The sequence below is a fragment of the Dipodomys spectabilis genome, unplaced genomic scaffold (genome assembly GCF_019054845.1).
Source record: "Dipodomys spectabilis isolate Male_0828 unplaced genomic scaffold, ASM1905484v1 ptg000089l, whole genome shotgun sequence".
Lineage (NCBI taxonomy): Eukaryota > Metazoa > Chordata > Mammalia > Rodentia > Heteromyidae > Dipodomys > Dipodomys spectabilis.
Window position 1 is genome coordinate 6,625,488 of NW_024870766.1, and position 67,181 is coordinate 6,692,668.

The 67,181-nt window shown below is 37.2% G+C and overlaps 2 protein-coding genes, 1 long non-coding RNA gene and 1 pseudogene across 5 annotated transcripts; 3 read left to right on the forward strand and 1 right to left on the reverse strand.

Moving 5' to 3' along the window:
- Window positions 1–8,263: 8,263 nt before the first annotated feature.
- Window positions 8,264–8,359, forward strand: LOC122111973 (annotated as a pseudogene).
- Window positions 8,360–24,953: 16,594 nt separating this feature from the next.
- Steap4 (STEAP4 metalloreductase) lies at window positions 24,954–52,690 on the forward strand. Of its 3 annotated transcripts, none has more exons than XM_042684569.1 (5): window positions 24,954–25,078; window positions 46,489–46,946; window positions 47,730–48,257; window positions 49,974–50,138; window positions 51,398–52,690. In XM_042684569.1, the coding sequence occupies exons 2-5, from the start codon at window positions 46,491–46,493 to the stop codon at window positions 51,659–51,661; spliced, it is 1,413 nt and encodes a 470-aa protein (XP_042540503.1). In that variant the 5' UTR covers window positions 24,954–25,078; window positions 46,489–46,490; the 3' UTR covers window positions 51,662–52,690. The 3 variants fall into 3 exon arrangements, with proteins under 3 accessions (XP_042540503.1, XP_042540505.1, XP_042540504.1); XM_042684570.1 differs by lacking the exon at window positions 24,954–25,078 and adding an exon at window positions 34,195–34,224; XM_042684571.1 differs by lacking the exon at window positions 47,730–48,257.
- On the forward strand, window positions 37,937–41,007 carry LOC122111826 (la-related protein 4-like). The gene has a single exon (XM_042684568.1). It carries the CDS (start codon window positions 38,065–38,067, stop codon window positions 40,234–40,236), a length of 2,172 nt encoding a protein of 723 aa, XP_042540502.1. The 5' UTR covers window positions 37,937–38,064; the 3' UTR covers window positions 40,237–41,007.
- On the reverse strand, window positions 47,372–53,502 carry LOC122111828. The gene is made up of 3 exons (XR_006148051.1): window positions 53,417–53,502; window positions 51,195–51,197; window positions 47,372–47,382 (listed from the first exon to the last, which is right to left on the reverse strand). It is a non-coding gene; the product is annotated as an uncharacterized LOC122111828 (long non-coding RNA).
- Between the last annotated feature and the right edge of the window lie 13,679 nt (window positions 53,503–67,181).

Below are 67,181 nucleotides of genomic sequence, written 5' to 3' on the forward strand. Positions count from 1 at the left end.
GGAATCAATGTTTTTGCCTGGGAAAATAAACCTCTCTCTGTGACCTAAAGTTCTTCTGCCTAACATGGACATGGGAGGCAGAAGGCACTAGGAGGAAGAGGTTATTAACCTCTAGAGAGCTGTAAAGAGCCTCTTTCAAACCCCAGAATAAACATCATGACCTTAGTCATTTTATCCAATTTGTGGCCAAAATAGCACATGGCACACAGCATCTAATTTAATCCATGACACTGAAACACCTTCCAAAAGCTCTAGAGACTGAAATTTTGTATGACAGCACATGCAAGGCCAGATTAAGTATATTCTAAGATAAATAATGATGATTTTCATAGTAAGGTATCATTTTTATTTTTCTACTCAGGCCAACTGTGTATCATAGAATTCCACTTTTGGTCATGGTTCACATTTCTTACATTCTTTTAAGAACATAACTCTACTCATTGGTATTCATACTTGAAGGATTAAATTAAAGACCAGAGAACTTTATATCACAAAGCAAATTATAGAGTTCTAAAGATAGATGTTACTCAATAATGTGAAAGTACTTAATTTATTTAAAAATTATTAAACAATAATGTTTAATCATGATTAAACTGTTATTTTCATTTCATCACAATTTTGAAAGTAGATTTGTTTAAAGTTTTAAATTTGAGTTCTTCTTAATTTAAATCTTCCCACCTTGCTTCTAAAAACCAAAAATAAATCCATAAATAAATGAGCATGTATTACATTTAATAGTATATCAAGTAGGATTTAATTATTTAGATCTTTCAATCTGTTATTTGTTATCATTTTCTAGTCTTTGTGATTTGAGGGAATAACCAGAGAAATCAGAACTATCCTTCTTAATCTCTCATTTAACCAAAAGTCTCCATGCATCCCTACCACTTTTCCACTGGTAAATTTCTTCAGAATAAACGGGTATCTATAAACTGTTATTTTTACTCCTGAAATTTTGTGGCAGAAACCTACAGACTCAATTACAATTGTTTTTTAAAATAATCTCTGTAGAGAATCAAACAAAAGTACTATTCCAAAAATATTAAAATAGGATTGCTTAATAATTTCTTGTTTGATTGCATCTCAAAAACTAAAGAAAATAAATACATTTTATCTAGATACTTCTATTAAGTTAGGCATAGTTTTTAAGCAGAGCCTTGAAGGAAATGAGAATAGCAGTTCATTTAACATAAGCTTCTCATTGACCTTGCAAGGCACCCACCTAGCATCCTTAATAAAGAATGTGTAAACAAGTATGCTCTCTTACCTTTGAATTTTGATGACCTCAGAAGGCATTGGAGCTTCTCCTCTGTGGTTAAAGTGTCATTGGGCTCTGTTTCTAGTCATCTGTGAATAGCTTGGTTGTAGCTTCCAATTACCATACTATATATGCTTCCCTCTCATGCTCATCTTATTACCCAAGCAAACATTCTACTAAGAGACAAGCTACTTCATGTAAGATTTATTTTAAAAATCTAACTTTAAGCTTGTTTCCCAGAGCTTGAATAATGCATTTAGTATCTCTCATTCTTAATTCTAGTCTTGAAATGGAATAGCATGTCAGCCACAGTCATACTTCCCTCACTGCCCTTAATGTCCCAAATAACTGATAAGATGTTAAACCCAATCTAACAAAAATCGAAGGCTAAATATATGGATACTTGTTTATCCAAAAGATGAATCTGGTAAAGCTAAAGGTGTACAGTTAAAGTCTATTTTGTGGCACTGACCTAATCTAGCATCAAAATTAATTTCTAGCCAAAAACAGCAAATAAATATCTCCAGTATGGATTCTGCAGTGTACAATCCTTATGTACTTAAAGATTTGAACAAGGGGGGGCGGGGTCAGCTTTCTAGAATTTCAAGGACAAAGCAATGCAAATAGCCCTGGCTAGATCATATTCATACAAAAACTAAATCACAAAAACAAGCTGCTTTTAAAACATCCTACCAAAGAGATTCTGTAATTAGCATAAAGATCAAAAGATGAAGATTTATAAGGGCATACCTTAAAAGTAAACTATTTTATAAAGAAAGAAATCTCAACCTTGGAGCCCTAAATCTCTTTGTAAACAGGAAGTATATTTCATCCAAAATGTTAGTGGAATTTTATTTTCATTAAACAGAGAATTTAAATAGCTATGAAGGATTAAAAATAATCAAATGTATTTTACATATTGGCCAGTTTGCACTCGTTTCATCTTTAGATATTCCCCCAAAATCTTTTAAGCTTGCAGCCAGGAAAACTTTCCAAGTGAGTCAGCTATGCTGAGTTCTTCTTCTTATTATTACAATCTACTCTAGGTAAGTAAGCGGCTTCTGAGAATTGTTGCTCTTTCAATTCCTACTCCTCACTTTGATTTTCACTAACTCCTTCTACTCCTCTACTCAAGAAGAAAAGGACTAAAAAGTTCTTTAAGGGGGGAAATGTGAGGAATTTATACAAGGGAAAAAATAAACAAAAGCATAATTTACATGAGTCAAAAATACCTCTCTTCATTCCTTTCTTTTTTGCAAGTTAACTAAATTCAGTACCCATGTATTGAAATTCATTCTGATAATAATAATAGCTCCCATTTAGAATATATTAAGAGTGAGGCATTGTTGTAAGCATGTTACAAATATCTCACTTGATATTCATAACTCTACAAGATGAGTAATGTTAATGTTTCATTTTGAAGACAAAAAAATGTTCAGTAACTTGATTCTGGCCACAGAACTAGTAAATTCCACATCCAGCAAACAGTGCAATAAAACTACTTATAAATCTCGTATTTATTATCTTACATTGCTTTTCTGTGTTAGAGGACTCACTAAGCACCCATATACTTGTGGGTTCTGTTTTAATATTCTGCACTGATGGGGCAAAGTGATACTAGGGACTTCTTTCTTTTAAAGCACTTATGATAAACATATTCTACATGATTTGCCAGGCTTGCATTGTCTGAAAGAGACAGAAATATTAATAAATCCTGTTCAAGGGTTAGGTAAATGCATAATCCAGTAATGAGGGTAGGCTTTATACAATTCAGTGAAAGCAGTGATTGATTACACTGAGATATCCAATGGTGCTATTGAGAATGAGGGAGAGATGCTGGTGTAGAGATAACTAACTACTTGGAAATCTTTCAGGAAATTGTTGCCAGGAAGGTTAAAAAGTGATCAAAGTTCTGGGGGGACAAGAATTCTTTAAAATAGGAAAGGCAGAGGAAATCAGATGTCCATATTTTGATGCTTTATCTTTATTTAGGAGCTCTGAATGGCCACATTCCACTTCAAGAACAAATATTAAAGAAAGAATCTTCAAACAGGAGGAGAAGCATACATCACAGAGTAGTCATACAGTCTCCAATCCCTTTTCAGTCCCTGCTCTAATCTTTTGAGAGCTACTTATATTCTTAGTCCTGTATCCTATTTTCCTGTTATTTAACTCAATTTGGTTTTCATCAGTTAAAACCAAGTGGATCTTAAATATATTTCAGAATCTATGTGACATGTTATTATTAGCCCATTATCTAGGATATAGTGACAACAGGAGAAAGGAAGAAAGGAAGGAAGGAAGGAAGGAAGGAAGGAAGGAAGGAAGGAAGGAAGGAAGGAAGGAAGGAAGGAGTAAGAGGGATGGAGAGAATGGAATGAAGGAGAAATGGAGAAATAAATTATTGTCAATTATCTATATCTGTCACTACTTAAAACTCCCACTCCGCTCCACCATAGGAAAGATGATAGTTTCATATCCTACGTTGCAAAAGTGTATTGATGTACTTCCTATAGGGAAGTAGGGAGGTCAGGTCTGGCATGTGCTATATTGCCCAAATGGTGGATGGTAAGGTCTGACATCTTGTCTTCATGGTGGGAGAAGGTGAAACCCCTGCCTCCCAAGTGATGGGTATGCCAGATCACTGGAGGCAGGGGCGGGCACTTGGCTGATAGGTTACTGAACCTATCAGTCCAGTGCCTGGGCCTGGGAGTGTCCTGTGACCCTGCCCCCTGGCCTGACCCTATTTAGGCAGAGAACAGCAATGGTGCCATTACCCATTTCATGTGTCTCCGTGTTTACTTCCTGTGTCCTGTCTCCTGGCTCTCCTCTGATCATCATGGCATCCCAATTCAGCTCTCCACTGGAGCTGAATTGGTTTGTTAGTATTGTTTTTGTCTTGTCTTTCATATGTGGCCTGTTTCCTAACAATGTTAAGTGAATTTGTAGGTGGCTGGTCTTTGTAACAATTGGCTGCCTGCAGATTGCTAGCACTCTAATAAAGACTCCAAGACTCAATCTCTCAAAATGTGGGTTCTCTGAATTCTTGCCTTACAACAATAGGAACTATTAATTTGGTGATTTCAATTTCCAGATGAATTTATCAGTGCTTTTGGAAAATGAACCGGGTGGTAGGTAGTGGGTAGGATGGGGAGTAGAGAGAGGAACATGGAAGGAATACAAAGGAGGGATAAGTTGGGAAAGAAGGAAAATCGTTACTGTAGATGATGAGAAATGAGCCTGACAATACCTAGAAACCAACCAGCTGCATGGGACAGTGAGGGAAAGGAGTCAAAGGTGACTATCTCATGGTGACTACAAGGGGGAACTAAAACCTGACATCAGAAGGAAGACTGCATTTATAGGGATCATGAATTCATGTGGTATCAGCTGGCTTCTGTGGAAAGGTCCCACCTGCTCAGGAGGAAAAAACAAGAGCAGAACTACATATCTGGGTGTTTTTCCATGGGGCTGATGGGTGACATGAGCCCTCTTAGGCAAGACTTTACAAAGATAGAAGGACAAGAGCAAAGTCATGAGGAAGAGTACCCACATTTAAGAACATATGGAGGAAAGAAAATATAACCAAAAAACCATAAGCAAAGCAGGTGGAACCAGAACAATGCAATGGCGGGGATGCTCAGGAGTTTTAAGGAGGTGGCCAACAATGTTAAACACCTTAGAAAGGTCAGGAAAAAAAATTAAAATTCTGAGAGTAGCCACAAAAATCCTCAATTAAGGAGCAGTTGAGCATTTTCAGCAGGTTTATATAAAAGAATATCAGATTACGAAGGTGTTTGGAGTTTAGCAGTAAGAACCAAGTAAGAAGAAATCTTTGAAGAAGCTATAGGGAAAAGAGAGAAAAGAGACGTAATTGTGACCTTTTTCCTCCTTTTTAAATTTTTTGGTTTCTTTGTTCTTCTTCCCTTTCTTTTTCTTGTATTTCCTACCTTTGGATATAGAGGGCCTATGCATAGCAATTGGATATGAAGACGAAAGCACAGTGCACACACAGATTAAAAACACATATAAGGGCTGGGAAGGTGGCTCAGTGGTAGAGCGCTTGCCTTGCAAGCCTGAGGCCCTGGGTTCGATTCCTCAGCACCATATAAGCAAAAAGAAAAAAGCCGGAAGTGGCGCTGTGGCTCAAGTGGTAGAGCACTAGCCTTGAGCTGAAGAGCTGAGGGACAGCGCCCAGGCCCAGAGTTCAGGCCCCACAACCGGACCCAAAAAAAAAAATAAAAAAAAATAAAATAAAAACACATATAAGAGTAAAACTGGTAGAAACAAGATTCTCAAGGAACAGAAAGCATGACTGGGCCTAATTCATCTGATTTAGAGGTAAAGGCAATTAAGAAGGCCCAATGGCATCTACGCTGTCTGTAGAGCTACAAGAAGGACAGCCTCCAAGGTAAGGATGCTGGCATACAAACACACAATATACAGTACAGACATATGACACAAGCAGCACCTAAAGATACTGTCTCATGTGTAGCACAAACACATCGGTGTAAATATACACCCAGCAATTTCTGTTCCTGATGGTTTTTCAAATTAGCTCATAAAAGGAAGAACGTTCTACAGCCATCAGCCCCAAACAGACCCAAAAGTGACAACAACTTCTACTTGTATCAGACATCAAGGGGGGGCATCATTAACTGATAGACCAGTGAATCTGGCCATACCTAGCTACTAAGAAAGCGAATTCATCAGTGGAATAATTTGCCATTATGACAGGCAAAATAAACCGAGAACATTTTATTTCTGACAAGGAAATTCCATGATATTCTTCCCACATGAACTTCTGCTATTGTTGTTTTCCTAGAAAATGGTTTTGTGCCTTCCATCATGAATATTTGCTTCTATCTTACTCAAATAAGGTTTGTCAAAATGTGAACAAGACAGAGTAAAGATTCTAACACATGTAAAACTAAAACTGACAGTTGAAGATGATTGAAGATTATAATAGAGTACCCCTTTTTTCAGAAAATGTCATAAAATTTGCCCAGTATTATACATATGAGCTTATATATGTGGGTGTGGATTGTGTAAAATTTGCTCAGTATTGCATACAAACACACACATACCTACACACACACAACAAGACCTTGGTTCCTTAAGGAAAATTGTAATGTTACTTATGGTCAGTTACCTGTGTCCTTGAAAGGAAACGTGTTTAGTAATTCAATTTGCTGAAGGACCAAATGATCCAATAGCCACAAAGTTTAGCTATATTTCTTACAAAGAGCTAACATAGTAATTAAAACTTTCTGTGTCATATACTTCTTTGGCAACCTGACAAATTCATCCGAAATATATATACACATATATATGTATATACTATATACGTGCTTTTGTTGGTGTGTATGCATCACAACTCCAGAGTTCAGAACCTACAATAACAGTTGAAAGAAATTGTCAGTTTCAGTGTGAGCTTAATAGAGTCCCTCTCCCCATCTGAAAGTTACAAGCACCAGCTTACAAGCTTGAACTCCAATTTCTCATTTTCATATAAACTGCAAATATTGTTAGTGTTCACTGACTGCAATTGCTAACTAAATTAACACCATCTCTTACCCTCTAAGAACTTCTAAGACTTCACTTAGTTTTCAAAGAGCACGGAAATAGAACTGTGGCTACAGCTACAAAGGGAAGATTAAAGTCCATGAATGTGGAGAATCTCTGATGTACTCTGAGAAACAACATCTAAGAAATTGACTTCACTGTGAAAGCCACTCTCGGAAGAGCCCTGGAAAGATGAATATGCTGGTGCCTCTCTCCATTATCCCACACAGCATGCATTTCTCTCTGTGCTCTGAAAACCCATAATGTACAAATGATCGTCTTAAATACCCAAGACTATGCTGTCATGTATGTTTTCTCACTGTAACATGTTCATTGAGCCTTGTCTGGAAGATCCAGATTCTACTAAAAATAAAAAAATTAAGATTCCCCCAAATCCTGTCAATCAAGGTTAATTCAAAAATTAATGAAGGATGATCATAATGAGATTATTAATAAAGCCATATATAAAGCACTCATAAAATAGTTAAAACAGCAAATTCATAAAACTAAGATGTCTATTTAGTTGGCTGGTTGGTGGTTGTTGATATAGGGTTGTTTTTACTATAAAGGATATAAAGATAGCCTTTATCCTAGCCAAAGTGGCTATCTCATGATGCACAGTAGCAGAGGATCTTTGTGGCATCACTCAAACCAGAATTTATTTTTTTCCTACCTATATGTGAAAATATTCATTTCCTAGAGATATTATAGTAAATTGCCCAAAATCACAAAACTTTACTCACAGTACTAAATGCCACCAGTAAAAAAAATCAAGATGCCAGGAGCCAGGATTGGTGTTGCAAGACTGCCATTACAGAACTCAAGAGACAGAGAGGACATGAGTTCAATTCCAAACTCAGCTACATAATGAGATCCTGTCTCCATAAAACAAACAAACAAAAAAATAGACCATGAATGTAGTTTAATGATAGAGTTCTTGTTTAGGGTAGGCCAAAGATGATGGGTTTGAATTGTGGCACCAAAGAAATATATGTCTAAGACAAGCAGAAAATGTCAAAAGCTATGTACATTGACCATATAAAATGATGCTAAATGAAATGAACCCCAAGATAGGAATACAAGGGTTTTTTTTTCTTTCTTGCTGTTGTTTTTAATGTATTTCTAATGTACTATGTGATTTTTTTGTTGTTTCTTTTGTATGTTCTTCCCCTATGGTATAATCCCTGTTTTCACTGTATTTGATTCTGATGTCCTGTATCTTGTATATACATATTTCTAATTTGGGGAGGGAAGAGAAACAACAAAATGCTGAAATAAGGTTGACCTATTGTAACAATGAGATACACAAGATGCTATGTTGAAAATTAGCTTTACAGTTTGCGGGTTGGGGGAGGGAAAAGTTGGGGAGGTTGAGAGGGAAGGGATGGTAGGAGAAAAACATGGGAGGGGATAACAATGATTGATAAGAAATGTATCAATGTGCTAGCTTCAGCAGAACATATACTAAAATTGGAACTATACAGAGAAGATTAGCATGGCCCCTGCACATGGATGATATGCAAATTCCATATTTTTGAGAATGTTAATGGACACAGGAGAGATACAGGATCTTCCCATCCCTGTCCCCCCCCCCCAAAAAAAAATCAAAGAGCTCTTTTTTGTACCTTTTTTTAAATTTTTATTTTTAAAAAAAATTGTTTTCTATTCATCTTTTTTTCTCTTATAATTTTTATTCTAGGTGTATATGTATGTGTGTGCTCTTTTTTAAAAAATCTCTTTGACCTTTTGGTGCTTTTTTGTTTGTATGCTTGTTTTATTCTTTTCATTTTTTTCCTCTTTCTTTTTTGCGTGACTTAATTGCTATTCTGTTCATCCCCAGATATATACCCATCATCAATTATTAGATCATATCCCCCATTGTGTACATACTTAATCCAGAAATTTATTACTCAATTCACACCTCTTAGACTTAACTTCTTTAATAGCACTATTATCTCTTTATACATATATAATTTTCAAGTAACTAATTTTAAGAATTTTTATTTTTTAGTTTTTCATGTCTCTTTTCTATCCCTCTCCTCCTCTCATCCTATCCTTTTCTTCTCTCAATATCATTTCTTTAAACTTACATCATTTTTAAGTGTTTTACTTTTAAATTTTAAATTTTTGTTTTTCCTTTTTTTTCTTTTTTTTCTTTAATCTCTCTATCAGTTTGTCCAATCCATTTCCCTCTCTGAGATTAGGACTTGGTTAAATTCACTCTCCTTTTACCTCTCCACATCCCTCTAATCCTATTTTTTCCCACATTACTCCCTAACCCTAATAATTTCTGGTTTGCCAAATTCTTCTTTGCTGTTCTTAGACCATTAATCCATAGTTGGTTGATGCTGAATGCATTGTATCTGTTGAACTAGATTGTATCTGCAGCCATTTTGACTGTGAAACTACAGGACGCTGGTTGATACTTGCCTTAAAATAATGTTCTAGGCACAAAATTGGTGTTACTTTCATACCAAATGGGCAGAACAAGCAGGAAAAACACAAGAAAAATGGCAAGTCTGGGTATCTCAACTCCCACTCATGATAATCAGGTGACAGAACAGTTAATGAATAACCAGAGGAGAGTTCCCCAAAAGCTCTACAAACACTACTGGTAAAAATGGTAAATGAAAAGACAGAAAACCTGCAAAGGACTCAGAATGAGCATGCTGGGGAGTGGGAGGAGGCAAACCAAAGATTAATGCAGGAATCTCGTGAGCGTGAGGAAGCTACTCAAAGATAAATACAGGAATTGCATGAGCAGGTTGAGAACAGTCAAAGAGAAATAAAGGAATTGTGTGAGCAGGCTGAGAACAGTCAAAGTAAACTACAGGAATTGTGTGAACGTGAGGAAGCTAATCAAAGAGTAATACAGGAATTACGAGAGCAGGATGACAATAGACAAAGATCCATAGAAGCATTCATGGAATCCATAAACAGACATCTGAAAGAATTCAGGGAGACCACAAAGGGAATGCTGAATGGAGCCCAGGAGAAGGAATGGGAGTCCAAGGAAACCATAACCAATCAACTAAATAATTTGAGAATAAACACTGAACACCAAATTAAGGAAGTAAAGAAGTTCATACAAGATCTAAAACAAAGCTCAAACAAAGAATTTGAAGCCATCAAAGCTGACCAATTAGAAGGAAAAGAAATAAAAAACAAAGTAGAAAGTCTTGACAGTAAGTTAGACCAGGCAGAAGATTGAATCTCGGGATTGAAGACAGCCTAGATCTTATAGAGAAAAAGGGACAACTATCCAAGACAAATCCAAGAAATATGATAGATCTATTCAACATTTGGAAGACACCTTCAGAAGGCCTAATCTAAGGAGAATGGTTGTAGAGGAGCACCTAGAGACAGAAGTTAATGGTTTAGGAAATTTGTTTAACAGGATCCTAGCAGAGAACTTCCCAAACATGCAAAAAGATAGGCCTATTCAGATACAAGGAGCTGTTAGAACTCCAAATAGACCAGACCAGAATGGGATATCCCACCTTCACATTATAATCGGCACAGGATCAACTCAGACCAAGGAAAAGATCCTTAAAGCTGTAAAGGAAAAAAGATCAATCACCTATAAAGGGAAACCAATTAGAATCACCTCATATTTCTCAGCAGAGACAATTAAAGCAAGAAGAATCTGGAATGATGTATGCCATGCTGTAAAGACAAACAACTATCAACCAAGAATACTGTACCCAGCTAAACTCTCCTTCATAATGGAAGGTCAAATAAAAGCCTTCCATAACAAAGAAAAACTAAAACAATATATCTCCACCAAACCAGCCCTACAACAGATTCTTAAAGATGTCTTACACATACAAAACCAACAAGACCACAATAAAGGCCAAAGAACTGCATTCAAACTGAGAATCAGAGAACCATAGAAAGAACCCAGTCGTCATAGCCCCCAAAAAGGTAGATAACATGGCAGGAACTACCAAACACCTCTCAGTACTAACTCTCAACATTAACAGACATAGACTGTCCGTTAAGTGACATAGACTGTCTAGTTGGATTAAAAAGCAAGATCCTTCTATCTGCTGCTTTCAGGAGTCACACCTTCCCCATGAAAACAAACACATTTTGAAAGTGAAAGATTGGAACAAAATCTACCAAGCAAATGGCCGCCATAAACAGGCAGGAGTTGCAATCCTATTATCAGATAAAATAGACTAAAAATTAAAATTAGTGAGAAGAGATACAGAAGGTCACTCACTACATACTAATTAAGGGATCTCTGCTTTGGGAGGATATTACAATTCTAAATATCTATTCACCAAACAACGGAGCACCCAAATTTCTCCAAGAAGCAAAACTGTCCCTCAGATCTCACATAGATCCAAAGACATTTATTGTTAGGGACTTTAACACACCACTATCCCCACTAGATAGATCAACTCAGCAAAAACTCAACAGAGAAACTGCAGATTTAACAACTGCATAGATCAAATAGATTTAACAGTCATCTACCAAATATTTCACCCAGCAGCATCAGAACACACGTTTTTCTCAGCAGCACACAGAACATTTTCCAAAATAGGTCACAAAGCAAACTTGTACAAAATCAGAACCATTGAAGTTATACCTTGCATTGTCTCAGACCACAAGGGAATAAAATTAGAACACAGCACCAAAAGCTACCAAAGAAAGTCCTGTAACACATGGAGGCTGAACAACACACTGTTGAATCACCAGTGGGTCATGGAAGAGATTAGAAAGAAAATTCAAATGTTCATGATATTCAATAAAAATGAACACACAAATTACAAGCTCCTCTGGGACAGAGCAAAGGCAGTACTCAGGGGCAAGTTTATAGCTCTGAGTTCCTACATCAACAAGTTGGAGAGATCTGAAACCAACAATTTAATGAGACATCTGAACCTCCTTGAAAAAGAACAGCAAGATAAACCTCAATCCAGTAGACAGAAAGAAATAATTAAAATTAAATCAGAATTAAACAAATTAGAATCCAAAAAAAAACATAGAAAGAATCAACAAAACAAAGTTGGTTTTGGAAAAAATTAGTAAAATTGACAGACCCTTAGCAAATCTTATCAGAAAAAGAAGAGAACACACCCAAATAAATAAACTCAGCGATGAGAATGGAAACATCACCACAGAAAAAAACCAAGATTCAGAACATTATAAGGGAATACATCTCAAACCTTTATGCTAATAAGTTTGAGAACTTAGCAGAAATGGACCTTTTCCTAGCAAATATTGACATGCCAAAACTAAACCAAGATGAGTTAAACCATCTTAACAGGCCCATATCAAACATTGAAATAGAAACAGCAATAAGAGACCTCCCAGCTAAGAAAAGCCCAGGACCAGATGGATTTACAGTGGAATTCTACAAGGCCTGCAAAGCAGAGCTCACACCAATACTGCTCCAACTCATCAATGAAATTGAAAGTGAAAGTTCACTACCAAACTCATTCCATGAAGCCATCATAACCCTCATCCCAAAATCAGGCAGGGACTCATCAAAGAAAGAGAACTATAGATCCATTTCTTTCATGAACATTGATGCAAAACTTCTCAACAAAATTTTGGCCAATCAACTTCAACAATTCATCCAAAAAAATCACACCACAATCAAACAGGATTCATTTCAGGGATGCAAAGCTGGTTCAATATATGCAAATCAATTAATATAATGCATCACAAGAACAAGGATAAGAACCACATGGTTATCTCAATAGATGCAGAAAAAACATTTGACAAGATCCAACACCCCTTTATGATGAAGGTTCTTGAAGAACTAGGAATCCAGGGAACATTCCTCAATATAATAAAGGCTGAATATGACAAACCTACAACCACCATTACACTTAATGGTGAAAAACTAGAGCCATTTCCTCTTAACTCAGGAAAGAGACAAGGATGTCCATTCTCCACTTCTCTTCAATTTAATATTAGAATGCCTAGCTACAGCAATAACACAAAATACATACATAAAAGAGAACCAAATACGGAAAGATGAAGTAAAACTCCCCCTCTTTGCAGATGACATGATCTTGTATTTAAAGAATCCCACAGACTCCACTCCCAAATTACTAAAGCTGATTCAAAACTTTGGCAAAGTAGCAGGATATACAATTAACCCTCAATAATCAATGGCTTTTCTGTATGCCAACAATGAGAAAAGGGTGGCTGAAATCAGGAAAGCAACTCCATTCCTAATAGCCCCACAATAACTAAAATACCTAGGAATTAACTTAACCAAAGAAGTGAAGGACCTCTATGATGAAAAATTTAAAAACCTGGAAAAGGAAATCAATACAGAATTTAGAAAGTGGAAAAACCTCCCATGCTCCTAGATTGGAAGGATCAACATTGCGAAAATGGCAATACTTCCCAAGGCTATCTACAAATTTAATGCAATACCTATCAATATTCCAACCTCATTCTTCAAGGAAATAGAAGAGGCAATCCAAAAATTCATATGGAACAATAAAAGACCCCAAAATAGCAAAAACGATCCTTAACAGAAAGAACAATGTTGGAGGAATATCAATACCAAATTTCAAACTCTACTAAAAATCCATAGTAATCACAACAGCTTGGTACTGGCACAAGAACAGACCTCAGGACCAATGGAATAGAATTGAAAACCCAGAAATGAACTCAGACCTATAGCCTTCTAATCTTTGATAAGGAAGCTAAAAAAATAGAAGGGAAGAAAGACAGCCTCTTCAGTAAATGGTGCTGGCAAAATTGGTTAATCACTTGTAGAAAACTAAAGCTAGATCTTTATATAACACCCTGCACAAGAATCAACTCCAAATGGATCAAAGACCTCGGAGTCAAAGCAGACACTCTGAAAACTTTACAGGATGGAATAGGAGAAACCCCCTAGGTCTCCTTGGCACAGGCTGAAATTTTTTTTTTTTGGTCGGTGGTGGGGCCTGAACTCTGGGCCTGGGCGCTGTCCCTCAGCTCTTCAGCTCAAGGCGAGCGCTCTACCACTTGAGCTACAGCGCCACTTCCAGTTTTCTGGTGATTTATTGGAGATAGGAGTCTCACAGTCTCTCCTGCCCGGGCTGGCTTTGTACCGCAATCCTCAGATCTCAGCCTCCTGAGTAGCTAGGATTACAGGCGTGAGCCACCAGCACCCGGCTCAGGCTGAAATTTTCTTAATAAAGACCCAGAAACACAACAAATCAAAGAAAAGGTTGGACAAATGGGATTGCATGAAATTGCAGAGTTTCGGCATGGCAAAGAACATAACTAGCAAGATCAATAGAAAGCCCATGGATTGGGAGAAGATCTTCACTGACATTCAATTGACAAGGGTCTCATGTCTAAAATATACTTAGAACTCAAAAAATTAAATGGCCCAACAACAAATCCTCAAAGATACAACTGCCCAATAAATAAGTGGGCTAAAGACTTACAGAGAAACTTCTCTGAAGAGGAAAGAAGGATGGCCAATTGACACATGAAGAAATGCTCAGCCTCCCTAGCCATAAAAGAAATGCAAATCAAAACACCATTGAGGTACCACCTCACCCCAGTTAGAATGGCTAAATTGTTTAAATAGGGATACAGGTGGACCCATTGCAACAATGAGATGTTCAAATCGTTCTGTTGAAAAATGAACTTTACAACTTTGTTGAGTGGAGGGGGTGGGGAGTAGGGGGAAGTGGGGGCTGCGGATGATGGGAAAGGATGGGAAGGGGAAACAGAGGAGGAGGCAACAATGCTCAATAGGTATTGTACTCATTACCTTGCTCATGTAATTGTAACCCCTCTGTACAGTATTTTTACAATAATATATAAAGAAAGGAAGAAATGCCTACATAGATTGATTTATTAATTAATTAAAATATTAAATGCCAGGAGGATCCAGTTCCCTCTGAGACAAAAATCTCTTCCCTGCCTCTCTTCCTCTTTCTGGTGTTTACCAGCAACTCATTATATTCTTTATCTCAGGACTACAAAACTCCATTCTCTGACTGTCAACATGCAGGAGGAAGGTCTCCCCCCTAAATCCAGGATAATCTCTTCATTCTTATCTGATGACATCTATACTCTATTTCCAAATAAAGTTACATTCTTAGGTACCAGGGATTAGGAATGACATGCTATTTTAAGGGATATAATTCTACCAAATATGCCAAAGATTCCTAAAATTACACATACTTTATTGCAGAAACATTTTAGTCAAAGACAATACAAAGCATCAACCTGTGTCTCCTCCTGCCTCAGCCTCTGAAGTACTTTGACTACAAGTGTACACCATCATGCCCTGTAATATCCTATTTTTAACTATAATTACAAGTGACCAGTATTTGTACATTTGTATCAGAAATACACAAGAATATTCACCAGAATTTATTCAAGGAGTGTATGTATTTACAAAATAGACAAGGATGTGTGGTTAGGATCAAGTTAAAGCTTGATAAATATAGCCCCAAATCAGAAATTCTCAGAAATCTCTTCTGAAAGGTGTGTTTGTTTAACTTTGAAGGGTGGGGGTCAGTGTAGGATGTGAGCATGGGTTTAGTCTCCATTACTAACAATTCTTAGTGAGCTAAGCTAAGGATCACCCAATCCTTACTGAGCTAGGTCTGAATTGATTAAGAAATGCTGTCCATATTTATATTTAAATTAAAGTTTATAAACTATATATAGTTAATCAAGTAGTTTATACCCAGTCCTTCTAACGGAATGTTCTATGTTTGCGTAATACTAAAATAACAGTAGAAAATACTCATAATGTAGTACAAAAAGAAAATGGAATCTCATTTGTGTAGACCATATAATACCTGCAGTCATATTTTTTTTCAAAAGGAGAGACTACAATGATGTCCAAATGTGAGAATTCACTTGTGGAACCAGCAACTTCAACATAGCATGAGAATTTTAAAGCTAGGTGCCAAGGTATGGTAATATGGTTTCATTTATATACCTAACTTCATAAATATTTTCTATGCGCCAAGGTATGGGGATATGGTTTTATTTAACATACCTAACTTCATAGATATTTTCTGTCCTTGAAATGGAAAGCATACTATCATCTAAGAATTAGAAGTGCACATGTAAATACATAATTGGTCAATCTATTTGCTCTTTGCACTCAGTGACACTGTGCAATAAACTCCTTCTTAGACTGACTTAATGGAATAATCCTATGTCTTTCTTGAAAGAATCTTGTTTTATTTATCTTTGGTACCTCCCACAATATACAGTTCCTGGTATCAAGGAGTCCACAGTTGAGAGTAACTAATACTTTCTGTTAACAGTCAACCTGTACAAGGTACCATTTGCATATGAGGAATTCATCTAAAATAAATATTACTCAATATTTTTCCCACTGAAGCAACTATGAAACCTGAGTTTGGGAGCACCTAATTGTTTCATTATACACCAGGCTTACTTAGCTGATATGGAAGTTATTGCTTCAGAGCTTTGCTGTTCAAACAAAGCAGTATTTGTAAAGTATTCAGAAGAATTCGATAGAAGCACTTTCATTAGTAATCCTGGTAGTATTATTACTGTTAAAACTTCCCTTCTTGAGAATCTTCAGAGCCATCATTGATTGAAATCCATTAACTTGACTGAATCAGAATGAATTTTTGAGGTGTCTTTTATTTGGCTTTCTTTCTTCAGGACAAATGAAGCTTCATTCTTGCAGAGAACAGGGCACTACTGTTGACCCATGCCAACTCCTGCTGACAGTAATAATAATTTTTATTTCTAGCAAGTGAATTTTTATAAGATTTGACAAACTTCTCTAACTTTCTGGTGTTCACCAATATTCTTCCAATAAAAAACTTCAATAAAAATGTGCTTATAAATAGTCTTCTTCACTATGTTAAAAATGAACTTTATAAGTTGCAGGGGGAGGGAGGGGGTTGGGGAGGTGAGGAGGGAAGGGATGGTAGGGGAAAATAAAGGAGGGGGTAACAATGCTCAATAGAAAAGGTACTCATTGCCTTACTCATATAACTGTAACCCCTCTGTACAATATCTTTACAATAAAAAAAAATTAAATTGTGGGCTGGGAAGGTGGCTCAGTGGTAGAGCACTTGCCTTGCATGCCTGAGGCCCTGGGTTTGATTCCTCAGCACCACATAAGCAAAAAGAAAAAAGCCGGAAGTGGCACTGTGGCTCAAGTGGTAGAGCGCTAACCTTGAGCTGAAGAGCTGAGGGACAGCGCCCAGGCCCAGAGTTCAGGCCCCACGACCGGACCCAACCAAAAAAAAATTTTTTAATTAAAAAATGGTCTTTTTCAGAAATAACCATTAGGTTAGGAAGGGGCCCGATGTAAATTCAATGGTAAAATAGTTATGATTTAGGCTTCTAATCAACTCATGTTAATGATATAAAAAAGTTGAATGTGGGGCTGGGAAGGTGGCTCAGTGGTAGAGCGCTTGCCTTGCATGCCTGAGGCCCTGGGTTCAATTCCTCAGCACTACATAAGAAAAAAGAAAAAAGCCAGAAGTGGCACTCTGGCTCAAGTGGTAGAGTGCTAGCCTTGAGCTGAAGAGCTGATGGGCAGTGCCCAGGCCAAGAGTTCAGGCCTCAGGACCTAACCCAAAAAAAAAAAAAAAAAAGTTGAATGTACCTTCACACTAAGGAGGATTTTCCTCTCTGGCCTATCTATTGCAATCACTATTTTACAATGGCAAGCAAGTACAAACTAAGAAAATTCTCAAGTAGCCAATGGATATATCCTAAAGGGACTGGTAAATTAAGTCATTTATATTGTCTTTTCTCTACTTTGTTTTCTAAATTTAAAAAATGTTTTTACTTACACCAACTGAGCATACACATCCATGTCCCTGCAGCCATCATACAAACACAGAGATGCTGGTTGTGAGGAGTTAGACCTCTTCCAGTTCCTGCTGTGCAGTTCCATCATATGAGAGAGAAGTATCCACTCCATGTATGTGATAAATTATGCTGGAAATCCTTCCACAGTCTGTTTACACCTGCTAACTCTCAGGACTTAGGAAACAATATCTCACTATAGAAATTCTTAAAAAAAAAAAAAAGGCCCAGGAACTCTATTATATTTTCACAAAATGCTATTGCAGACATAGAAGAAATGGAGCTTTGAAAGAAGTAATTAAATGAAAAGGTTATAAATGAAAAAAAGGAGTCTGGAAAAACATCAGAAACCTGGGAATAACAAGAGATGAACTAGCCAGGGGCATTTGGCCTTTTCTTAACCATTTTAGCACAGGACTGTTTGGCAATCTGGAGAGACATTCTGCTTTAGGTAGTGAAGCGTGACTTTAACCTTTCAATATGTTTTTGACATGGATAGTTTCAAAGATTTTGAATTTCTATATGTGTGTCATTCATCCAACAATGTTTATGGAGAGCCCTTCCTATGTGTCAGTCACTATTTTATGTGAGAGAGAGAAAGTGCAAAATGCAAATTATACACACACACACACACACACACACACACACACACATTTTCATCATCTCTCCTGAGTTCCATGAGAAAGACCAGCAATGAACTTAATTAATAAAAATAAAAATGTAGTGAGTGTTATCAACATACAAGAGTGTGGAATAGAGCAAACTGGTCATGTGTGACTTTAAAGAACTACCTTGATGGTGGCGCTATTATAAATGGTCTCTAAGTTACATCATTAAATGAAAGGGGCTAAATGTAGAAGAATGCTACTACCATGCTACCACTTGTATTTTATTAAGAATAAATACATATTTATGTATTAAAAAACTTAGTTTCTCCATCTCTGCAAACTTTTTTGAACATTATATTTGATAACATCATAACTGCCTTTTTCTCAGATCAGCAGATAGAATTGGGCCTCTTCTAGATTTCTATTGATGATGGTCAATCCATACCCATCCAGTGCCCTGGAAGTTTCTGGAATCAGTGCAGACTTTGTAAACCAGGGAGTCAAAGACTCAGATAAAGATGATAAGAGTTCCTTGCCCATTTTCTACTTCTATACATACTGTCCATCCTTCCCAGTTTCTGTCCAAAACTTCTTTAAATATTATTATTCCTTTATATCACACATTTACTACTTTCACTTTTGCCTTCACTTGAACCACAGTCCTTTTCTTTTTGGGGCATGTCTTATTTCTCCTTCTTCTTCTTTTTTTTTTCCCATAGTCCTGGTGCTTGAACTTGAGTCCAGGGCACTGTCTCTGAGCTTCTTTTGCCAAAAGCTGGCACTCTATGACTTAAGCCACAGTGCCATTTCTGGCTTTTTCTGTTTATATGTACTGAGAAATCGAACCTAGGGCTTCATACATGCTAGGCAAGCAGTCTACCACTAAGCATTCCCAGGCCATTGGGAAATATCTTATTTTTAATTCTTTATTGTTATACCTGACCACCACCTAGCCCAGTCTCCAGTAATGCCAGTGTTCCCATCAGAGCTGTTTTGGGATACAAGTGGGCAGTAAAATGTTTGGTTTTACTTCCTGGTCTGTGTTGGCAAAAGTCCCATGGATGGGTTAAAATCAAGTCAGTGGGCTGGGTTTTTCAGTATAACTTCACTATAACTTCTGTGGAGTAAATGGAGGAGGAGGATTCTTTTTAGTCCATTTCCCCATAGAGTAAACATGAAGCAGAAAAGGTTTACTGAAACAGGAAGTTTAATTTCAGATTTACTGGGAAGTAGCTGAGAAACTTCAGCCACAGAAAACAACAGTTTACCCAAATCTCAAATATACTTCCAGAAAACTCAGAATGGTTTGTTTTGAGATTTTATGTGTTTGTTTGTTGATTAGCAATGAATACCATCCTTACTCTAATTGATCCTAAGTAAGAATATAATTTTAAAAGTATGACTGATGGGCTGAGAATGTGGCTTAGTGGTAGAGTGCTTGCCTCGCATGCATGAAGCCCTGGGTTCGATTCCTCAGCATCACATACACAGAAAAAGCAGGAAGTGGTGCCGTGGCTCAGGTGGTAGAGTGATAGCCTTGAGCAAAAGAAGCTCAGGAACAATGTCCAGTCCCATAGTTGAAGCTCCAGGTCTGGCAAAAAAAAAGTATGACTGAGCCAAAACCATTTTCATCTTACTATTTCTAGTTTATTAGTCAGGACTATGTAAATAATAGCTTAAAAAAAAAAAAACTTAGTATATAGAACCCTCTTCAGGTATGCAGTTCCAGCAACTTAAGAAGTCTGTCTCTTCCCATGTCTTTGCTTTCCTTTTGCTTAAAGAAGCTTCTTTGGGGGCTCATTTTCTTTTCATGGTAACCTAGGTTTATATCCTAACGGTTCATATTCTAGAGTGAACTGCTTTACAGGATATTTCAAGAAAGATTTATGTTTGCCCTCACTCAGATCACATGACATCACTGAACCAATTACTATGTTCAAGCCTCGACACAAGAACCAAAATTGTGCAAGGATGTTTATGAAAAGAAAAGGGATGCTGCAGAGCCGAGAGCACAATTCAACACTGAGGTACCAAAGAAGCAAAACTGAAGGCATTCCTTTTCAGGTTCATGGAGGGTATTTTTGGGGGAGGGGGGGCAGTTCCTGTCGTGGGGCCTGAACTCTGGGCCTGGGCGCTGTCCCTCAGCTCTTCAGCTCAAGGCGAGCACTCTACCACTTGAGTCACAGCGCCACTTCTGGCTTTTTTTTCTTTTTGCTTATGTGGTTCTGAGGAATCGAACCCAGGGCCTCGAGCATGCAAGGCATGCACTCTACCACTGAGCCACCTTCCCAGCCCCATGGAGGGTATACTTTTGAAAGTGTCTCCTCTATGGGCCCTAGTCTCTTTCCCCACCTCACTTTAATTCTGGCCAAGGAATAGATAAAATATTCATCACATCCATATTCAAAAATTTCTCCCAGAGGGCCTGAACTTCCTACCATTTCATAATTGGAGCTTCATTTCTTTAACCTAAGCAGAAACCTCTCAAAGAGTATTTCCATTTTTTTCTTTCTCTTTCTTTCCTTCCTTCTTTTCTCTCTTTTTTTTTTTGTTGTTGTTGGTTGTGGGACTTGAACTCTGGAGGCCTGGGTACTGTCCCTCAGCTCTTCAGATCAAGATTAGCACCTTATCACTTAAGCCACTTCCAGTTTTCTGGTGATTTTTTGGAGATAAGAGTCTCACAGACTTTCCTGCCCAGGCTGGCTTTGAACCACAAACCTCAGATTTCAGCCTCCTGAGTAGCAAGGATTACAGGCATGAGCCACCAGTACCCGGCCTGCCTGCCTTTTCTTCTTTCTTTCTTTCTTTCTTCCTTTCTTTCTTTCTTTCTTTCTTTCTTTCTTTCTTTCTTTCTTTCTTCCTTCCTTCCTTCCTTCCTTCCTTCCTTCTTTCCTTCCTTCCTTCCCTTCAAACAAGTAGGGGGCAAATTTAAGTCAGTAATAGTGCCCCATACTTGTATTGATGATAGAATAAGCAACCTCCAGAGCTAGAAGTAGCAGGAAACACTCACCGAATCAGAGTAAATGTGGAAATCCCTAAGCAGGAAGACTTTGAGGCTTCATCACTTCTGGGAAGATAATCTAGAGTTCTGAGAACATAACTACAGAAAGAAGGATGAATCCTGCCAATACCAAGTCCTTGACTATTCAGGTTACTGGCGACTTTTGGAAGCTTAATTTTTCCCTACAGCAAGGTTTAAAGAGAAACTAGGAGAGTTATGAATTGTATGTCCTCCCTATGCCGAAGGGGGAAATCAATCTTTAAACCACAAGAAAAGTCAAATGCCTCTTAAGTTTAGTATTGACATGAAGTTCCATCCTTCATATCCCAGTAATTTAATATTTCTTTTCTGGGACTTTGATTGCCTTCAGCAAAGAAAAGAACTTACATAACTAAGATATATTTGTGTTTCATAACAAGCATGTTCTAAAATTTTTCATCTACCTAATAGTGATAAATCTATAAAGGTATGATTCTTTTAGTAGTTAGAGGCTATACCTGGTAATATGCTTGTCCAAAAGTCAACTCAGACTGGAACCAAACCAAACTGACCTGTTCCATAAATGTAAGCTGTTAGTTTCTGCTGGAAGATTGGTAAAAGATGCTTTACCAATAAGAATTTAGTTAATAAGTTTTTAAATATTTCCTGTAGATATGGTAATAAAGTATTTCCTGTAGATATGATAATAACCATCAAGTCAATCAACTGCAGGGCCAGTACCCATTAACAATGAAGGGTGGGGGTGAAGGGTATTGAGCAAACAAGACCCAAACCAAAGGAAAGCAGCGAGTGATAGAAAAGAGAAAAAAAAGCTTGATATTCCTCTACAGCAAGGGTATAAGGAAAAACTAAGGGTTATGAGTGTCTCTCCTAGAACTAAGGGAAAATTCAAGTCCACTTTGAGAAAATAAGAAAGTCATTGATTGAGCGGCACATATGACGATGGCTTGGGAACAGGGATTCAAGTTCTCCTGAATGATGTGTCCCACCATGAGAAAAGTTACAAGAACTCCTGTAACCATAGGAAAGAGTCATGAATCAATGTCTTTATACAGTAACATAGGTCAGGTCATCAACTACCTCACGGATGGAAATCTGTGGGATTTAGATGTGGTCTTTAACACATTCTTACAGTCAGTGGAGGGTAGGTTGAACAGACATAGTAATAACATCTAAGAATTTTACCTACTAATAGTCAAGAGAATATTAGGTCAGATAGGTGGATAGGAAATGACTATTAAAAAGAGCTAAATGTAGCCCAAAAATTTTTGGTTCTTGCCCTACTATACTCTGTTTCTCCTCAATTAAGTTATTCTACTGAGGTTACATGCAGAATCTTTAGTATAGAGACATCTTTTTCATCTTCACACAACTTGAGTTCACAAACCACAAAATAAGTTATGGACCTCTTAAATTAACAAATAAGGGTAATTTATTTTGTGACCTATTTTAAGCTATGGTGCTACAGATATCATTGACTCTCTTAACCAGGTGCCAATAAATTTTGGAATCTTGTGACTCACCACCCTGCAGAATCCTTACAGATTTAAAAATGGCTCACACAGGAAGAATCCTAAGGAAGAGAATGCGGGGTCCCAAATATCTGGTGTTCTCTACAACTGTCTGTTTTCACTGTATCTATTTGTTTTCTGTTCCATCAGCAAGTGACAAATGTGATTATTAACATCAGGCTCCATGTGTGGAGAATCAAGTTGTCATACACAAAAGGTATAAAGTCAGTGCTAAAAGATCTTAGCAAAGCACTTCTTGACTCCCAAACTGCATCTTAAAGCCCAGAATCCTCCTGCCATAACATTGACCAATCACAGAGCCTCTTAGGAGCACATTTACAAGCATTCTTCCCTAGGCAATTATTCTTCTTTCACCTATGTCTTCAACCTAGGACAATTAGATGTTACGACATCAACGAATACCTTCTTTAAGTTTTCTTTGGTCTAAGATTCCTATCAGATTAACTCTTTGCAAAATATAATTTTTGGCATTAGGTTTGTTAGTTAATGAATGTGATAAATACTTCTATGTGCCAAGGACTGTACTAAGTGTGGTGAATTCAGATAGGGTGCCAACCCTTAGAGCTTGTATACCAGAAGAGGAATATATAAATAACTCTCTTGAGAGGCAAACTATCCTAACTGCCATATTAAATATATAAACTATACTAAATTAAGAAAGAAAAAAAATGATTACAACTAATGGTTCTGGGAAGACTTTTTCGATGACATAAGCTCTAAACTGACCCCAGAGATGCCCTAGGGAGAGGTGCGAGTCAGGGAGACTGGAGGTTGGCTCTGAAGTGCTGGAAACATTCCTTACATTTGACTGGGAATATGGACCTTGGCAAGCACATCATGGAATTTACAACCAGATGGCCAAATGAACCACTTACTGGGAGGCCTTCATGTTTCAGACTGGAGGGTCTACGACTGGAAGAGTGCTTTGCCTGTGAGATTACTATGATTATTTAAATATTATACTATGTGGATGTGGCTTTTTAACAAGTCCTGTACAGAAAGACACACAAACCCAATTACATATGCATTCAGTTCTAGGCATCTGAGAATGTCCCCTGTGTGAATTCATCCAACATATTCAGAAAGACATGTTTTCATCAGTTCTGAACATGGACAGTTTTTATTATTAAAACAATATAATATAGTGTGTTTATACCACATTTCCATTGTAATAGGTTTTGTAAATTACCTGGAGATAATTTAAAATATGTTATACAAAGGGTTTGAGCTTTCCAGGATTTTGTTGTACAGGGCAGTTCTGGAACAAATGCTTGTAGAAACAGATGGTCTTCAGTACATGATAAGATCTCCTCATCCTTGTTTTATTGTGTTTTATTTGTTTGAGTTTGCTTGGTTTGATTTGGTTCTTGTGATTGTTGTTTTATGAAGGACTGAGTTTGGGTTTTGTTTTTTTTTCTTTACTCTTTATTTTTTTGGGAGGGGGGGGTGCGGGGGGAGGTGTGTGCCAGTACTGAGACTTGAACTCAAGGCCTAAGCATTGTCTCTGAGCATTTTAATTTTTTGTTTATTTATTTTATATTTTACTTATTTATTTATTTTGCTTAAGGCTGATGTCCTAACACTTCAACCACTTGAGCCACAGCTCTACATCCAGCTTTCTGGTGGTTAATTGGAGATAAGAGTCTCAGGACTTTCCTGCCAAGACTACTCAGCTTTCTGGGTAGCTAGGATTGAGTGCCCGGTTATATGTTTCTTTTTCTTTTCTTTTAAGAGTGATATATCTACCTGCATTAAGACTTGAGAACTCCAGCTCACTCAAACTCTGAGTCCCATGAGAACCCAGGCCTTCCAGGTAGAGAGGTGCATGATGTCACCTTTTACTCTGAACAGACAAGAGAAAGAAGACAAGCAAGTCCAGATGGTATTTTCTCAGCTTCTCAGAGACTTCTCTGGCCTGAGATCAGGAAAGGGTTTGTCCTCTGCTTCTCCAAGCGGCAATCAGCCAGCGATGCACAGATCCCAGGGGCTCGGGAAAAACCCTGCTACACCCCAATCCCTCTCTGGGAGTAAGCAACAACATCTGCAAGCAAGATCGGCACAGGAAGTGCAGGTCCTTCCAGCTGCCCGGGAATCCCGGGCGGTTTGAACTCTTCCTGGAAACCTTTCTTCACCCCTTCTCTTGCGAAATCTCGCGGGCCCTCCCTCTTTCTCTCTTGCCTTCTTAAACCAGGCAAAGCCTGCCTGCAGCCTCGTTGCCTGGCTGGAAACCCCGCGAAGCTTTTCTCTTTGGGCCTGGCTGGGGAGCATCGCGGCTGCAGCGCGGAGACTCAGCCCCTTTTGGAGGCGCCTCTTCCTTCCGCAGGTGGGTCACCTTGCTGGATGTGGCCCCCTGCCTTTCCTAGGTGCCCGGGTCCCACTGCCCACCCGGAGCCCCTGTTTCCAGAACCTCACTCTGCAGCCCGCTTGCACTGTGGAGAAAGTGTTTGGAAACACCGGCGCCCTGGCACCCCTCCAGCCCAGGCAGCCCAGGCCGCGCAGAGGTCGGTTAGGTAATTCAGCAAACTTCCAGCTTTCTGAAGTTGTGCATGGCTCACCATTTCACTGTCCCAGGGTGCAGAGGAACACCAAGAAGGAAGAGAGGGGGTTGGATTCCGTTTTCGGTCTTAGTTCTGCACGGGTGCAAATCTGTGGCGCCCTTCAAAGGCAGCCTGGTTAAAAAAATGTGAATTTGACAATCTCAAAGTCCAGATGTGAGTCTGTTGCTTCAACTAGAGCTGAAGTTTGCCCTGAGACCAGGAACTTCTTTCTTCCTTGATCTTGATTTAAACTCACTGAGCACTATAGCAATTGCTTCTATAAAGGGGGAAAAAAAATTTTAATGTTACTTTCTGCGAAGAGAAAATAAAGTCTTGATTCTTTGTCCGGAGACAGGAGGAAGATAAGATCATTTTAGTTTAGGTGGTGTTTTTGTTTTTGTTTTGCTCTGAGTGGTAATTTGAGCATTTTCTTTCACAGATAAGTGTGTCCAGGGCAGCTAATTGTTTGGAGCAAGGGGAATGGGATGGAAAATTTTATTTCTAGTTACAACTAGAAGCTCAATATCCCAGCCTCAATATCCATGGATGTAAAATTAAAGGCTTTTGGTCTGGATGACCCAGAATTAGCTTTAGTAAGGTGAAAAGCCATGTAATTTAGGATGTTGCAGATTTAAAATACATTGAAAGTCTTGTTAAATGGTGAAGGTATAACAGTGTAATTGTTTTTCATAATAATGCAGGTTTCATTTTTATAAGACAACTAGCCCAGCTGTTGGAAGGAGTGTCTCTTCCCACATGAACGTTTTAAAGTTCTACCACATTTATCATTTTGCGAATGCTCTGGGTTTTCGAGAACCATTCTTCAGCCTCACTGTGTGAAAATGTCCTATTCTCTATAAATGGCAGTCATATAAATGTCACTCACATGAAGGAATATTTTTTTTCTGATACAGGAGGTGTAATTTTATAAAATGGCACATTTATTTGAGGCTGTAACTTTTTTGAGATATGGCCTTTTGCAAGGCCCTGAGTTTTTCAGAATGCTGTGATTTAGCACGGTATGAAATTTTACCTGCATGTATTCTACCTGCATGGCAAATGCTGCCAGCCCAGAAAACAAGATGAAGCACTCTCTATTATCAGGCTTCAAGGTTGTAAAGTAAATAGTACATGTGCACAGAGAAATTGGGTCATAGCACTTTTTCCATTTGGAAACATTTATGATTTTTCCTGAAGTTCAAATACCAACTGGAGGCTCAGAAAGCAGCATATACAAGGCCTGACCTCTAACTTGAAAGTGATTTCTAGACATCTGACTTGCTTGACTTGCTAACTGTTGTTTAGAGGGCACCAAATAGATTTTTGTAAACCAATAAGTAAGTTGAAAAACCTTAAGCCTTGTACTACATTGTATGCAACTTGAGAGAAATAGGTTCATTTGTCATAGAGTTTTGAAGCTGAAAAACTCTTGATGAATTTCTTAAAGGACAACTTTTTCTCTTAAAGGAGCACCCTAAGTCGTCCTATATGATCAATACCATTATTTACAAGATATAGGTTCTACTTTCAAAATCTAGATGATGTGTAGTTATAGAAATTCACTTCAGTGTTTTATGACTTCTAACATCTAGTTCTCTTTATAACTTTTTATCAGCTCCTATGTAAAAGTCATTGCATTGGAAAAAATCCCCAGAAACTGGATAAACATCTAGTAAACCAACCCTTACACACACAATTAAAACAGCAACAGTCTGATGGTGCTTCAAAACTGGAAGAGGTACCTGGTGGCTAGTTGTCTCTGTGTTGTCCTCTGAGAAGGTTATTTGTTAAGTGTCTGTAGCTATATCTACTCATAATTGTGCATAATGACTTTTTTCTGGATGGCCTGTGTGATAGTTTTTAAGTTTAATATAATAACAAAATTACAGAGGCAGAGCAACTGAAGTTACCTATCTGAGTCTGTTTTTCACAGAGCCACAAAGAATGATTCCTTAATGATTCCTGCAATTCTACATGATATGTTAAACTTCTATATGCTATAACTTACTCACATTTTGTCAAAAACTTTGAAGTAATTTCCAGAAGATTTGAATTAAAACATGAGTTTTTAGTTCAAAAGAAACTGAGTAAAATAAAACTAAGTAAATAACTGAAGAATAGTTTAAAATATTGTCTAATAAGGAAATATTGTTGTCGTATACACATGAACAATTTGTCCTTCCAAATTTTATTAAGGAATAAAGGAAGGAGAATGTTCACGCTATTTGAAGATCATTTCAGAACTCTCACTGAGAAAAGAATGCAGTAGTCTACTAAAATATTTCCACTAAAATTAAGTAGGCAAGACATTGATATCTTAATCTAATTTCTCCATAATATTCCAATAGTTTATTCAGCCATGTGTGAAGTGATCTTATCCTGTTATACATTGCCACTCAGATATTGCTGAAAGTTATTTTGAGAGATTGGATTCTTTTTAATGCAGATTATAATATCAGAATAAAAGGTTTACCTTTCAGCTGGGTGCTGGTGATTCTCATATAATTCTAGCTACTCAGGAGGCAACATCTGAGGATCATGGCTCAAAGCCAACCCAGCTGAAAAATGTCATGAAACTCTTACCTGTTTACCACCAAAATGCCAAAAGTGAAAGTGTGACTCAACTGGTAGAGTCTTGAGCACAAAAACTTCGGGACAGCACCCAGAAACTGAGTTCATGCCCTATGATGGAGACACACACACACACACACACACACACACACACACACACACACACTGAGTTCACTTCCTATTTTAAAAGGAAAGAAACTATGCTCAAAGAGTAATTTTGAAGTTAGAAACTACTATGCTGAATAAAAAGAAAGCTATGAGGCAATAATATAACTTGTAGAAAAACTATTTGTATAATACCAAGTAGTCATTTTGGCATCAGCACCTAATATTAAAGGAAAAGTAATTCATCCAGAACAAAGCTGGAGTTCCCAGCAGGCCTTTAGTGTGAAATGGCACTACTAGCATCGTGGATTATGGCAATAGGAAGGAGCAAATAATGTTTCCACATTTATGATGAAGCTCACCATAATGTGAAATCTTATGAAATATGCAATGTATTATGTATTACATTGTACATAATGTATTATGTCTTACATAATATATGTACATAAAAAGGTAATGCAAAATTACATTGTTACAGTGTAGAAACTGAGCTTTAACTTTGAACCTAAATTAACTAGTGCCTGAAAAAACTCTGTAGAGACCTTGGTAAACTTTCTTGTCCTTTTTCCTAATAGATTAGTATCCCTCCTCTTGGCTTCGAGCCTCTCTGCACACTCCTCGACTCTGGCCCTCATACAGTGCACTATAGTAGTTATTCTGAGACCAAAACTTCTTGAAGTCAGGGAGATAGTGATTTATCATGCTTTCCTATAGTGCCTATCACAGTCATTCATTAAATCTTGGCTTGAAACAGGAAATCTTGGCAAGTCATTATTGATAACCCTGGGTTTTGTTTTTAGGAAGATGCTAACAAATATTATGGACTATGATGGACTTAGTAGATAAGAATAGATAAGTATGGATGTTACCTGTCCTGTATTAGCTCACAGAGTCAAAGTATAATAGCGAAGTCTGGATTTTAACTACATGCCATTTGGGGAGAAGTGGGAGGATGTTTTGTACTATTTAGTCTTATAAACCATTTGATTACCATAATTTTTTTCAAAGCAGAAGAAAGTAGAAATTTTCTGATTCCTTTCAGCCACTCTAATTTTAGTAACCCTATTATATTGTTATACTGGATGGATTTTCATAATAAATTTACAAATATTAAACTCTGGATACTAATTCATTTTTTTAAATGGCATAATACGATTAAAGCATTTAACCAAGGTCATGAAAATTGGAATGCCAAATGTTTTAAGACTTTAGAACATCAGTCAAACATTCTAGTCCTTATGTAATGCCTGAAAGCCTAGCATAAAATATAAAAATTACTCAACTATTCAAAAGAACTTGATTATGTCAAAGTATTCTTGTATGTGTATTCACACACACAAACACATACACACACAATACTGTGTTTCTGGTCATTCGTCTCCAGCCCCAAAGTACAAAGGTGATTTTTTTTTAAATATAGTTAGTTTCCTGACATCTACTGTGTTTCTGGTCATTCTTCTCCAGCCCCAAAGTACAAAGGTGATTTTTTTTAATATAGTTAGTTTCCTGACATCTATGGTAGGGAGAATGTGAGGAGGTTAAGGAAAATGAAATGAGGTTGGAAAATGGTTCACTGCAGTTAATAATAAAATTGTGCCAGTTGCACACTTTTTTTTTACCCTATTTTGGGTCATGTCTAAGAAACTATAAAGTATTTGTTTGGGGAGGAGGGTACACAAACAGCTCCCCGAATCTATTTCCTTGAGGGAAACAAGACTCTAATGGAAATAGATTTACAGTCAAAACTGTGTTGCCTATGAAGATGAGGTAGATAGGGTACAGGACTCTTTATGGGTAGGAGAAAACACATTGGCTTGTTTTGATAAAGACCTGGGAGCCTTTGAAAAAAAGAGGCTCCTAAGGAAAGAAATTCAGACCTAATATGTAGTCAGGATGAAGGCAGTGGTGCCATCTTGTCAGCCCAGTTATTTTCATGAGCACATGCCACAGCTATGGGGAGCAGTGTATCAGAGGTAAGGAAAGACCAAGATGCACATTCAAAAAAGAGGCAAGAGGCAGGCGCCGTGGCTCACGCCTGTCATCCTAGCTACTCAGAAGGCTGAGATCTGAGGATCGAGGTTCAAAGCCAGCCCAGGCACAAAAGTCCATGAGTCTCTTATCTCCAATAAACCACTCACAAAACTGGAAGTGGTGAAAGGATCTGAAATTAAAATCCTGGGAATTAAAAACAGAGGTTATTTCTTGTAAATATTTTGCTGTCAAGCTTGTATATCAGAGTATAACAAAAGGAAGGAGAAATGAGTTGAATAAGCACTTTTCTCTGTAGGGTAGAAAATGGAGCAAGTGCAAGGCCAGATTGTGCTCAGCAGTTCCATCTGATCTACCTCAGTAAACATTAGAGGCATTGGGCAGTGGGAGTCCTTTCCTCAAAATGCCAAATTAGAAAAGGAGGAAAATGATAGGGAAAAGAAGAAAGGCTGAACAACCCCCAAGAACTTTCTAAAAATGGAGTTCCCCTGTCAATTGGGTGGGCTGGTAGGGAGGGGATGGCATCAATCTCACATCAAAACTATCCTGTCCCCAAATTGAGTTAGTAGTGTTCAATATTTAAATAATTCCTAGAGGAAGGATTGTAAAGATGCATAACTATTTATAGGAAATTCTTATGTGGACAAAGTTGATTGAAGACTATAATTATCAGATCACTTTCTAAATGTCTACCACTCCAGTAACATAGAAAGAAAAACCCCTAAATAACACTAAATTCTAAGTCAATTATTGCATGTCATCAAATTAAGCAAATATTCACATTGTGTGTATAAGCAACATACTGCCAAATAAATGAAATAAGACTTTGGGTCCTTGGTGAACTACAATTTTGTAAATTGCTCCTAATTTTTTAATGTAAAGAGATAGCAAAATGAAGGTCCATAGGCACCCTGACCTTGTCCTCCTGAGATGCAGGCTTTAATCAAAGGAGCCAACCATCCTAGACAGAAGCTAATGAAATGCCAGGGTGAATCAGGAAATCATTACTGAATGAGGACCCTCCATTCTCAGTCAGGAAATCAAAAAGATATCTTAATTTATCCTGACAGATACTACTGGGATGTAAAGAGTGGATATGATGAGGGGAACATGACATATCAGTGAGATTTTTAGTTCAACTAGAAAGTATCAACAAAGAACTTAAATTATAAATCACTTGTAAAATTCAATTGAAATAGATAATAGACCTTCATTACTTTGCTGGCCTCATAATTCACAGGGTGGCAGTGAAATGTTATTAATAGAATCACTCAATAACTCATTTACAACTAGTTGTTAGCAATTCATGTGGAAGTACCCATCTCCACCGAACATCAGTGATACCCTGTGGCCTGATCAGACTGAAGAAGTTGACTCTATTTTAATATTAGTTTATTGGCTCACACAAACATTGCTTATCAGTAAATTAAGTTTTGTGAGCTAAGTAACATTTTCTCACAAAATAATTTAAGTAATAATAGATTTCTGCTAGTCTATTGCTACTTTGATCGTTTAAAAGTTACCAGAATTTATTGTGAAAATCATGACTTACCTTACTACATAATTTTCCCTTAAACTGACAGAGTAGTAAGACATAATATGTAGCTGTGAGATATACACACATCTGTACCTCTAGCTCAAGTTCTCTCTCATTTGAGACAGAGAGAGAAAATAAATGTGTTCTTTTATTAACAAATACAAGTTTGGCATAATTAGAATCAAATTTTCCAGTTAAGTTATATTCTAAATTCAGAATGAATTATTTTGGTTTTCTTTTGTACTCAAACATGGACACTACTGCACAAGTTTGCAGTTCCTCTTCAGCCAAACTTGTCCGTGTGCTACACTCTCCTATTACTTCATTATAAAGACCTACAAATACATAAAAGCATCGAGCAATCAGCTGTTTCATTTGGCTCACTAGGAAATTTTTGCAATGTCAGAAATAGCAGTTTTTTGAGATAAGTTCTTTCTAGGTAACCTAGGCTAACCTAGATCTTGTTAAAATTAACCTGTATTAAACTGAGTGTTTTGGGTAAGGGTAGACATTTACCACCACAGCTAATTAATGCATACACCCTAGCTTTAACTTTCTCCTTCACCTAGAAAGATCCTTACCTTAAAGCCCTCTACAATCCCTAGATATCAGCTTGATTCAATTTACCAGAAAATTCACAATGCCCAGTCAAACTTGAACTTTATGTTAAAAGTGTTTTAATGTAAATGTGTCCTAAACGTTACAAGGGCTAGACTTATATTCAAAGCTATTGGATAGTTGACGACAATTTAAACTTAATAGGGTACCATGTGTTTTAATTATTAAATCTGGCAACTTTCACTTGACTGGTACCTCTTTTTTAGAGAGACATCTACTGACCAGCTCTCAAAATGAGACAGTCCCTCTCCTAACTGAATTTTTATTCTGTAACCCTGTTCTGTCTTCTTTAGAATACTTACTCTGAAATCTGAAATCATATTTATCTGAAATTGACTTATTTATTATTTATGTAGACATTGTCTAACTTTCTTACAATAATGCACACACAACAGGTTTTGAAGCATACAAATTCAGAGTTCTGTCAATTTTCTTTTGGGAGGGGAGAGGGGGTGATCATGGAGTTTGACCTCAGGGCCTAAGTGCTGTCCCTGAGCTTTTTCACTCAAGGCTAGCACTCTACCACTTTGACCCACAGTGTTACTTGTAGTTTTCTGGTGATTAATTGGAGATGCTAGTCTCACAGACTTTCTTGCCCAGGCTGGTTTTGAATCCAGAGATAGATAGATAAATAGATACACACATACATACATACACATACATACATACATACATACATGCATACATGCATACATAGACAGACAGATAGATAGATTGACAGATCTAGATATCCTTTTCTTTTCCCATTGCCTGTAGTTCTCAGATATGTTTTCTCTTTACAATCCCTGAAGTTTATTTTGATTTTTAGGTTCAGATGCTCTACCTCAGATCAATAGATTCAGACTCAAAGCTGGCTCCCCAGAGTTTTAGCTGTTCTTTAGCTGATAGTAATGTATGGCCAGAGAGGAAAACCAATGGAGCCAGCTATTAAAAGGAACTAATAGCAACAACAAAACCCTGATAAAAGATTTACCACCACTGTCCTCAATCTGGACTACACATTAGAATCACCTAGGGGAGCTTTTGAGAAACACACACACACACACACACACACACACACACACACACACACACACACACATCAAGCTCTATCCTAGTCCCGTTCAGGGTAGACACTACTAAAGGTTTTCTGAATAAACTCACTGCCTTATTATCATGTACATCAGGACTAAGAACCACTGGCTTCTTGCAGAACCCATTGAAAAGTTTTCATATTTTTCACAAAGCTTAATGATTCTAGAAAGTTTTGAAATAAGGAAAGTTATGCTGAGAATATAGATGTCTATCTGCTTGTACACTACATGTCTCTTCTCCTTCTATACCCTCCCAGTTAAATTCTATCCATGTGTTTGTCTTTGCCTTCTTATCTCCTGTTGGATCCCAGCAAAAGAAATGTATACCAATGATAGTTTTGTCTTTCAAGTTGCTTTTTATTACTTCCAAACCTCTTTTATATGGAACATTTTATTTACATTTTCACTTTGCATAAATATGTCAAAGTCAAGTAAGCTAAAAAAGTTTAAGACTCCTTTGGATGTGTACAAATAACTAAGGTTGAATCTTTACCTAAAAGAAAGTATCTTTATTTTAATTTTGTATGGATTTTCTAGAATTAAGAGGAATTCATAGAAGCTACTTTCTCCCTTCAGGGTTCTCCACATCAGAGAAAGATTTCTTTATCCTCCCACAAACATTGTACTTTATATAAATTATATATAATAAATATATAATATAGGAAATAGATATTTTCCCCTTTATTTTGTAAAATTTGAAGGAAACAAATGGCCTGTTTGCTGAGTGCAAGGCAGTATAATGACCTTTTGAAAGAGTTGTGATTGGGTTATAGATTCATCCTCTTACCAAAAGAACTGGGGAACAGAGTCTATTCCAAGGTATAATAAGGTCTGACAATGATGATACACAAAAAAATTTCAAAATTGAATCATTAACTTATCTTCTAATGGAATCCTATCCATAGATATCCATATGCTACTGTTATGCATTGGTGTGTGTCTGGGTTTTTTGTTTTTTGCTTTTTGTTGTTTTATTTTTTGTCAGTTGTCTGGCGTGAACTCTTGGCCTGGGCACTGTTCCTCAGCTCTTCAGCTCAAGGTGAGCACTCTATCATTTGAGCCACAGTACCACTTCCAGTTTGCTGGTGGTTAATTGGAGATAAGAGTCTCATGGACTTTCCCACCTGGGCTGGCTTCAAATTGTGATCTTCAGAGCTCAACCTTCTGAGTAGCTAGGATGACAGGCATGAGCCACCGGGCCTGCCTTGTGTTAATGTTTTTTAACAAGCTGTATTTATCACCTAAAAATATAATTTGTGTTGTATTTTTGGAATATTTTAAAGTATTTATTTTTGTAAGTATCAGCACTTGAATAATGTATAAATATGTAAGATTATTCTAGGATTTATATGGAAAGAAAAATGAACTAGAATAGCTAAAATAGTTTTGTAAAAGAAGGTAAGAAGCAGAACTACACTACTCAACTTGAAGGCATTATAAAGCTACAACCATGGGCGCTTTCTGGCAAGAGGGGACGGTGCACAGATCTATAAAGCAGAACAGACAACCATAAATTGGCCCACATCTACATGACAATTGACCTTTTAGACAAAGATTAAAAAAGCCATTCAATAAATAAGAATAGTATTTCTACTAATTGATAAGCTAATAGTACTTATAAGCAAATGAAGGAAACTTGAACCAAGCTCTCTATTTCATAAAAGTTTCAAAATAGATTATGGGCTTAACTTTAAAAAATTAAACTTGTAAAAAAAGAAAAGAAAAAGAATTATTTTGAATTTAGGCTTTTATCGAGTTTTGTAGATCAAAATCTTAACCCATGGCCAAAAAAAAAAAAAAGAATAAATTGGACATCATCAAATCTAAGAACTTTTCAAAGCCATGAAAAAAAAACTATAAGCTGGAAGAAGACACTATATTCACAAATCACAGATCTGACAAATGAGTTATAGATGAAACATATAAGAAATAATCTACAGTCAACAGTATATATATATATATATATATATATGAAGATGATAATTGAGAACTTAAGAAAATATTCAACATCTTTAGTCACTTGGGAAACGCAAATCAAAACCACAACCATCAGGAAGGTATGGTGGTGAACACTTGTAATCTTGGCACTCAGATGGGAAGGGAGAACCACAAGTTCAGGTCAACCTGAGCTACAAAGAGACATCCTCACTCCCGAAAAAGAAGAAATGTCAAAGTAGCTAAAATTAAAAATACTAAGAACAGAAGCCATCGCTCAAATGATAGAGTATCAGCCTAGAAACATAAGGCCCTGAGTTCATATTACCGTCATATTACCAGAAAAAATATATATACTAGCACTCACAAATGCCTCATAGGAATGTAAAATAGTTCAGCCACTCAAAAATGCCACGGCTACTTCATGTACAGTTAAATATACATGACCCAGAAATTGTACTGTTGTGCCTTTGTCCCAAACAAATGGAAATTTGTTTTCACACAAAAACATGTTTATAAATGTTGACAACAATTTTATTTTCAGTGATCTAAGGTAGAAACAACTAAAATAAAATGTTCTACATGAGATACAGACCTACACAAGACAACAGAAAATTCAACAGTAGGGTATATGTTTGGCTTGTGGGAAACCATAGGTTCAATCTCCAACATCAAAAGCAAAAAACAGGGGCTAGGAAGGTGGCTCAGTGTAGAATGCTTGCCTTGCATGTACGAGGTCCTGGGTTCGATTCCTCAGCACCACATAAGCAGGAAAAGCCAGAAGTGGTGCCATGGCTCAAGTGGTAGAGCGCTATCCTTGAGCTGAAGAGCTCAGGGACAGTGCCCAGGCCCAGAGTTCAGGCCCTACAACTGACAAAAAAAACTAAAAACAAACAAAAAGTAGTACGTCTGTTCCTTGAGATAGCACTGTACAACAACGAACACAAATAGAGCAACAACAACAAAGTAGATGAATCTCAAGACCACCATGTTGAATAAAGAAAATGCAACATCAAAAATTTCACACATACTATGATTTCATTTTGAAATTCTCAAAATGACAAAATTAGAGAGTACAGGTTTATGGTTTTCAGGGGCTAGGGTTAGGAGAGGAGGATGAACATGATGTAAAAGAGTGCCATGAAAGAACCTCTCGGGGTTGAAATCATCTGTAGCATAATTACAATATGAGTTTGCAAATCTCTAGTTAGATCAAATGACATGGAAATAAGCATGTGCAGTGTACCATTGTCACTGTCCTAGCAATGTCAGAAGCGATGTTGGTTCATAGGATATTGTGCTAGAATAGTGTAAATATTGCCGTTGGAGAAAACAAGGTGAAGAGTGAACAGAACTCTCTTGTACTGTCTTGTACTATCTATAATTATTTCAATTTAAGAGTTTGTTTTTAACAAATCCTGATTTACTAACAGCATTTAATTACTGAATTTTTAAAATCCTGTTTCAACATTTCCATGTTTTTAATAAACTGAAATCCTCAAAAGTTGGAAATGGTTTCAGCCAGTCTAGTCTCCAAAATGCAAGTGATAACATGCCAGGCATGCTAACACACACACATTTCTCAGTGACAGCTGCCTTCATGACCTTCAAACTCATCTTTGCTACCTTTGTATTTGCGTCACTGAATGCTAATCCTTAATCTATATAAACATTCCCGTGGGATCACTTTACGTAGCTTGGCTGTTTTGTGAATAGACTTCTGTGGGAGATATGTCCATAAGAGATAAACCAGTCCTGGTGAGTTTTTAAGCCAAGAGACACTAGTTGTTTATCCTCTGACATAATAGAGGTTTACACAGTATTCATGGACTGAAAGGAGAGCACTGTTGTATTTTAACTATTTAACTCATTTTTCCCTTAAGTCTTCTGATTATCCTCTCTACTTATTATCCCTTGTCTTTACACAAGTAACCTACTCCCCTCATAAATCGCTGTTTCTACATAGCTTTCTGAGTTATAGCTATATTCACAGCCCTCTTTGTAGAGCACTTATTCTTTAATGCACCTGCAACCAGATCTCCCTTATGTTTGAGAATATGCATATATTCCATATCTGTGAACTCCTATTATTAGAATATTTTTTCCAGGAGTTCAGAATCAAATTCTTCCAAAGAATTACTAGTTTAGTTTTTTTGCATGTTATTTATTTTACCATTCCAATTATGGTAACTTCAAGTTTGGTAATATTTTCCATTAAAACTATTATTTCATGGATTATCTTGTAAGTAGGGCCTTGACACAGGCCTAGATGCCAATAAAAAATTATTAGGTAAATGATTCAAGGGAACCAGGAGTGGGGACCGAAAGCATGACCAAAGAAAGACAGTACAAGAAGAAGTTCAGTTGGCAAGATGACTTCTGCTCTGTTTTATGGGAGCTATATGATGATTCTTAAGAAATGTGTCAGAACTGGGTAGCAGTAGAAAGAAAAGGCTTATCCATCAGGTTCTGCTCCCATTTGATTATGGTGGCCCCAAGGGTTGTACATGTCTCTGTGCTGACCAGGCACAGGTCACAGAGAAGCACAAAGACAAAAGTATCAAGACGTATAAGACTTAGAATCCAAATTTGAGTTTCTGTCAGGCAATGGAAGCTGAGCAGAGCTTAGTTACAAAGCTCTTGTGTCTTCCATTTTCTAGAACTGGAAATAGAGCTGGGAGGATTTAAAGCAAAATTCCTAAAATGACAAAATATCAACCTTAGAGTTTTGATACATTGCATGAAAACTAACTACCCAATGATGATAAAATATCACGGGTTGACTTAATAGAAATACAAAAATTTCGGGCGGGGGAGGAGCCGCGTCCACTGCCGGGTGGAGGGGAAAGGCGAGTGTCCTTATCCTAGCGATTGGGGCTCGGGCCTGTGAGCCAGTTGGAGTCGCGGCGGCGGGAACGAGCGGAGGGTCCGAGTGGAGGAAGATATGTTGCTCTTCGTGGAGCAGGTAACATCTAAAGGGACTAGTTTAAATCCTAATGCCAAAGTATGGCAAGAAGTTCCTCCAGAAAATCCTGATGCTACTTCTGTGACTCATGGAACGGAAAGCTCTTGGCATGAAACAGCAGCCACATCAGGATCGCATCCTGAGGGTAATACAGAGCTTTCAGAGGATATGTGTAAGGAATATGAAGTAATGTATTCTACATCTTGTGAAACTGCAAGAAACACTACAGGCATTGAAGAATCAACTGAAGGAATGATTTTAGGACCTGAAGATCTCAGTTACCAAATATATGACGTTTCTGGAGAAAGTTCAGCAATTTCTACAGAAGACCTAAAAGAATGTCTGAGAAAACAACTAGAATTCTGTTTCTCACGAGAAAATTTGTCGAAGGATCTTTACTTGATATCTCAAATGGATAGTGATCAGTTCATCCCAATTTGGACAGTTGCCAACATGGAAGAAATAAAAAAGTTGACCACAGATCTTGATTTAATTCTTGAAGTGTTGAGATCTTCTCCTATGGTACAAGTTGATGAGAAGGGTGAGAAGGTGAGACCAAGTCATAAGCGTTGTATCGTAATTCTCAGAGAGATTCCTGAAACAACACCAGTAGAGGAAGTGAAATCATTGTTTAAAAGTGAAAACTGCCCCAAAGTGATAAGCTGTGAATTTGCACATAATAGCAACTGGTATGTCACGTTCCAGTCTGACACAGATGCACAACAGGCTTTTAAATATTTAAGAGAAGAAGTTAAAACATTTCAGGGCAAGCCAGTCATGGCAAGGATAAAAGCCATCAACACGTTTTTTGCTAAAAATGGTTACAGGCTAATGGATTCAAGTATGTATAGTCAGCCCATCCAGACTCAAGCCCAGTTTCCCTCACCAGTGTTTATGCAACCTGTATATAGTCCCCACCAACAGTACTCCATCTATAGTCTTGTGCCTCAGTCTTGGTCTCCAAGTCCTGCACCTTACTTTGAAACACCACTGGCTCCCTTTCCCAATGGCAGTTTTGTGAACGGCTTTAATTCACCAGGATCATATAAAACAAGTGCTGCTGCTATGAATATGGGTCGACCATTCCAAAAAAATCGTGTGAAGCCTCATTTTAGATCATCCAGTGGTTCAGAACACTCAGCAGAGGGCTCTGTGTCTTTGGGGGATGGACCATTGAACAGATCTAGTTCAAGAAACTTTCTACCTGAACGACATAACCCTACAGTCACAGGGAATCAAGAACAAACTTACTTTCCAAAGGAGACTCCCATTTTACAGATGGAACAGAATGGGGACTATGGTAGGGGCAGGAGAACACTCTTCAGAGGTCGTAGAAGACGGGAAGACGACAGGATTCCTAGACCTCATCCTTCAGCTGAAACAAAAGCTTCAACACCAAAGTTTGACTTACTAGCTTCAAATTTTCCTCCATTGCCTGGAAGTTCATCAAGAATGCCTGGTGAACTTGTTTTGGAGAATAGAATGTCTGATGTTGTTAAAGGTGTCTACAAAGAAAAGGACAATGAAGACTTGAGAGTTGGTTGCCCAGTACCTGCAGAAGATGAACAGACAGACTGCACTTCAACCCAGCAACTCAGTATAAGTAACAGTCCTCCATGTACAACTGAACTTCCTGTGTTAAGCACAACTAAGCAAGAGAAGGATCTGATAGAAGATTCCACTGTTCAGAAAGATGTTCTCAATCAGGTGACTGTACCAGTTTCTTCCCCAAGTACTGCAAAACCATCAAGGGCAAACACTGCTTCACCTTGCAATAGTAGCACAAATGTACCCGTAGCTGTGGCCCTACAGGAACCCAGAAAGTTAAGTTATGCTGAAGTGTGCCAAAAGCCACCTAAAGAGCCATCTCCAGTTCTTGTACAGCCACTACGGGAACTTCGCTCTAATGTAGTGTCTCCCACCAAAAATGAAGAGAATGGAGCCCCTGAGAAGTCGGTTGAGAAACCACATGAGAAATCAGAAGCAAGGGCTAGTAAAGATTATCCTGGCTTCCGAGGCAATACCATTTCCAGGGGAGCAGCTGGAAAAATCAGGGAACAGAGACGCCAGTTTAGCCATAGGGCTATACCTCAGGGAGTGACTCGACGTAATGGCAAAGAGCAATATGTGCCACCCAGATCACCAAAGTAAAACAAGCAAACAAACAAACAAACAAACACAAAAAAACAACTATTCAGAAACTTTCTCTCTTCCCATTAAACTTGAGCCGTGGCTATATTGAACTGTTTGGAGGAGAGGAGGTAGCCAGGAAGGAAACTGAAAGTATGTCCTTAAATCATTATGGATTTTGGAATTGTGAGTAGTAGGATCCCAAAATTCATCTCTAAAGTGATTTTAAAATGCTGGAGGATTCCAATCAATATAAATATATATATATAAATACATATATATATATATACTCATAGATAAAATATAATTTTCTATTTTTGTTTTGATTTTAATTTGCAGAGGTTGTTCTGCCTAGAATCAATTTTGAGGGTTCGGATTTAGCTTGGGGGAAACAAAAACATCCTTCAGTATAGGAGATGAGGGAGTGAGAGAAAATACTTTTTGAAGAAGCATTTCTGTAAAAATTAGAAATTACTTTTTTAAATCTATTTCAAGTTTGGCTTGGAGAATGCCATCTCTGAGTATATGGCCTTGTGTTGTAAAGCAGATCAGTGGCTGGGGTGACTGTTGTGGGTATGAGTGTATACTAGAGTGATTTAAGCCAAATCTGTTGTCATGTTAGTAAATGATTTGAAACTGAATGTAATACTTGAGTAGATTTTTTTTTTTCTAGTTTGAAATTTAGTTTTTGAATTTACTAATACTACATTCAAAAAGCTGTTAAGCTGTGATTGTACTTGGAGATGTGACTACCAATCAGTTTGATACTCAAGAAAAGAATGGGGGTTATTTTAAAAAATTGATGGATTTCAGAGGCTTAAATTGCCTTGTGGGTTTCCCCTCCCTTAAAATGGGAAACAAAAGGTTTTGTTTCTTAATTTGTTACTCTTTATTCTTTGAGACTGCCTACCCCAAAGGCAATATAAGCATTCACCTACTGAATTGTATGTTTCTAGCTTTGACCAATTTAGTTGAACTTATAAGTGTTCTAAATTTCAGAATTGAGCATTGAAGTGTTTTACTCTTCTGTAGACTATTAGGTTCCAAGATGGTAGGGGCAGACTGACCTGCCAGTAATTTATTTTTGTTAGTGTTAAAGATGAAACAATGTAATTGATTTTTAAAATAAGTAGTATAGAAGAGGAAAAAAAATTTAAAAGATTAACTTGGGAGGAGTTTTTTTTTTTTTTTTTTTGTGTTTACAATGTATTTATCACCTTCCTTCCCTCTCTTCAAAAAAAAAAAAACAAAACACACAGGAAGTCAAGAGACTTTTGAGATAAGGTGAGAAAGATGGTTGAAGAAAAATTAATGCATAATTCCTCGGTGAATAAAGTTGTAGCTGCCATATACTAAATAGGAAAGTTTATATGCTGGCATTTAGAAAAAGGCTAAAATATTAAAAACCATGTTGCATTAATCTATTTTAAGACATACCATGTTCAGAGTTCTATGTAGGTGGGGTTTTATTTTTTTGTTCTGTGGATAGTTTATAATAGTACAAACTGTCCGTTATGTTAGTGAGTTACATATGTACAAATTGCAACTGTAAATTGTGAACACTGGAAAGCACCATTGTGACATAGAGTAAACATCTTAGTAATATATTAAAATGAATGTAAATGGAGGTTAAAATTACATTACTGTGAAACTCATCTTCTAAGTTAAGTTTTTGAGATTTATATTAGTAAGTACCCATTAAGAGCTTTGAAAACACTGCACATATCTGTACAAGCCAGAATTGTTATGATTTCTTTGTAACTTATTCAGCTTAGCAATTGCTTTTCATTTGGTGAGTTGATAACATGGTATAATCACTCAGTTTGAAGCTATTCATTTCTACACACTTCTTAACAGTTATCTACTAGATTAAACAAACAACTACTTATACTAAAAGTTTAGAGAACTTTTAAAACAAATAATAATCATTGGTTACATCTGATAAAAAGTGCTCATTCTGGTTTACTTAGATAACATTGCGGTTGGTAGAAATGATTAACAGTGTTAACACCCTATGAATGCTTTGGATTTCAGAGAATAAACATTTTGTAAAAATCAAAAAAAAAAAAAAAAATACAAAAATTTCTATTAAGAAATTAAGTCAACTAGTGATTTTTTTATATCTTTTTACTCTTTTTGCATCATGACTTTGCTCCTTGATGTCTCTGAAGTTTTGAAAGTTAAAAAAATACTAATAGTTGAGGTAACATACTAAGAATATTATATTGGACTGCCAAGTAACATTTTTAAAAAGAAATAATAAAATAAAATATGAAAAAATTCTAAATAAGAGAAACTCACACGATCTGTGTTTATAAATTCATATGCTGTAAAGCTGTTTCCATATAGGTTTTGATTTATAAGAATTAGTCAAAGTAAGAGCTTCCTAGAAATCACTAAACTCTAGTGATCATTTTGCATATGGACAATAATTGCAGTTATGTAAGTATAATTAGACCTTAATTGGAAGGCTTTACATTAAAGTTACTTTAATCCAATAATAATGGGTTATATGACTTAGGTACTACAATACAATTACTTAGGAAATACTGTACAACTACTTGAGTAGTTATTGGATTAAATAATGTATTAAAGACAGTCCATTTATTGAACATTTATCATATCTCAAGAAATGTTTTGAGATACATACATTCATCTATTCCTCAACATCTCTCAAAAACATACTATCTTTTTTTTAAAAAAATAGCAAGGATTAGAGAGAAATGGAGAAGGAAGAGAAGCATTTCCTGCCCCCCAATCCATAAAGAAAATGAGAGGTAAAAACCTCATGTCTCACCGTGATGAAATCAGGTCCCAAAGTGTCTTGAGTAACTTGCCAAGGAAGCATTACTAGTAAGAGAGAGAGCCAAAATAGTGCCTTGAAGTGGATGTCTTCATTTGATAAAAAGAAGAAGAAAAGAAAAGTGAGAATGGAATTAGTGAAGTAGCTAAATAGTGAAAATAGTCTAGGACCACTCTATTTGCAACATGACTCCAGTGATAATGTTTCAATAATTAAATAATTTATCTCATTGTAGGACATTGGAAACTTCAACAAGTCTACATTTTGCTTCAAAATGTTCATTTCGTGTAAGGGAGAGGAGAAAAAAGTAATTATATCAGGATAAAATAATGAGGACAACATGAGATGAGTAGGCTCTGTCTTGTGACACATTAGCCAGTTCTACAAAATAAAATAATAAAGGCATCAGCCAGCAGTTTGAGGGGGTTTTGTTGTTATTGTCATATATAAGCAGTTGTAAACTGATTAGCAACTAGCCAGTCCAAGTAATTTAAAGTACTAAACTAGTTTGCATTATTAATGGACGCTAAGAACCTCTCGTGGGAACAGCTGGTTCCATCTCAAGAGCCATGATCATCTGCGGATGTTTTCTTATGTGGGTGTTACTTCTACTCACCTACAAATCCTGAATGGCCTGCTTGTCATAAGTTTCTTTCATAAATTAAAATCAAAGGGACAGATTTCTGAAAATCTGGTTTTAAAAAAAGCCAAGTAAATACATGCTCTATGATCTGCATGGAATCTACAATGTCAAGATTAAATAGTGATTATATTTGGCTTGAAAATTCTCTATCAAGTTCAGTGACTTTTACTTTTCACCCATTTGAATGAAAGAACAAATGTCTTTCCAACATCCAGCCCTACTTCTTTCCTTCTCTCTTTCCTCTGGGTTATTCTTTAATCATTCCACTTTCTCTTTATCTCCTCTATGCCTGGAGCACAGTCTACACTGATACTTCTAACTCCTACTTTTCATCTTTGTAACATTGCTCAACAAGTACTTATAAGAAAGTGGTGGATTTCTCTTCTAGCACTGAAGATAAATTATTAAAAACCAGAGACTCCCTACACACACACACACACACACACACACACACACACACACACACACACACACACACACACACACCTTAACTAAAAGCTTCAACTATATGTAGAGAACTTGAAATAAAAATTAGCAATAGTAACCAGGCGCTGGTGGCTCACAGCTATAATCCTAGCTTCTCAGGAGGCGGAGATTTGAGGATCACAGTTCAAAGCCAGCCCAGTTAGGAAAGTCCGTTAGACTCTTATCTCCAATTGACCACTAGCAAGCCAGAAGTGGCACTGTGGCTCAAGTGGTAGAGTGCTTGACTTGAGCTGAAGAGCTCAGGAACAGCACCTAGGCCCATAGTTCAAGTCCCATGACAAACAAAACAAAAAAATATTAACAATAGTGTATTATATGTGTGTATGGAAACCTCTTACATTAGTTTATAGGTGCTAATTAAAAACAAAAAGAACACTTGGAAAATCTTTAAAAAGACAAAAAGACAATGCTGAAAGAAAAATGATTTCCTTCAAAAATATAGATAGTAACCATATTATTTGTATTGTCTCATAAAAACAACTTGCTTTTCGTATTTAAATTTTATAAAGTTCCAAGAAGGCAATCATTTTTAGGAGTATCTAAATTTAGTTCTAATTTTCATTTGTTCTATTTCATATAAGATTCTGAATCTTATCTAATACTTATATAATAACTTGAAAGTTTTTGATACTTCCTCAAAATAAACCATCAGTTGATATCCTTTTCTCAGTTTTCTAACAGATACTTATGGGTTTTTTCTTATTTATATCTATTGAAAAATTGTTGGTTATCTTCTGTTTTTGATTACAATTCTTTTTACTTTCAGAAATTACTTATTTTATGAGATCATGTTTGATCATATTTGTTCATCTACTCTCTAATGCTTAATGATGTTGGAATAATTTTTCACGGTTGGTTCTATTTCAATTATAATCCTATTTTTTAAAGTTAAATGTATTTTAAATTTACCTTGTAGTGAAGTTTGAGGAGATTAAAATTTTCTTCCAATTGGTCATTGAATTGTCTGTGCTAGATACTGAATTATCAATCTTTTTTCAATTAACTTGGGATGCCATCTTTATCACATACGTTTAGATATGTTTTTATATTTTGTACTCCATTTTATTGAACGTTTTCTATTCTATTGACAGTACCCCATTGTTTCAGCTTTACAATCTTGTAATATTTATTATGACTGGTTCCATGACTTATTCTGCTTTTTAGAACTGATAGATAATAAGAGGAAACTGACATTATTGTGAAGCTTAGCTGCCCCATCCAAGAACATGCAACGCATTTCAATCTATATGAATATTCTCTGAGTAAGATCGTTCTAACATTTTCTTCCTATCTTTCTTGCTATCTTGTCACATGTTGCTATCTTTTTCCATTTTGCTATAGCTATAGACTCCTTTCTTCTAGCAAGTCCCCTAAGTGGTTTGATTTTAGAATATATTACAAATACTATTTTCAATTGGGTTCCTAGGAAAGATGTTGAATTTTCTCTATGTTCTATCTTTTTTTACTGCTGCTTTTTTTTTTAGGTCGCTTAGTCTACAATTTGCTCATATGAAATCTTCTTTAAGGTTATATATGTCAATTTTTTTCTCTAAAACTTGTTAGCTACCACTTCTAGAAAAAAAATGCCCAAAGTGGCCATATTTGACATATTTGACCTGCTTCTGATTTTATTGGAAATGTTTCTAAGAATTCTATTTTAACTGTGAAAATAGGTTAAGATACTTTCTGATGGTTAAGAAATGTCTTTCTTTTACTTTGAATGAAGAATAACTGTCAAATTTTAACATATGGCTTCTATGCATACATAAATATGACTATATTGTCTATATGTTGTTACATTAATAGATTTTTCTAATATTGAATCTGAAGAACTAAGGTTTTTGTAGAACAATCCCTATTTGATTGATGTGGACTTTCTCTTAGAAAGACAATAAGTTCTATTTACTAATGTGTTATTTGGTATTTTTTAATCACTAAAAGTAAGTGAATGGCACATAATTTCTCTATTAACACATTCTTCATCTGATTCTGTTCTGAGAACTTTTGAAACCAAATGTTCAATTAATGTAATGTTATTGCAATTAGGTCCACAGTTTTAAATATCCACTAATGTCTTGGTTTTTTATTGCATCTTTTTGTACCACAAAAGTTTTTGACCAGTGATATTACTCAGTACAATATACATATAAACATACATGACCATTTTTATTCCTGCCTAGTTTTGGAGGAAATATACTCAAGGTAATTACAAGGTTAAAACATCAGCTAATTACACTAGTTAATTACACTCTATAATTATCTGTTCCTAGATTTTTCTCAATTTTTTTCATGCCCATAGAATTATTAGCTTATGTTTTTAATCGGTGTGTTTCTTTTTCAGTAATGGCGAAAACATATACAAACACCTTTCCTCTCACTATGACTTCTTCTGAAAAGCAAGAGACTATCTGTATTTTTGGAACAGGGGATTTTGGAAGATCACTGGGATACAAAATGCTTCAGTGTGGTTATTCTGTTGTTTTTGGAAGTCGAAACCCTCAGATGTCCAGCCTGCTGCCTAGTGGTGCGGAGGTATTGAGCTATTCTGAAGCAGCTCAAAAGTCTGATGTGGTAATTCTAACAATCCATAGAGAACATTATGGTTTTCTCACAGAACTAACTGAAGTCCTCAAAGAGAAGGTTTTGGTAGATGTCAGCAACAACCTCAAGATTAATCAGTATCCAGAATCTAATGCAGAGTACCTTGCACAGTTGGTGCCAGGAGCCCATGTAGTAAAAGCATTTAACACTATCTCAGCCTGGGCTCTCCAGTCAGGAGCGATGGATGCGAGTCGGCAGGTAAGATTAAGTGAATTTGTACTCAATCTTTAGAAAGGAAATTTTTTTCTGTTGTTTTTTTTTTCATTTTGTTTTGCTGTGCTGTGCTTCTTTCTTACACACGATTTCACCATGTAGCCTCGGCTGGTCTTGAATTTGCAGTCTTCTTGCCTGGGCCTCCCCTGAGCTAGGATTATGCCTATGGACCAACAACCCACATGACTCCGTGAACTATCTCGTAGCTGCATTTACCTCAAAGATCCCAAGGCACAGTTCTAAAATAAATTGCCCAATAAATATTTCATGTTCCTAATATTTGCCAAGAATAATTGCCTTGAATTTGACCAAGCATAATACTCAATTCATTTACCAACTATCTCCATCATCAGTTTTTAGTTTGACAGAACACAAGGTATCAGAATCTGAAGGCCTCTTGCCAGTAGTAGAAATAAGACAGCTTACTGGATGTCTTACCACTTCCATTACCTTGATTAGAAGAAACTGTAAGTGATGTTTGTTCCCACAAATATGAAAGAAAGATGAAACTGCTCAGAGTATAAAGAACCAAATCTTACAGCCATGTGAGATGCTGAAAATCTCCTTCAACTGAAAACCCTGGTACTTAGCTACACAACACTTGAGTGCAAGTTTAAAACATCATCTGGCTAGATATGTTAATTCCACATCTGTTTGGAAAAACAGCTCACTATTACATGCCATTTTCCTACAGTGCTTACGCATAGATTTTCAATACAATTACTACATAAGGAGAAGTAAATATAGAATTAATTCTTTTTAACCCAGGTTTTTGTCTGTGGAAATGATGGCAAAGCCAAACAAAGAGTGGTGGATATTGTTCGCACTCTTGGACTGACTCCATTGGATCAAGGATCTCTCCTAGCAGCCAATGAAATTGAAAACTACCCCCTGCAACTCTTTCCAATGTGGAGGTTGCCCTTCTATTTGTCTGCTGCACTAGGTCTCTTCTTCTTTTCCTACTGTGTTCTAAGAGATGTAATCTATCCTTACATCAATGAAAAGCAAGATAGTACATTTCGCCTGGCTATTTCCATTCCAAATCGAGTCTTTCCAATAACTGCCCTTATCTTGCTGGCTTTGGTTTACTTCCCTGGTGTTATTGCTGCCATATTGCAACTCTACAGAGGGACAAAATACCGCCGGTTCCCAGCCTGGCTTGACCACTGGATGCTTTGCAGAAAGCAGCTTGGCTTGGTAGCTCTCGGATTTGCCTTCCTGCATGTCATCTACACACTTGTGATTCCTATTCGCTATTATGTTCGATGGAGATTGAGGAACATCACCATTGCCCAGGTAAATCTTTTTCCCTGTCTTCATGAGGAATTCTGGTATATCACATTCTATTTCACAGTCGTGGAAGAATCTCTCTGTTAACATCTTTATTTTCTAAAGTAAAAAGAATTAGAAACATCAACCCGTTGAGACCTCATAGAACTATGAAAAATAAAGGCTACTCCCAGGCTTTTGGGATCCAGATCTGTCATCTCAAGGCTCATTGAAACACTGCCTGGCGTATTTGGGGCTCAGGAACCCTTATGACACATTCTTGAATTCCTATGGGTGGAAGACAGTGGATTTTGTACAATAAGTGAAAACCCATGTGTTTTCAAGCTTCTATTTTTATGCATGCTTCTTCCTTTTGGAAGTCAAAATAACTATCTTACAAGTAAAAAGGCTGTTCAAATTCATGTCACAGTAATGTATACAAACTTATGAAAGGGCACTTATAATTCTGCAATGTTTAACTTGTGAGAAGCTGTCCTCAATAGAAAACTAAGCAGTTCTGAACAAAATACCAAATATATGCTGTATATAGTCAAAAGTATAAGAATCAGGCTCAAAAAGTCTTAAAGCATCAAAGAGAAGTGCTTTAAGTCAGTTCTAGTTTAGAAATTAATGGCTCTGATGTACCTTACTACTATCTCAATTTGTACCTTACTACTATCACTAATTTGTTGGTGATACTTCTTTGGGCCTCCTTTCATTATTTCCTGGGAATGATAGAGAGTTTGTTGAATAAGTCATATTACAAAGACTATGGTTCCTTTTGACCTGAAGTGTGACAGAGTTTATGCTATAACTATGACATAGTCAGTGCAAATGGCCTAAACTTTATGTGTGTGTAACTAATCAACGTATAAAACAGAAAAGTCAAAATCTCCTATTTAATTTGAGAACATCAAGGATTATTTTTCTGCCTTGCTCTTGCTAGGTAAAAGCACTCTTCCAGCCTTGTTTTTTGCTAATTATTTTTGAGCTAGAGTGTCTCTTTTTGTGGGCACAATCCACTTATATTTGGCTTCCCATCATAGCTAGGGTAACAGGTGCATTCTACCACTTCCAAATCTCTCAAACTTTTCTGTCCAGCCAGGCTGTCTGTAATCACGATTCTCCCAATCTCAGCCTCCCAAGTAGCATGTATATCAAGTTTTGCTTCAGGACCAAAAGTCATATGGTAAAGAATGTTTAAGTGAATATTTAATTTGTTTTAGATAGTGCAAGGTAAATTAAAACTCTCTGCAGGACTCCTAGAAAATATATACTATAGGCTGGGAAGGTGGCTCAGTGGCAGAGCGCTTGCCTTGCATGCCTGAGGCCCTGGGTTCGATTCCTCAGCACCACATAAGCAAAAACAAAAAAGCCGGAAGTGGCACTGTGGCTCAAGTGGTAGAGCGCTACCTTGAGCTGAAGAGCTGAGGAACGGCGCCCAGGCCCAGAGTTCAAGCCCCACGACCGGACCCCCCCCCCAAAAAAAACAAAAGAAAAAGAAAATGTATACTGTAAAAACTGTACAAATCATAAAACAAAGCCACAGTGCAACCAAACCAGGACCATATTTTTCTACAAAAGTAATTCTAATTGTGTTTTTCAGCATTTTTTAAATGATGAATGAGAAGTGCCATATAATTTGCTCTGAGCAAATTTCACATGAGAAGTATGTTTTAGTCCCTTAAAAATGAGGTCAATTTCTAATTTAAAAAACTGTAATTTTTTTATAACTTTCCTTAGATCGTGGACAAGAAAGAGAATCCATTCAGTGCCTCCTCAGCCTGGCTGAGCGACTCCTATGTGTCTCTGGGAATCCTGGGATTTTTCCTGTTTGTTCTCTTGGGCATCACTTCCTTGCCATCAGTTAGCAACACAGTCAACTGGAGGGAGTTCCGATTCGTCCAGGTGAGAACTTCGTCATTGAAACTTCTTTATACTGCAAAATGAACATAACGTTGCAACCATTCTCATTTTTTTCTCTCCTATCATGTTTATGTTTCATTTTGCTCCAACACTTCTCCAACTCTCTCATTTAAAACTCATATTAATGTTTGACAAGAAATGTACTCATTGCCTTACTCATGTAACTGTAACCCCTCTGTACAGCATCTTTACAATAATATAAAATTTTTTAAACACTCACGTTAGAAAACATCTATCTAAGGTACAAGCTGGCAAGTTCCATGTAGTTCGGTTTTCAAATGAGGACACCTTGCCAGTATTACTGAATGCTCCCAGTGCCACAGCTCAGACAACTGAAAAGCACCAATAGTTAGGAAAGTAGGCATGGCAATGGACTAGGTAGAAAGTGAAAAGAAATCTAAAGACAAATTTGTACCTTCAGAAAGTGAACCAGACAATAGGAACATATTGATAGGAAAAGGCAGATACTGCAATGAAATTTAAAACCATCCAAGTAAGATTTGATAGAATCATTCTAGAGATTCTTGGTCTGTAAGAAGCAAATTGGTTTTTTGTTTTTTGTATATCAGCCACTCACACACTGCATTCACAGCAATTAATGACTACTCCTGGAGACAAATTGTCCTCAAAATATGGCCCCAGAACCAGTAGCAGCAGCACAAAGATAAATACATAAAGCACCAAACCACACCTAGACCCACTGAATCAGACACCCTGAAGACATGGTCCAGAGAGTTACCAGGTCTCTAGATGAGTCAAATGCTTGCTCATTGTGAACCATTGTTAAGACCATTAGTAGTGGACATTGGAATGGATTATCAAGTCTTACAATTCCTCCCAGAGATCAGATTACAGCCCAAAGCTTTTTATGATAACACCTTTAGTCAAAGTAAGACAGGGAAAAAAAAAACCCTGAGTTTTAGAATTTGAGCAATAAAAGATGATAGGTAAGAGAGTTTTACCACTGGAGACTAAGGCAAGGGGCATTATTATCATTCTAAGAAAACTTTTCCACTCATCCAGGTTAAGGATAACTACCAACTCATTTGTCACCATCATTGATTTTTTTTAGTGAAAAAAATAGTATCTTGAAGAAAGATTAATACATTTTACTCCCCATGGCAGCATCGTAAATATTATAGGTTTCAAACTTTGTGGTTGTTCACAAATACACTTTATTGGCTTGAAATTTAAGATATAAGTAATGTTAATGTACCTATTTTTTTCTTTCTTGTTTATAGTCCAAACTGGGTTATTTGACCCTGATCTTATGCACAGCCCATACTCTGGTGTATGGCGGGAAGAGATTCCTGAGCCCTTCAAGTCTGAGATGGGGTCTTCCTTCAGCCTACGTGTTAGCTCTCATCATCCCTTGCACAGTGCTGGTTATCAAGTTTATACTCATCATGCCATGCATAGATAAGACCCTTACTCGGATCCGCCAAGGCTGGGAAAGAAACTACAAATACTCAAAATCAGCACTGAATGGAAGATCCGACATTTAAAGCAAAGTTGAGCTTTTTCCCTCACCATGCTCTGAGGTGTTAGGAAATGTTGCCTGATGTGGAGAACCTGATGTGTTGAGAAGCAACACTTACTTTATTTCAGGTTTGTGATGAATCAGACCAGGTCTGGAGGCATGAAGCCGAGATTGAGATTAGCATAGTGGTTCCACATTAAGAAGTTTCTTGAGTGTCTGAGTGTCGGCAGCATGAACAATGTTAGATCTTACAAACTCCAGAAGAAGAAAAAAAAGTGTATCTCCCTTCTATACGTCCAAGGCAGAGATAAGTGAAAGAGAAAACAGTGATGAAGGTTTTGCTATAGGCGTGTGTCTGAAGAAGCAGCCTAAATGAAGCACAAAGAATGTAATTTGTTTCTATCTTTCTTTTCCAAAAATAACAGTGATCATAAATATTGCCATAGTGATTTTATTCTACTTTGTTTGTTAACAGATTTGGTGGTGGTGGTGGTGGTGGGATGTTTCTCTTGCTTGCTTGCTTCTTCTAAAGCTCAAACGCAAACCCAGGGCTTCATGCATGGTAGGCAAACGATCACTGAACTATATCCCCCCTCACCCCATATCCCCTATGAATCAGACTATTTTATGACACAACAAAATGATCACCATCCAATCGGAAGCAGCCATGCCTTGAGTATACACAAAACTGCAGTTGTAGTAAGTCTTCCTCTACAAAAAGTAGGTAGAGGAAAAATTGAAAAAGAATAGAAATATATTCATTTGGATTTTTTAATGTGTAAGCAAAGAAGGGTTAATAGATGCTCTTGCACATAAAAAAACTCGCAAGCTAGAATTTTAGTTAAGAAATAAATACTATAAAGTTTCATTATATTATGTCTAGCATCATGAGGATATTATGGTAGATTTTATAAATTATATATATATTCTGAATATCGCTCAATATTGGTCATTTATGAATTTTAATTTCTAGTCTGTTATAATTTTTAAGCAGTCAAATTAGATGAATTATGTGGTGTGAATTTGAACAGTGCAGAGATGAGCAAGAACTGTGGGAGATCAGAGATGTGAGAGCAGTAGATCCACTTTGTTTTCCAATTCTTGGTGGAATGTAAATGGATTTAACGATTTGCTGAAGGTCCCTTTCCAAGGTGACCTTCAACAGGATTAGCCATCCTAGCACAACCTTGGAGCTAAAAGGAGACTGAAGCACAGTCTTCCCACATATCACTGAAATAACTAAAAAGCATTGGATCTGACATTTTTCTGCCTAATCTACAAAGGCCATTTATAGTTTCTTATTTTCTCTTTTTTTTTTTTTTTTACTTTTGGTATCACATATTACATATGACATTATACCAAGTGATTAAAATATGTGAGAACATCACCCACAATCCACCTTATTTTTCTATACAACTTTTTGAAGATAGCTATATCCATATAGTTCTATTCTATTTAACTTCTCTTTTAGTCTTTATTTATTGAAAGCTTTACACTCTAACTTATACATGATATACACATGTATTTAATGGCTGCATAACATTACATCAAATCAGCATTTAACTTCTGCCTTAATTGAACATGTAGGAAATAGCCATTTTTTTACTAAAACAAATATACTATCTTTGTACTAATAAATTTTTTATATATGCGATTTACTGTGTTCGGTCAACTAATTCTAGAGTGGCCTCATCGATACCATTTTTATTGGATGAGGGTATTTGTTTCATCATAGATTTGAAGTTCTATTATTTTTTAAAAAATAACTGCATAAGTGCACAGAATATACGGTCCTCTAATGTATCTTTGATCAGCTCAAGCAAGTCTGCAAGAAGCTGGAAGACTTGGAATACTAAGAGATATGAGATTGACCCAGGAGCATCAGTGGTGAAGAGAGAAAAATGTCATTGCTTATTCTTGTTATGTGAAACAGCTCAATGTTGCCTAACTGGCTAGAGAGTTGTTTGATTAAAGCTTCTCTACCCTCAAGGCTAGACTAAAGAGGGCTTTAGGATTAATCACACTTCCTTGTCAGTAATAGTTTGATCCATCACTAAAAAAATAAGAAAAACCACATCTAGATAAAGCACTTGCCTAAAGTAAAAATGAACTCTACTTTTTAAAAAGCTCTAGTGTTTGGGGCATAACAGCTACATTAACAGACATGACCTTTGTCCCCAAGCCATAGTGGCTGGCCACAGAAAACCAGCATTGTCCAATCCCTCTCAACCTCATCCCTCCATCTGCCCCAAATTCATGAACCCAAATTAACCACCTTAATAAAGCTGATTCCTTCAGCTAACTTAGACAGTGGACACAACGGGTTTACAGCCAATGTGATAGGTGCTTGCATAAACTCCTCCTTTTAACAGATGCAGACTTTTTGACATTAATAAGAGACTGCTTTCCTTGACTGCTGCTCTATTTCCTGTATCCTGAAAATTTTCTACTAAGTTCATAGACCATTTATTTTTGTATCCTTTCCCCATGTTAAGGGATAACAGCTATGGTAAATGTACACTCATTAAATGTTACTTTTGAAATATTTTTTAGCTTTGTTAATTCTGGTCTTGACTCATCAGCTTTCCAAAGAAATTGACTGAAAGGTTTTGAATCACAGTAAATCCAACTTTAGGGACTAAAAACAGCACTCTCCAAGAATCAAGGGAAAAAAACTAAAAATTAAAAATGAGATGCAATATGTGTGTTTGAAGCAACTACATGAATTTATAGCTTTGTGCAATATAGGCTTGAGCTCAGATATATGGTGCCTTGGAATGTGCTGTGGATGTTTCAGTATTACCCTCAGAGAGAGGGATCCACTGGCTAAATAGAGGGAAAAGACTATCCCACCTTTGGCTTCTGTAAGAATTAGAAAAAGATGCTTTCCTTCTGCAGGCACATCCACTAGAACAGGGCTAATAGCCGTCAAGTGGATGTCAGGTTGCATTGAGACTGTGTGACCTGTTATTAAATTCCCTGTTCAACTAGACAGCCACAGCCTTAATGGGTGATATCATTCTTTCAAAAACAAAACTATAAAAGAAAGAAACAGTATTTTCTTTTCAGCAACTAACTAGGAGGAAATCAAAAAGTCTACTCAAAACTACTTCGATTAGAAAGACACTCAAGAGCCCTTCCTACATTTATTGTTTGGGGATCACAATGGAACTATGATGATGAGCATGTACGATGCAGAACTCCTCACAAAGTTAGGGTGCCTGGCAGTCAAAGTGTTCCACAGAGTGATCACAGTTTTCCTTCTCTCTTACCATGACCCACACCCCACCAGCACATAACCAATGCAGGTGCACATGCACATACACACGAGCATCCATGCGTACACACACACACACACACACACACACACACACACACACACACCGGAAGAGCCCACAAACATCCTTACAGGATCCCAACTCCCATTTTCTATAATAAAGATTACAGTCTAGAAAAACCTTCCACTCCTCTAAAACTTTGTTTAGTAGAATTTAGCTGAAAAGAATTGTTACTCTTATATGATGTTTCCTCCAGCTCAAGGCAAAACCCAAGCCTTGTTGAGATTGGTTTGGGAAGAGGGAAGGAGAGGAGGGAGAAGGATAGAGGAGTAAGTCTAATCAAGCTATACTGTATGCATATATGGGTGTGTCAGAATGAAATTCCCTTGTACAACAAACAAAGAAATAAACAGAAAAAGCTTGTGTTGCCAAGTAAGACTCAAATGAGGAAGGAAAAGAATCAAGGGTAAAGGTACCAAGGCAAGAGAAAAAGGAAATGTGGAGGGGCGAAGGAAGATACCCTAGCCCTAGCCCAGCCAACACAAAAAGCACCTAGTCCTTACCTCTCCCTGCTGCAGTATGATTTCAGAAGGGTTTTGAAGATGTTTTCTACATAGTATAATGGGTATATCCTGTGCTAACATGGTATGTTAGCATATTCCATGTACAAAAGAGCTCTTTATTGCTATTGCTACATGGTTAGAGAAAGAAACTGAGTCTTAAATACGTAGCACCAGGGCTCAGTTCATACAGCTAGTAGGAAGCTGAGCTGGGGTTTGAATCCAACCACTCTGACTCTAGGCCGTCTTCTCTCAACACCATCAGACATTCTCAAATTTCCTTTACAATCCAAAACTTGGGGTACATAAAGCAAACTATTGACAAAGCCTGAAACATTTTTAAAAACACAAAGCTGTTTGCATTTTAAATACATCTTGATTACCTTGTCCAAACATAACAACGGTTTGTTTAAGCTGATTTCAATACAGCCTACAAGGTTATTCAAGGTAATGTGGAACCTGCAGGTCCTACATTGGGTTCAACACCACTGCCACTATCATTTCACTCTTCTGACTCTGATTTGGCCACAAGTCATCTTGAACCCTAAAGAGAGTCTTGCCCGGTGGACGGACAGGTACAGGTGAGAAGCATCTAACTTCTCTCCCTGAGAACAATGTTTCCTTTTGCTTGGCTTATGCCTTTGTGCTTTGTGTGCTGAAGGCGCCTATTTGTTCTTGAGATTTAGTGACTCATGCAGAAAATTTCATAAAAACCATTCGACTGGAACTTGCAGTACAACACCACCTATCAGGATGTGACCAACTAGAATCAAGCTCTTCCCTGTGATTTTTAGAGGCTGAAGTTTTTTTTTTTTTTTGGTCGGTTGTGGGGCTTGAACTCTGGGCCTGGGCGCTGTCCCTCAGCTCTTCAGCTCAAGGCGAGTGCTCTACCACTTGAGCTACAGCGCCACTTCCAGTTTTCTGGTGGTTTATTGGAGATAGGAGTCTCACAGTCTCGCCTGCCTGGGCTGGCTTTGAACCACGATCCTCAGATCTCAGCCTCCTGAGTAGCTAGGATTACAGGCGTGAGCCACCAGCGCCCGGCAAGGCTGAAGTTTTTTTAAGCAGCATAACCAGAGAGCGGTCCTGTCCTCATTTCATTAGAGCCGAATAGCAGAATCTGTAAAGATGCGAGCCACCAACACAGCTATCGTCCAGTCTCTCATACCCAGCCTTCTTACCGTACAGGCTTTTAATAACAGAGCATTGACCTCTACCGGGAGGAAGTCTTTTGGTCAGTTTTAACCACTGGGAGCAATTAGGAAGTTCTTACTTGCATATAATCAAAATGTTTTCTAATTGCACTTCTATTCATTCTCTATAGTGTTATTGCTTAAAGAGAAAAGTACCAATATTATTTTTCCAGCTCATCACAGATCACTGTGTGTATAGATAAAATACAAAAATCTCACACTTGAATATGGTAGCAACATCAAACTTTCATAAAACTTTGGCAGCAAGTACTTCACAAAACAGCGCCATCTGCAGGCCAGATGTTGAATAGCATCCGGAGATGAATGAAACCACCTAGTTTGATTTAGTTCCTTCAGAAACTGATCCTGCCGCAAGGATTCTGGGGCAAATACTTTATCCTAGAAGTGAAATCACTAAATACCGGGAAAGCAAAGTACACAGATGAGCAAAGGAACGAATGTGAATTTTTAAGTTCTGTTCTGGTGGGAAACTCTGAAAGACAGCGTCAAATGTAACTCAGAGTTATCCCCATTAACAGGAAAGAAAACTGGTTTTCATCCATCAAACCTGTCATGGAGTGAGAGAAGATACCAAGCATGAACTTTCCGGCACTTGTGAATTCCCCCACATCCTCACATCCTATAGCACTTTGGCCAGGAAGAAGGGCCCACAGGTAAACTGTCACAGGTCTTGATTCACAAGAGCCGCTTGCAGAGATGAATTTCAAGAGGGAATTGCTGAGACATTGGCTTGATCCATTGGGAAATCGCAAAGGCTGTGAACAGAAACTCATAGGAGAAATATGTGAAAACTTTTTCACAATGAAATGTATGAAAAGCAACACTTATTGAAAGGCCACTTCCTACATAACAAATGGGCAAGAATCCAACAGATTGAACACCCACTGGGTGGCGAGGCTATGGAAATACTTGTTCTCTGGCACTGATCTTGCAATGCAGGACCACCCTTGCAGAAAACAATTAGGCAATATCTTTCTAAATTAAAAATGCACATTAAGCTTAACCCAGGAGTCCTAGTCTTGAGAAATTATACCGCAGATAAGTTCATAATCATCTGTAATGACAAACAGATATTGTTATTCATATTACTGTTTTTGCTGAGTGAGGGCATTGTAAAAGCAGAATATGAGCAATATCTTAAGCATGTATCTGTAAGACGACTTCAGCAAACTCTTATGCTTTCAGGGGATGGAAGAGCATGCAACTATTCTAAACAAACAAGGTGCTGTGTTCTACAAACAGAAGCATTTCGAACTGCATGTGATAAAGAAAAATAAAGACATGAATAAGTGCAAATAGGTAGGTTAGGATAATATGTTATCTATAAAAAAGAAACAGCATATACAAAATGGTTTATTTTACATATCTGTGTTTGCTTTTAATTGTCCGAAGGAACATTAGAAGGATCCAAAAGAGTCATCACTAAGCACGATGGAGAAGAGAAGAGTATGACTAGAAATAGAAGCACTGTTCACCTTTTCGTGTCATCTTGATTCTAGAGTTACATACTTGGTTGTTTTGCAAATGGTTAAAATACGTTTAATTAAAAAAGTCATTAATTGCCTATCCTATCTAAACTTTCCAGCTGGCTTAACCTTGTTCATTCTAAACCATTCCAGTTTATCCAGGACTTTCTCTCATATAATAATTTCCAAATCTTTTTTATCACACTGGCCCCTCTTCTTCCCTTGTGCCTCCTAAAAGTATGTCAATGTGTTGTTTGTTTGTTTGTTTTTTCAAATGCAGTTCCTGAACCACAGGCAGAATTCCAGCTAAGGTCTATCGAAGTGAGAGCACAGCAGAACTGCTTGTTCCCTTATGCTAGATGTTGGTGTCCATACGTATGATGTGAGAATTCACAGGGCATTTTGCTTTGTGTTTGGCAGTTACATTTTATCAGGATCACATCAATTGATATAACGATATTTTTTACAAATGTATTAAATCTGTCCCACCCACCCAATCAGTCTCTTTCTCCACCATGCACCCTGCAATGTGTGATAGCATATTTTCCCACTTACATGCGAAGCAAAAACCAATAATCACTCTGTACTATCTCTGTAATAATTCCATAAATCTAAAGATGTTCAAAGATCAAAGACCTATTAAAAAATAACCAAGCACAGTACCTTTATTACATTTTATCTTATGGAAATTAATCAATAATGTAGTGTCTATCCTAGAAAGTTGTTTAAATTAATAATCCCATTTCCAAACTATGAGCAGGCTATAGATTTCCTATGGTTTCCACATTTTATGTGAAGGTATGTTGGTCCTGGGGCTTGAACTCAGGGCCTAGGTGCTGCCCTGAGCTATTTTGCTCAAAGTTAGCTATAGCTCTACTTCTGGCATTTTGGTGGTTAATTGGAGATAAGAGTTTTACACAATGTCTTGCCCAGACTAGCTTCAAAACCCTGATCCTTAGAGTTCAGCCTTCCAAGTAGCTAGAATAACAGGTATGAGCTGCCGGTTTATCTTTAGATTTTGATACCAAGTATAGAAACATTTAATCCATAACTTCCATCCTCAGCTGCAATATTTCATAGGCTAGATGAAGCCTATAAACTCATTTCACAGATGTGAAAACCAAAGCCCACGGGGGTGAAGCAATTTCTGTAAGGTCACACAGCTACAGATGACTTGATTTCCAGACTTAGGTATCTTTGGGTCCTTTTGGAAGCAGGCCATTCTGTTGAAAACAAACTGGTTGTACATCAAAATCAAAAGGGGCAAAAGGTCAGATGGATCAGAGGCAGATACACACACACACACACACACACACACACACACACACACACACACACACATTCACGTACTGATTCTGCTATTTTCAGTCAGTAATGAGTGCTTTACCTCTAACAAAATAACAAGGTTAAAAGACCAGCATTGCCAAGGTTATATTTAGGCTGTGATTTATGTGAGTGCTACATAGTAATAAAACATGCATGTATCCATTTTCTATATTCTCAGATTTTTAAAAAAATTTAAATTCTTAGTAGACATTTTAAGAATACTTGACTGCAAAAATTATTTCATCCCTGTTGGAATTCTTTTCCCATAGGACAGACTTTGTCAAACGATATAAATACAGCCAAATAAATACAATAAAATACTTTTTTAAATAAAACTGGCTGAACGTAGCAAGCAGGCTGCACTAGCATTCACAAGGAAGGTGAGCTACTCAGATGTCCTTTAAGACAACCTGCCCAGAGGGAGCCTGACTGGTTGACAGCCTTTGGCTGCCATACTTTGGAATGCAACAAGTCATTCACAGGAGCCACATGGTCCCTGGGCTGCCCCGGCCAATGACCATTCATGAGAGCTACCAAGCCAGCCCGTCTCCTGAAAGTTTCTGCTAGTGAGTAACATTTGCTTCGGTATTTCCCAAAGCCCAGATGACAGTTTTTCACAACTGCATTATGATCTGAACTTCTGCCCACCTGATTATTTTTTAATCATTTCATTTTCTGTAAGTGTAAAATCTGTATGGTAATACAAAGGCTTCTGCCTCCTTTACCCTTCAAGACGCTTCCTCCAATACATCTTTCTCCCTGGACTGGGACCTGTGGCCTGGTCATAGAGTATGTGCTCAACATAATTAACACCCAGAGTTCAGTTCCTCACACTAAAAATAAAAGCAAAACAAACTAATAGAGAAAAAAAGCACCCTTTTCTTATATGGCTATTGCTGTCTCCTTCTTGGAATACTTTAGTGACAAAAGTTTGATGTCATGGCAGAACACTGAAAAATAAATTGTTTTTATCAAGAATATGTGGTGGCAGCGCTGGGAAGGTGGCTCAGTGGTAGAGTGCTTGCCTTGCATGCATGAGGCCCTAGGTTCGATTCCTCAGCACCACATAAGCCGAAGAAAAAAAAAGCCGGAAGTGGCACTGTGGCTCATGTGGTAGAGCGCTAGCCTTGAGCTGAAGAGCTGAGGGACAGCACCCAGGCCCAGAATTCAGGCCCTCTACCAGATCCAAAAAAAAAAAAAAAAGAATATGTGGTGGCAATAATAGCATTTATGAAATCCTTTACCCAAGTACACATCTCAGTAGTTAGTTTCGCTAATTGCTGTGCACTAAGATGTTAGGTAAGAATAAGCAAAATGGCACATGGACAAAATTGGTTAGAAAAGGATTCTTTTTTTCCCCCCCAAGTTCTAATTCTCTGCTCATAAAAGAGAAGACAACATTCCCTGCAAAGGCCTGGAAATATAAAATGTCCTTAAAAACACAAATGCAAATTTTAAAAAACACACGTTTCTATCTTAACCACCATTCTGATGCAGAGAGACAAAATACGGCCGACAGCTAATGAAGAGAAGATATTGAGACAGTAACAGATACTGCAAGTAGAAAAAGGCTGAATCTGAGAGAAAGACATGGAGCTCATGTCATTCACATCCTGAATCACAGGCAGACAGAAGAATGAGAATTATGGATTAAATATCCCCACTACTGAATGACATCTCACTGTTAATAAACTACAAAAGATTTTGCCTTCTGTGTGGCAGAGCTCTAAGAACACATCTCTCTAGACAAACCTAAGTGGAGCCCAGTCTGTTTTTATTGCTATGAACAGAACAGTTTAACTAAACTATATTAATTGTACAAAGGAGGGTGTCCTTGTCAAGATTTAATACATATCTACTGTTTTTGTACTTTGTGACCTCTGTTTCTCTTCCTTAAGCTCCCTCTCCCTCCATCCTTTTTTCACAAGAGTTTTAGTGGAGTTCATCATTGGTGTGAATGCATAAAATGTATTTAATCATATTCACTCCTTTCCCCCTCCTGCCAGTTTCCCTCACAAACAGTCTCCCTTTTGGAATCATATAATTTTTTTCAGTTTTTTAAGGTCTAGATTCTGCATATGAGGGGGAACGTGTTACTTATCTTTCTGTATCTCCAGATGCAGTCTTTTTTCTGCCTCCAGATTCCTGTCATTGGTTGGAGCTTTCCATCCTTACCAGCCTTGCATTGGAAGTATTCTCAGTGTCCAGGCAGGATTGGACAGTAGCCAGGTTGACGTGCAGATTGTCACTACTGGGTTGTTGTTCCATTTGTCCACATGCTGAGTCTACAGGCACAGTCCCCAGCATGACTCAGAGAGAAGAAAACTCTCCGGAGCCTCAGCAGTACAGGCTGGTGCTCTATGTGTGCTGAGGATAGGCTTGGTGGAAGATCAGGTGTCCTCTTCTGGGCTGCATTCTGTTTAGAAGCATCCCTTCCTACCTACACAGGGCTGCTGCTGACCACAAGGAGCTCTGGAGCCTGTGGGCCAGGCAGGCTCTCATTGGTCCCATGGATCCCTCCCTTTGTATTGCTATGGTCAGCATGCATGAAAGCCAAGTGTGTACCCCAGCGTCTTGGAGAGCTGTGATGTGCCCAGGGGCTCAAGCACACTATCTGCTGTCTCAGGCCTGAAACGCTGCCCAGAAGACCATCACCCTATTAGAAGGAGGAGGCTGGGGAGAGAAAGAAATCAAAACTCCAATGAAAACTCACAATGAAGCAAGGTAAATCACACTGGACAATTTTAATTCTTCCTTTTGTCTTTTTATGCTGATCCTGGGGTTTGAACTCAGAGCCTGAGCAATGTCCTTGAGCTCTTGTTTGAAGGAGAGTGCTCTACCCCTTGAACTCTAGTGCTAGTTCCAACAATTTTAATATTAACGAAGATGAGAAACTCTATAGAAATATCAAATAAAATAAAGTAATAAAAAGTGGTTGTATGATTTTCAAAATTCCCCCAAATACATAGTTGCCAAGTGGGCGGCAAAAAGATATCCTAAAATAGAAGTTATGACATAAGATTGATACAGTTCTGTAAATTTTCCTGATAATATTACCATGACACAAAACAACATAAATGATATCAAAAGCCAGATGATGAACTGAGAGAAAATATTTGTACTACAAATTGGAAAAAAAAAATAACATCCTGTAAGGAAACTGTTGAACTGGTGATATAGATGAGGGGGAGGGGAGGGAGGGAGGAAGGGAGAAATACATAGAGCTATCAGCAGACATTTCACTGAAAAAGAAATGAAAATGGAATATAAATGCATGAAATGATGCTCAAAGTCATTCAAGGGAAGTGCACACAAAAACTATAAGCAGCTACAATTTCCCACCTATCAGATTAGCAAACATTTGTGTCTGATAACATAGTCCATCCTCAAGGTCATGGGAAACAGCTGTGCTTAACAATGGACAGCACAACTCCTAGGCAATAGAACTTGATGATGTCTACAAAGGCAAATGCTCACCGCCGCCCAGAAATCTCATTTCTAGGGATTTTCCCCAAAAATATTCTGGTAAACATGCAAAATGACTTATATGAGGTGCATTTTCTAATGGCAAGATATAGAACAGTATGCATAGGATGCTACCATTGAGATTAAAAGAGATTTAGGCAAATTCCCTGCATAGACATTGTCTGCATTCCCTAAGTAACAAATCAAAAGTAAAACATTGTTTTGAGACATTCAGGGAATTGTTACAAATTGATCATATTAAACAATACCAAGAAAGTGTTGATTTAATCAAGAGTGATAATAATTCCATGATATTTTAAGTCCATTTATGATAGAACTTGCAGAAATATGAAAGGACAGAAAAACACTATCTGAGATATTTTTCATTGTTCATTATCACCACAACTTTGTTACATCAGTTACATTTTATTATCATTAAGTGGTTGTACAAAGGAGTTACCATTCAACAAAAATCTCAGGAAAAAAAAAAAAAGGAATGGAAAGCATGCCCAATTTCAAACCAAATGTGGTATTGTAGCTCCACCTTGTGGATTTGGGGCAGTACAGCCAATAACCACGTTTTATGTTCTGACTTATTTCCAGATATTGTTCCCAGATGTTTTTATGATATTTTTTCTCTTCCTCCATTAAAAGTTTCAGTCTTAAAAAAGAAACACTGAGATTTTATCTATTTGTTTCAGCAAGTTCTGTTTTGTGTAAAATAATAAAATGAGATCTGGTATAAAGCTCATCATACATTTTTCTAGTTTTCCTAAGTTCTTCCTATTTTTAAGCTCATTGAACACATGGGCTTCCTGGAGGGTGGCTCCTAGAAAGAGCATGCAAACTTCTAGCCCTGCCCCCCTGCCCTATTCCTTGTCATATGTATTGCTTCATCAATATTTTCTGTAAGATGACTTATAATAAGCCAGTAAACATGTTTTCCTAAAGTCTATGAGCTATTTAAGCAAATGAATTGAACCTGAGGAGTGGGTTCCTGGAATTTTATTTAAAGCCGGAAATACAGGTAAAATATCTTCAAATTTGTGTCTGGTCTCTACCTGAGGAATCTGATTCCATCTCCAGGTAGGTAGTGTTAGAATTAAGTAGACTTATAAGATACCCCACTGGTGTCTACTGATACATAATTGCTTTCCTTCTGGTGGGAGAAATCTTTACATGAAGTGTATGCATGGATTACGGTGTACTGTAGAAGAACAGACACTTTATTTCTGACAACTATGTATCCCCTAATTACTGAAGATCCAATTAGAAGACTGAAAAACTCAGAGGAAAACAATTCTCAGTGACAGTTTTTAAGGTTTTTTTTTTTCATTTTTGAAGATTAATGTGTACCTGAAATGAGATTTAGTGCATCAAACAATGCTCAATAGGAAATTACCTTGCTCATGTAACTGTTACCCCTCTGTACAGCATTATTACAATAAAAAAATACAAAAAGAGAATTACCAAAGACTGGGCTTTAAAGGTGACATCTAGGAGGACCTGTCCAGGTGGATTGGGATAAAACATAGATGACAAGGGACATGCAATGATGACAACAGTGTAAAGGGGGAAGCGGCATAAAGATGAGTGAGAGAAAATGAGATTGATCAGGATACATTTGATGCACTATGAAACCCCTTTGTCTAACTAATGTAGGCTAGTAGGAATTTTTTAATGGTTTTAGAGAGGAACAGTGGTCAAGTACTACTTCAGTATGTATGTTAATAGAACTCATTTGGGAGCCAAACTGTTTTTGATAGTGCATATGAATTACATGTGTAGATGTCTTGTTTCCCTGTACAGATTACACATTTACAAAGCATAGATGTCTAATATATGCCACAAATTATACCATGTGCTACACATCAGTGGTATACTGGTAACAAACTACAATACTATATGGAAACCCTGTACCGGAGCATGTAACAAAGTGCTTCAGATTCCCAAAGGAGATGTGATTAATTGCAAGCTTCACAAAAGCATAAAACAATTTCTGCATTCTGTTCACATCACCCCAGAGCTTTTTATTAGCTTTACAACAAGCTAATAAATACTGGCTACATGAGTGAACAGAGGAACTAATGAACCAATAACAAAAGAAAAGTGCAACAAAGAACAGGATACCAGGAACAAGAGAATTACCCAAATTGGTTGGAATTTTAAAAAGTAGAAAAGCAAATTGGCACCCAATGTTTGGAACCATGAGATCCCAGATGAAAAAGGTTATACCTGAAGTTCTTCAAAGTCGATAGTAAGCACAACTCATCCTTCTTTTTTCTTTTTTTAAATTTTTTGTTTTATTTTTTATTGTGAAGATACTGTACAGTTACATGAGTAAGATAATGAGTACATTTCCTTTTGAGCATTGTCACCCCCTCCTTTGTTTTTCCACAATCATCTTTCCACTCCTCTAATTCCTCCCTCCTCTCCCACGTTGTAAAGTTCATTTTCAACATAGTGCCTTGTACATCTCATTGTTACAATGGGTCAACCTGTATCCTTGCACAACTCATTCTTATACAGTTAAGAAGAAACAAAAGTTAAAAACAGACCATGGTTACCTGATATGGGAAATAAATTAATAAGTGATTGTTTTCGTTAATTAACTAGTAGGTATATGAAGGAAGTGAGAAAGGAGGAATTTAGGCTCTAAGCATCACAATTAGTAGGTCCCACATGGAACTTCGAACTTTATGAAATCAGAAAGACTTCAATTTACCAGATATGTCATCACCTAATATCAGTTTATTGTTTAACAACTGCTGCATGCAGTAAAATATTAAATTTTTTCCATGACACATGGGACTATAATAATAAACGATAAATATGAATTATTTCCATTTTTCGTTTATTTCTCTCTCTATTTTGTCAGTCCTGGGCCTTAAATTCTGGGCCTGGGCGCTGTCCCTAAACACCTATTGCTCAAGACTAGCATTTTATCACTTGAGCTACACTGCTACTTTCAACTTTTTCAGTGATTGATTGGAGATTAAGAGTCTCACAGACTTTTCTGCCTGGGCTGGCTTCAAACTCAGCTTCCTGAGTAGCTAGGATTGCAGGCATGAGCCACCGGTGCCCAGTGCTTCGTATTATTTAAGACCATTAATTTTCATAAGACAATATGGACAGGGAAAGAAAGGCGCATGTACCATTTACATCCTTTAAGACCGCAGTTGTGTTCAGGAAACAGCTTGTTGGCTTAGAGGCAAAGAATTTAATTTCTAATGAAACTGAGCCTTTCCAAATCATTTTAGACACTGATCGAAGAATAGCTGATTGCCCAATCCCTTGAAAACATTGATATTTTAGTAATTATTTCGTTTTAAAGACACCCCATGTAAAGCCTAGCACATAAAGATCTTGCATATTAAATGTTGGCTATTATCATAAGAAATGGAAGACAGAGTGAACAGGAGTGTGTATTATGAAAGGAGCATTCATGATTTACCCAGCTCTGCTTTTTCTCAGCTGTACAGCTTGGGGCAAGTGGTTTCACCAGTCAGACTTCAGTATTTTTAATCTGCACAAGAGAGAGAATGGTAGCAAATCCTGTAAAGATTCCATGAGATGTACACTTGATAGAGTCTTAGGCACATAGTACTTGTTAAAAATAGAAATAACGGCACAAACAGCAGAGCAAGATCAAAATCAAGGCCTTTCATCTTCTTCCTGTATAAGAGAGTTGTTCTTTACTTTCTCTAACAGGTTTATTTTGTAACCTATGTGTGTTTTTTTTTTAATTTTTCATTATTATTTTTTTGTTTATGTGGTACTGAGGAATCAAACCCAGGGTCTCATGCATGCTAGATAAGCGCTCTACCACTAAGCTACATTCCCTACCCCATATGTTGTGCTTTTGAATGAATATCTTTTTTTTTTTTTTTTTTTTGTCAGTCGTGGGGACTGAACTCTGGGCCTGGGCACTGTCCCTCAGCTCTTCAGCTCAAGGCTAGCGCTCTACCACTTGAGCCACAGCGCCACTTCTTGTTTAGTTCTGCTTATGTGGTGCTGAAGGATCAAACCCAGAGCCTCATGCATGTGAGCCACCTTCCCAGCCCTTGAATGAATATCTTTTACACAAAATGATTTTTTAATCTTAATAATCGTAAATACTACAAATATTTCCCAACATTTCATATGTTATTGTTTGGTTTGGGGGGAAGAAGCTTTACATATTTAATGCACACAAGACTATCAAAGTTTTGTTTTCTAAAAATCTGTTGCTTGTAA

Bases quoted from the DNA above. Each gene is read 5' to 3' on its own strand.
- Steap4 (XM_042684569.1), top strand. From the start codon at position 46,491: ATGGCGAAAACATATACAAACACCTTTCCTCTCACTATGACTTCTTCT. The intron at 48,258-49,973 runs GTAAATCTTTTT...AACTTTCCTTAG, and splicing joins GGAACATCACCATTGCCCAG to ATCGTGGACAAGAAAGAGAA. The intron at 50,139-51,397 runs GTGAGAACTTCG...TCTTGTTTATAG, and splicing joins GGGAGTTCCGATTCGTCCAG to TCCAAACTGGGTTATTTGAC.
- LOC122111826 (XM_042684568.1), top strand. From the start codon at position 38,065: ATGTTGCTCTTCGTGGAGCAGGTAACATCTAAAGGGACTAGTTTAAAT.